Source organism: Phaseolus vulgaris, chromosome 3 (assembly GCF_000499845.2).
Source record: "Phaseolus vulgaris cultivar G19833 chromosome 3, P. vulgaris v2.0, whole genome shotgun sequence".
NCBI lineage: Eukaryota > Viridiplantae > Streptophyta > Magnoliopsida > Fabales > Fabaceae > Phaseolus > Phaseolus vulgaris.
Window position 1 is genome coordinate 32,393,508 of NC_023757.2, and position 60,948 is coordinate 32,454,455.

The 60,948-nt window shown below is 34.6% G+C and overlaps 6 protein-coding genes and 2 long non-coding RNA genes across 12 annotated transcripts; 5 read left to right on the top strand and 3 right to left on the bottom strand.

The window, feature by feature from the left end:
• The first annotated feature begins 8,954 nt into the window (after window positions 1-8,954).
• On the top strand, window positions 8,955-12,060 carry LOC137807156 (uncharacterized). Its single transcript, XM_068607637.1, has 6 exons — window positions 8,955-9,343; window positions 9,524-9,631; window positions 10,731-10,892; window positions 10,974-11,145; window positions 11,506-11,579; window positions 11,690-12,060. Exons 1-6 carry the CDS (start codon window positions 9,038-9,040, stop codon window positions 11,768-11,770), a joined length of 903 nt encoding a protein of 300 aa, XP_068463738.1. The 5' UTR covers window positions 8,955-9,037; the 3' UTR covers window positions 11,771-12,060.
• Window positions 12,061-12,836: 776 nt separating this feature from the next.
• Window positions 12,837-13,873, top strand: LOC137807158 (uncharacterized). The gene is made up of 2 exons (XR_011080474.1): window positions 12,837-13,057; window positions 13,380-13,873. It is a non-coding gene; the product is annotated as an uncharacterized lncRNA (long non-coding RNA).
• Window positions 13,564-14,587, bottom strand: LOC137807157 (uncharacterized). Its single transcript, XM_068607638.1, has 2 exons — window positions 14,110-14,587; window positions 13,564-14,036 (listed from the first exon to the last, which is right to left on the bottom strand). Exons 1-2 carry the CDS (start codon window positions 14,356-14,358, stop codon window positions 13,710-13,712), a joined length of 576 nt encoding a protein of 191 aa, XP_068463739.1. The 5' UTR covers window positions 14,359-14,587; the 3' UTR covers window positions 13,564-13,709.
• A 4,196-nt stretch (window positions 14,588-18,783) lies between these two features.
• Window positions 18,784-33,287, top strand: LOC137807159 (uncharacterized). Of its 4 annotated transcripts, XR_011080477.1 has the most exons (6): window positions 18,784-19,014; window positions 26,064-26,193; window positions 26,372-26,545; window positions 30,614-32,119; window positions 32,823-32,954; window positions 33,042-33,287. It is a non-coding gene; the product is annotated as an uncharacterized lncRNA (long non-coding RNA). The 4 variants fall into 4 exon arrangements; XR_011080475.1 differs by having other exon boundaries at window positions 30,614-32,954; XR_011080478.1 differs by having other exon boundaries at window positions 30,638-32,954.
• A 4,058-nt stretch (window positions 33,288-37,345) lies between these two features.
• LOC137805558 (protein MAIN-LIKE 2-like) lies at window positions 37,346-37,930 on the bottom strand. Its single transcript, XM_068605502.1, has 2 exons — window positions 37,591-37,930; window positions 37,346-37,488 (listed from the first exon to the last, which is right to left on the bottom strand). The coding sequence occupies exons 1-2, from the start codon at window positions 37,928-37,930 to the stop codon at window positions 37,346-37,348; spliced, it is 483 nt and encodes a 160-aa protein (XP_068461603.1).
• A 3,568-nt stretch (window positions 37,931-41,498) lies between these two features.
• Window positions 41,499-42,830, top strand: LOC137805559 (protein MAIN-LIKE 1-like). The gene is made up of 3 exons (XM_068605504.1): window positions 41,499-41,729; window positions 41,802-41,975; window positions 42,240-42,830. The coding sequence occupies exons 1-3, from the start codon at window positions 41,499-41,501 to the stop codon at window positions 42,828-42,830; spliced, it is 996 nt and encodes a 331-aa protein (XP_068461605.1).
• Window positions 42,831-45,404: 2,574 nt separating this feature from the next.
• LOC137807160 (TMV resistance protein N-like) lies at window positions 45,405-51,180 on the top strand. 2 transcript variants are annotated; one of them, XR_011080479.1, is made up of 6 exons: window positions 45,405-46,005; window positions 46,488-47,586; window positions 47,693-47,968; window positions 48,083-48,889; window positions 48,994-50,776; window positions 50,941-51,180. XR_011080479.1 is itself a non-coding variant. In XM_068607639.1 (5 exons), exons 1-5 carry the CDS (start codon window positions 45,533-45,535, stop codon window positions 50,662-50,664), a joined length of 4,326 nt encoding a protein of 1,441 aa, XP_068463740.1. In that variant the 5' UTR covers window positions 45,405-45,532; the 3' UTR covers window positions 50,665-51,160. The 2 variants fall into 2 exon arrangements, 1 of the variants encoding a protein (XP_068463740.1); XM_068607639.1 differs by having other exon boundaries at window positions 48,994-51,160.
• A 1,133-nt stretch (window positions 51,181-52,313) lies between these two features.
• Window positions 52,314-60,599, bottom strand: LOC137807161 (uncharacterized). Its single transcript, XM_068607640.1, has 13 exons — window positions 60,046-60,599; window positions 59,781-59,933; window positions 59,472-59,684; window positions 59,290-59,379; window positions 59,087-59,203; window positions 58,684-58,953; window positions 58,241-58,397; window positions 57,979-58,056; window positions 54,360-54,460; window positions 53,669-53,839; window positions 53,204-53,278; window positions 53,016-53,120; window positions 52,314-52,861 (listed from the first exon to the last, which is right to left on the bottom strand). Exons 1-13 carry the CDS (start codon window positions 60,433-60,435, stop codon window positions 52,520-52,522), a joined length of 2,262 nt encoding a protein of 753 aa, XP_068463741.1. The 5' UTR covers window positions 60,436-60,599; the 3' UTR covers window positions 52,314-52,519.
• Between the last annotated feature and the right edge of the window lie 349 nt (window positions 60,600-60,948).

Below are 60,948 nucleotides of genomic sequence, written 5' to 3' on the forward strand. Positions count from 1 at the left end.
AGCACATAAGAAGCAGTATATACAGCATCAGCCCAAAAATATTTAGGTAAACCAGATTCATTTAGCATAGTCCTAGCTAACTCTTCTAGTGATCTATTCTTTCTTTCAACAACACCATTTTGTTGGGGTGTTCTAGGAGCAGAATAACTATGTATGATCCCATGTTTTTCACAATATTTATCAAACTTTGCATTTTGAAATTCTCCCCCATGATCACTACGAATCTGTTTTATCCTATTTTCATTCTCATTATGCAGAACCTTTGCAAGTTTCTTAAAGGCTTTATATGCATCATTTTTAGAAGCAAGAAACAAAGTCCATGTATACCTTGAAAAGTCATCAACAATCACCAAAGCATAGTAATTTCCAGCTAAGCTAGCAGTCCTGGATGGTCCAAACAAGTCCATATGCAAAACATCCAAAGCTTTATTTGAAGAAACCATATCTTTTGATTTAAAAGAAGTTCTAATATGTTTTCCCTTTACACAGGCATCACACAATCTGTTATTTTGAAACTTTATGTTTGGTAAACCAGAAACAAGTTCCTTAGATTTTAGCTTATTCAAGTGATTTGTGTGAATGTGAGCTAGTCTCCTATGCCACAGCCATGACTCATCATTTTTAGATAGCAAACACTCATTTTCAGAACAGCTCTTTATAATGTCTAGGAGATAAATGTTGTTTACCCTTTTTCCAGTGAACAGCACCTTACCAGAATTTTCATTTGAAATTGTACAAGTATTTGCTTCGAAATTGACCTTGTATCCCTTGTCACACAGCTGGCTAATGCTTAGAAGACTATGTTTTAGCCCTTCAACATATAGGACATTCTCAATAGTAGTTGAGTCTTTAGTACCAACATCTCCTCTTCCAAGAATTTTTCCTCTATTGTTATCTCCATATGTGACATGCCCTTCAGCTTTGAGTTTCAGATTTATGAACTGAGTCACATCACCAGTCATATGCTTTGAGCAGCCACTGTCTAGGTACCACTGGTTTTTCCTGCTGTTTTTCTGCAACAAAACAGATTTAGCACATATGGTACCCCTTTAGTCTAGGGTCCAGCATGATTAACACCTTTCCTTAGGAAGCCATTTGGCCAATCCTTTAGGAACAAGATATCTCCTAGCCTTACATGTTCTAGATACATGACCAGATTTCATACAATAAAAACATGTTACAGTATGCATTGTTTTTGAATTACTAAAAGAGGAAAAACCTGTTTTAGAAGGAACAAAGAAACTTGACAGCTTTTTCACATTACCTTTCATTCCAGGATTATATCCTAAACCATTTTTATTGAAAACAGCATTCTGTGAACCTAATAATGTTTCAAGATTTTCTCTTCCCTTAGTGAAATTTGAAAGTGTTTTTAACAAATACTCAACCTGTTTTTCCAGCTTTTTGCAATTATCACAAGTTTTAATTGATGCATGCAAACATGTCAATTCAAGACTAATTAATTCAGTTTTAGCTTTGTGCAGTTCTTCTTCAAGAGCTTTAACCTTTGGTTCAAGTACCCTATTTACTCTATTCAATCTGTTGCACATTATAGCCAACCTGTTTGCTTCATCATGTGTTTCCTTAAAGGCTAATAGCAGTTGATCATAGTTTTCAGAATCAGTGGAGAAATTACTTACTGAGTCAGAGTTGGATCCCTCATCATTCACCATGAAGCAAAGATTTGCTTCTTCACTTTCAGTTGAAGAATCACTAGATGAGGATACATCATTTTCTTCCCATGAGATATATGCTCTTCTACCTTTCCCTTTGTCACTCCTCTTGCTTGCTGATTTTTCTTTACTTTGATTGTTTGGACAATCAGCTTTTATATGACCTGGTTTACCACATCCAAAGCACGTGTAATTGGAAGAATTTGAATCAATAGATTGTTTGGAATACCTCTTTCTTTGCTGAGTTCTGTCACGGTTTTTCTTTCTAAGAAATCTGCTGAATTTTCTGGTGAGCAGATTCACAGTCTCATCATGTTCTGGATCACCTTCTTCCTCACTTGTATCATGTTCTATGGTAGTTTTCAGAGCAATTCCTTTGGCCTTCTTTTCCACTGTTTCTTGTTCTTTCAATCTTTTCAGCTCAATTTCATGCTCTATCAGCTTTCCAAAAAGTGCAGCAGTGGACATCTTGGATAAATCTCTGGATTCTGAGATTGCTGTTACCTTAGGCTGCCAGCTCCTATCAAGACATTTTAGTACCTTTATGTTAAGCTCTTCCTTGTCAAAGACTTTACCAAGGCCAGTGAGGTGATTTACAATGTGTGTAAATCGTTTCTGCACATCTGCAATACTTTCTTCAGATTGCATTCTGAACAACTCATACTCCTGAATGAGTGAATGCTTCCTTGCCCGTTTCACATCATCAGTCCCTTCATGAGTCACCTCTAGTACATCCCACATCTCCTTTGCTGAGTTACATTGAGAGACTCTAAAGAACTCATCCATATTCAGTGCAGATGTAATGATATTCTTGGCTAAAGAGTCATATTGGGCCTTTTTCTTCTCAGTTTCACTCCATTCAGACCAAGGCTTCTTTATTGTTTCATCTTTGACAACCAGCATAGGTATAAAAGGTCCACTGACCACTGCATCCCAGATTCCCATGTCAATAGATTCCATAAAGATCTTCATCCTGATTTTCCAGAAAGCATAGTTAACACCACCAAACATAGGAGGTCTATTAATAGATGCACCTTCAGCAAAAGGCATTTTAAACTCAGACATCATACACACACTTGAGCAAAATACAAGCCCTAGCTCTTGATACCAATTGTTGGGTCTATTAGTGTCTAAGTTCAAGAGGGGAGGGGTGAATTGAGCTTATAAAATTTTCGCAAGAACATACAATTTTTCAGTATTCCAGAGGCAAAAAGAACAGATTGTTTTTACGTGAAACAAATTGATTCTTCAGAGCAGTCTTGGCACAATTTGAATTTTGATCAATGTAAAATTGTGTTCAACAAGAATTATAACAGAACCAGATCAGCTTAATATTGTGAGGATGAAGGATACAACTATGCTTAGAAACCAATCAAAAGTTACACAACACAGGATTTCAAGAAGTATGATCCTTTCTCAGGTTTTAATGAATGATCAGTTTGTTCACAATTCACTTAACCCATTATATGAAGCAACCTTGTTTATGATCAGAAAACTTCAACAAATCAGGAAGAACAGTTTTCACTTAACCCAGAATTAACAGATTCAATTTAAAAAGAACAGATTTAGTTCTTGACAGAATTAAGCAAAAACCAGATAAGAGTGTAGGGATGAGAATACAAGATACACACGTTTTTATATTGGTTCACTCATACAGAGCTACATCCAGTCTCACCTTACCCCAAGGTGGAATTCACTAAAAACAGTACCAATCACTTACAAAACCAGCAGTTCTTGAACACTACAAGAACAACACACACAATGCTGAAAAACCCTATTTCAGCACACCTTGCACTCCAAGAAACCCTATCAAGGAGTGACTAACACTTACACCTTTACAAAACAGAATAAAGGAAAGATTACACCTGAAAAGAAGATGCAAGAACTCAAAACCAGTAGTTCAATTTGCTGCAGAACTGCACCAGCACCTTCACCAAGATTCAAGGTTTCCTAGAACAAGCACACTTGAAAATCTCTTTGGAAAACCTTTCAAAAACTCTTTCAATCCTTCTTCTCACATGGAAATTGTTTGATCTCTGTCAAAAGCGTAATTCCTCAGCACTTATTCATGTGAGAGAGACATTGTTTATATAGAAAACAGTTTCTAACTTCTTTTCAAAAAACAGTTGAAAAGCAGTTAAGAAAACAACATATTCATTTTTGAACTTAACAGATTTATTTTGTGAAAACTGCCAACTCAGCTTAACAGAAATAACTGTCTGAGTGGTACCTTTGGTGCCCTAACTAACTTGTGAAAAACCTTTCAGCAGACCAAAGAATAAACCTGTTCTTTCACAGTAAAACAAATTAAAGTATAACACACAGGCCAGCTCAGCTTAACTGAAATAACGAACTGAGCTTTCCCTTGGTGCCCTAACAGAAATTTAGAAAAGCCTTTTAACAGAGAAGAATTAAACAGATTCTTTCTCCATAAAACAGATTTATTTGTGTACTGTTTTAAAATTTTTAAAACCATTTTAAAAAACTTTTCAAAAACCATTTAACCATATCATGTGCTTGATCTAGACTTGGTTAGGCATCTAGGATAGGTTACACAGCAAAAGGCAATCATACACACTTACAAGCCTAATTACAAATGAATCTAAAAACCTATTACAATCTTCAAAGCACTCAAGCCATTTTCTTCATCAAACACACATCAAGTCTTGGTAGGGAAGAAGCTTCCTCCAGCTTCAACAATACTTTCCCTTTTATGAATTTGATTATAGTGTTTTTTATAATTATAATTTTTTCTTTTATTTTATAATTAATTATAAACATTCAAAATCATTAACTTAAAATTATTTATTTCAGGTGTCAAATACTCGAAGCGATGCTCCATCACCTAATCAACTAATAGGATGAAGGGGATGAACAATGTGTTTTAATTTTAAATTATGTACCAAATTTTGAACAATTATGTGTATTTTAATTTTAAGTTATGTATCAACTTTTGAATAATTATTTGTGTTTCAATTTTCAATTATGTATCAACTTTTGAACAATATTATATGTGTTTTAATTTTCAATACAATGAATGAAGGCTTATAACTTTATACATTATTTCATTTTATTAGTATTTTATTTTTTTATTATGAAAATATATTATGTTTATTTTTTTATTTTTTTAAAATAAAAGCTTCCATGTTAGGTATCACTATGCAACTTAAGATCTCAGCTAGGCTGACACCTCAAGTTACAACAATCATTTACCATCACATGAAAAAATATTATTGAACAAAAGAAAAATAAAAATAAAAAAATACAAAAATACGGGGGGATTATACCAAAACCCATATGTTAACAAAAACGATACATAGGTAGACTATACCTATTCATAAAGAATTCTAAGAATAGACAAGGTGGAAGCCTATTATACCAAAGAAAAGGCTCTCTATGAAAAAAATCCTAAATTAGCCAACTTATCAGCACACGCATTTCCTTCACGAAAAATATGAGTAACCGTAAACCTAATTTTCCCACAGTAATTAAGACAAGCATTCCATCGATTACGAAGCATCCAAGGAACAGTTGTCCTAGCAGTAAACGCAACACAAACCAAAGCAGAATCACATTCCAACCAGACATTAGTAAGCCCCATCTTTTGAGCTTCCTCCATAGCATGTATAACCCCATAAAACTCAGCAACCAGAGCAGTCTGAACTTCAAGAAATGCAGAAAAAGCTCCAATAAATTCCCCCATACTCCCACGAAAAATACCTCCGCAAGTAGCAAGACCAGGATACCCCCTAGCAGCCCCATCAGTGTTAATTTTAACCCAGCCTAGTGAAGGAAACTCCCATCTAACAGGAAGAGGACATAAAACTTTACCAGTACAAGTGTTAATACCAAAAAACTTGAGCACATTGAAATCGAACATATCATTCTTCATTGAAGCTTTAGACGAATTACCCACTAAACAAGTTAAATCTTTAATAACCAAAATAGCCCTAGAAACCTCAATCTTATCCTGAAAACGAGCATAATTCCTCATACGCCATATCATCCAAATATATTATGTTTATTTAATTGTGCAAACTAGAATATAAAAAAATTTATAAAAAAGAGGTGGATAAAATTTATTTATTTAGAATTAAAATTACGACAGTTAAAAACGTCACATTATACACTACATAATGGTGCCGAAATCTTCTTCAATGAATTAAATTGCGACAGTTATAACTGACACTATTTACATATAAAAACCGCCACTTTAAACATAGTGTTAAAGTGGCGGGTGTTGCGGCGGGTAGCGTGAAACCGTCACATTAAACTTTGTGGCGGCCAGTTCTATGGCGGTTTGGGAAACCGCCACACGCGTATATTGTGACGGTTATAAACGCCACTTTATACGGAAATAACTGTCACAATATACACTGTTTTTTTAGTATAACCACAAGTGAAACCACCAAATTATGGTGTGAATTAGTCATCATACTTCTTGCTTGTCATGTTGTTGTTTGGTGTGTTGGTTTCATGTTGTCATTTCGAGGTTAACCTTCATGTTATTGTTGGTTATTGTTTCCTCAACCTTGATAGCCTCCATGATATATTTAACCCCAACCTATGCACGTTCATTGACCTTGACCTACATTATTGTTATGAACAAACCAAAACATTAAAATATGATATCTTTAATAAGATTTTGTACTTTTATGCAATCTTATATTTTCAATCATTATAAGAAAAGGCTCAATTTCCCATAGAAAATTACCCACAAAATCTGGATCGTATATAAATTTATTATGCCCAATGAAATATTTGTATGCAATATCATTATTACCAATAAAAGAGGAATATGTAAACTTGAATTGATAAGGGATTATTACCTATGATAGATGAGTGCGAAAACAAGATGCATGGATAATATCATTTAGTCCATAGGTAAAAAATAATAATCCAGAATCCCGAACACCTTTTGTTCCGAAAGTTCCAACACTTTTCATTCCCAGATTTCCAAGACTTTTTCATTCCTAAATTTCCACTTTTTGTTCCCACATTTCCAACAATATTAAGTTTTTCCCACTTTTTTAAAAGCTTCAATTTTCGCATTCCCACTAGCTTTTATTCCTAAATCCACAAGCTTTTATTCCTAAATCCACAATAGTCCTTCTAAAACCTAGGTTAAAAAATTCCTAAATCAACTTACCATAGCTTCATTCCTGTTGATGATCCATGAATTTTCGTGAGAGTGTTCAATCAAAGCTTTGTTGGATAACTTCATTATCGAGCCTTCAACTAGTGTCGAGCTAAAGAATGTTATTTAGAAGACTAAAACGTTGATACTTCTCCATGGAATGAGACCTTTAAGCTAGCCATTGTTGAAACCCTAACATCAAAGGTACTGACATTCTTTGTTATAGGGCATAATCAATTAACTCTTACCATATAATTGATTATGTATGGGTACATAATTGATTATTGGTAGGCATAATCGTATTATTTGATATCCAAACCTTTTTTTTCATGAGCATAACACTACTATAAAAATGTCTTTAGGCAACGGTTTTTAAAAGTCTTAGGCGACAATTTGATTCATAGTTTATTAAACCCTAGTCTATAGTTTTGAATTATAGACAATGATCACACAATCGTAGTCTATTAGACCACTAACCTTGCCTATAACGTAGGTGACCATAAAATGTTTTCTTAAATCTTGTTCTTATTTTTTTTGCCCAAAAGTTTGATGTCGAGAAATTTTCAAGAGATAACAACTTTGGCTGGTGGAAACTCAAGATGATGGACAAAGGTTGTGGTAAAGGAGGAGATCAAGAGCTTCCGTAGTGATGTACAATAGCGGTGACAAGGAGAACACGAGCATTAGTTTTGAACTTGGGAACTCACTTGTTCAACATTGAAAATGAAGAAAAACCTATCAAGAAAGCACAAAAATTATGAAAAACAACATAAAAAAACAATAAGGAAAGCACATTACAAGGAATGAGAGCAATGACAACAAGAAGAGGTAGCAGAGAAGACAACAACAAGAGTAATGGAGAAGAAAGCACAAAGACGAAAAGGCTTGGAGTGGGAAATAAAAGAGCATATTAACGACAATTATGACCTAATAATTGTAATCTATATGGTATACACATGTATAGGCGAGAGTTGCCTAAAAGTCGTAGTCTATAGTAGTTATTATAGGTGACAATTTCCCACCAAACCGTAGTCTATATGTTGATCTTATTTTCAAATTGTCACTTTGTCTAATATTTACAAAGTTCCCTTTGACCTTTAAGACATTTTTCCTCTTATTACAATCTTGATTACACAATTTTTCCTTTGTGCGGGTTTTGTTCAAATGATACATTATATTTGAGGAAACACAAACTTCAATTTTATCAAATCAAATGGTTCTTTTAACATACATTTGATTACTTTTTTTTATCGTTTTTAATATTTCATTTATTTTGTATTTTTTTTACATAAAAATATCTCAATTTAAAGTGTTTAATAAAACAGTAAACATATATGTTATACCCTTACCCAACTAAAATGAGAATGTGATAACACCGTCATACCCATTTATCATCTTTACATAAGAAATATAGATATATAGATGTGTGTGAAATAAGTATATTCAAATTAATATATATATATATATATATATATATAATTTCATTAAAATTTAGAATCAATTAGCTTTCTCAAATGAATAAATTACATTTCTTAGATTCAAAATTTACAATTTCTAATTCGGAGACCAAAATTAGTTTTAAAAACTTATTTTAATTTCTTAAAAATTATGTTAAAATCTTAAACATATTTTTTTAAGTTTAAAAATAAAATATTAATGGTTTAACATTTGAGGATTAAAATTAGATCGATGTTAAATTTTACATTAAAAACATAATTAAAAAGATTAGGATCTATTTTTCATAAAGTAAATTATTTTCTACTATACATAAATTTTAGATATAAAAAGTTACTTTAATTTTTTTTGTCATACTTATGAACAAGTTTAAACTTCTTTATACTTATATGTCAACTATGTAGAATTAAATTCATTTTTGGTTCTTATAATTTTTAAATATATAATTTTAATTTATATTAATTAAATATTTAATCCTTCAATTTACTAAAACATTTTCAATAAATAATTAGATGATATGTTATAAAAAAATAAATAAAGACAAATCTGTAATTAAAACTTTTGTAGGATTAAAATTGCATATAGAAAAGGTAAGTGGATTTTAATTAAGCCTTTGATGTATTATTCTTGGCAGATAGTAGGACGCGTGGCACAATAATTCTCTGCTACGTGTGACTTCAAACTATTCTTGTCCTCTTCAAATGAAGAAAACCCATCGATCACTCTTCTTTTAGTTCCTGCGTTTTCCAAACACACTGGTGGTGGTGGCGAAATGTATCGAACGGCGGCGAAGCGGTTGTTGAGCGGTGCAAGGTACTATTACAATGCCAACGTTGGCCTCCGATACCGACCTCCACAGAAGTTGATACTCTCTTCGCGCTTTTTCACATCACAGCCTCCAACGCTTCCCGATCCACACTCTACCCACCGTAGCATTCCCGTTGTCACAACCACCGAAACCCCTAACTCTTCAGATTCAGCTTCTTCCTCTTCGTCAACGGATGATGATGCCGCAAACCCTAAAGCCAACTACGAGGACCTACAAGCTCGCGTGCTTCAGGCCTCGCTCCCTTACGTCGTTCGTCTATTTATCCTTTTCCTCTTCTCTTCAATTCCATTGTCGTTCTACTATATTTTTGATAATTCAGTTTTCTGAAATTACTATCCACGTGTTTGTTTCTTATTGTGTATATGAATTCTACGGTTTCTTGGGATTATAGCGATAAGTAATTGTGATTCTGAATTTGTGGCTTTTCAGATAAAGTTGGGATGGACGGAAGCAGCGCTAATTTCCGGAGCAAGGGATGTTGGCCTTTCTCCTTCTATCGTTGGATCTTTGCCCAGGAAGGAAGCTGCACTGGTCGAGGTGCATTTGCCTCTATTTTATTCTTATCACATCTCACTCATTTTCATTTTCCTTTTAACTGTGATGTTTATCATAGTTTTTCTCTCTTTAGTGATGATTGGTATTTACTGATTATTAGATTTGGATTAGAGTAGTACAGTGGTGATATCCTGTTTGATTGTTGTGACTATTTTGAACAGTCATTTCCTGTGATGATTGAGTTGGAGGTGTTTGTTAAACCTTCATCACTCATTGATGTCTTTCTATGTTTAAAAGAGGACTACAGCTGCTTTTGCTCGTGTTATTCTATGTCAGGCAGAATGCAGGATGGTACTCTCTGTCTGTTGCTTCATAACGTTCCATGTTATTATGATGGAATTGTTCACAATTTTTTCTGTACTCCAATCACATTTTGAGTTGATGTTATGCTGCTAGCCATCCTATCTAACACAATAGGAGAAAAGTGTTCCTCTCAAGAAAAAGGCAAGAACAACTTAAATGGCAGAAAAATTTAGGATTTGAGTTTTGTTGTCTCCTCACACCTAAGTGAGGGTCTCCAAAGTTTTAGAAAATAGTTAAAAAGCTCAAAATTCGTATATTTGTCTGTTAATATCCAAGTGATTCTATTTTACTGGCTTTCTGAGGTATAACGTATCAAAAAGCATAGGGAATGTTTCATAATCTGTTTAAAATAGTTGTATATACCGTGATTGTCAATAATGTAATAATGGAAGAAAATTGTTCTAGTTCTGTTTTTTGTATGAAATAAGTGGCTCATAATATTCTAAGTTAGATATCTCTTTTCCTCACTCACATTGTATACATGTTTGTGCACGTATTCTCACTGGCATCCTATCATTTTAAGACGTGACCATTGGGGAGCTACGATTTCAGTAGTTGTCGATCATGTTTATTAGTATTTTCTGGGTTGCTGTATTCAGTCATGAGTTTCCAATGGATGAATTGTCGTCAGCTTTCTTATTATTTTTTGTTTGCTTTATTCAGATAGTCTGACATGTTTATTATACTTGGTTTAATCAAGTATAATAAGTTTAATGGGTTGCCATTATTAGTTTATATGAACTGACCATTTTTTCTGCGGTTATAAAATATTTTTCAGTATTTCATGGATGACTGCTTACAAAGACTTGTCGAGAAAATTGACTCTGATGAGAGTTTAAAAAGTTTGACACCAAGTGACTTCATATCAAAGCTTATCAGATATCGTTTAGAAATGCAAGCTCCATATATATCAACATGGCCTCAAGCTCTTAGCATCCAGGTAACCTCTGTCCTTTTTCCCTGGTTAGAGGCTTCTGAAATGTACACCTGAAAGAGTTTCTGAGAAATATTTTCTTTACAGGCGCAACCTGCAAATGTTCCTACTAGTTTTAAGCAGAGAGCAGTTCTGGTGGATGAGATCTGGCATGCTGCTGGTGATACGGCCTCTGACATTGATTGGTATGCCAAGCGCACTATCCTTGGAGGAATATACTCGACTACTGAGATTTATATGCTGACAGATAACTCTCCTGGTTTGTTTTTCTTTCCTTCCCTTTTAAAAGACTCAAGCATTCTTATAATTTGCCAAAGTGGTTTTCTATAATATTTCATTTGTGAGTCAACTTCTGGTTCTATGATTGTAACAACCATTTGTTTTCTTGAATCAAACTGCCTGTTTGCTTCCATGACAATATATGAGGCTTAATTTGATAACGTAACTGTTAGAAAAAAAAAATTATAGTGCCGTCCCATTGATATATTCTTGGGGTAGTATCTGTACATTGAATGAATGCCATTTTGGGTCGAGTCGAGACCCTGCTGCTTATGGCTCGATGTGGTAAAACTGTGACTTGTGAGGAATTTTCTCAATTTTGGGTTTCGTTTTCTGGTAGATTTCCGTGATACGTGGGCTTTCTTGGATGCTCGAGTGAAAGATGCCTTTAATATAAAGAAAACCATTCAAGAGGTAATCCTTATGTTGTTAGAGTGATTGGTCCCTCAACTTTTTCAAATTCCTATTACTTCGAAATATCATGCTTGGTGAATTCCAGGATTCTCAGTCATCATAATTTTCAGGCACAGTCTTTGGCAGAAGCTGTCAGCGTCGGGCTGGGGAACTCCTTTCAAGGATTTGTCGGGAAAGTTTTCCAGAGATAAGTCACTGAGAAGATGTGCAAGTGGCATGCACTTGTGCCTTGGTTTATATGTTGCTTGTTTTCATCAAACAATGTTTCTGGGGCAATGACTCTCACTTGAAGGAGATACTATATTTACGCTACACTTACCACTTCAAAAAAAGATATCTTTCATGTACTTCAAATTTATATTCCGCCTTGGGCACTTCATTCAAGGCTTGAGTTCCAGGGTCGGACTGCCAAAGAGTTTTAGGCTTGTACATAATTCCATCATTTCATGATATAAAGAATCTCCTTTTCTCAGCCAAAGAACTTTGCTTATTCATCTGAATATTATTTAGAAAGTGTTTTGGCAGAGATAAAAAAAATTCATGTTCAATCATGAGTTCTGATTCTTGAGGCGATTAAATTTTGCTCGGTTGGGTGAGAATGTTCACATGTTCCCTGAATAGAAGATTTCCATATTTGGTATACACGAGGAAAAATTAAATTAGATTAATTTATGATTGTTTATGAAAATTTTATCAAAATTAATTGGATAATTTATATTTGTGTATATTTCGAAAAATATATTATATTATTTATTTATTTAGTTACAAGATATATTAAATAATTTTAAATTAATATAAAATTTGTAATGGTTTATGTGATAGAAACTTTTAATATAATAATAATTTTAAAAAAAAATAATATAAAATTTTGTAATAATTTGTGATAGAAATTTTTAACTTAATAAGTTTTAAAACTATAATCTAATGGAAAATATTAAATGATATAATATATATATATATATATATTAAAGTTATATTTTTTGGAAAATAACTCCATTATATTAACTTATGTAAAATCCTATATTAATATTTGATTTATCATATGAGGAACTTTCCGTATAAGAAGCAAAGGGATTTAAAAGGTTCAATCTTTAATGATGGAGAAGTTTAAAAGTTCAACATGTTTGTTAATTTGTATGTTACTATTTTTAATCAATTATTTTATGTTTTATTTATATACAGTCCACAATGGATATTGTAGATGACAAATCATGCAAATTCCTTTTTAAGCATAGAAGCCAACTACATGGTTTCTTTGGGACCATCTTTTTGTTTTTATTTATTTGCTTTTGATTTTAGATTTTGAGGGCAATCCTCCGCAAAAAGTTAGGTTCACAAGGCTCAAGTTCAGCAATTGCTGCAAAGAAGTACCTGGAAAAAGTAAATGCTTAAAAAGTTTGACAACGATATAGAAGAGCTTATTTCTGATGCAGAGAATGGAAGAAAGCGGAACACTTGGAACAGGGCAGATTCTCAGTGTAAGTATCAATGGATTTACTTTTATTTGAAGGTAATAGTCAAAAGAATTAATAAAAATATAGTTATCGAGAAACCATATAATGAATGTAATAGTAATGCGTTTAATTTTTTTTTAATCTGTATTCTAGTTCTGGGGAAACAAGTGTTTTCTATTTTTTCTTTTAAAATTCGAAGGTAATATGAACTACTACCCTTATTTGATCTAGTTTAATTATTTTTATTACATTCATCGACAAATTAAAGCTAAGAAAGTGAAACAAAATTAATCAACAACACAGTACAGTTAATTTGATTATCATCATATCTATTTTCTGGCTGCAGATAGTGTTCTGGAGATATAAATGTCTGAATTTGTGAACAATTTTGTCCCTGGAAGTTAATATTTCAAACAGCACAGAATGGCAAAAGGAATAATCCAATTTGCAAATTCTAACGCAATTGAGACTCAATTTGGAAAGTGAACGTAAGAGTGAGTACTAATTGCACAATCCGGAAACAAAAGGGATTGAAAAGCAGAATAGTTGATAATTAGAAAAATAAACCGTTTCGAAATTATTCCCATGATTCATTATTATTGGATTCTGAAAAGCAGTAGAGAATACATATTAGCAGAGATGAAAAAGAGAAAGTGAGAAAGGTGCGGTGAGGGAGTTACTCGGGGAAGGTGAGAGCAGTGATGAGAGGCTCCAAATGGGGGAAGCGACCGAGGAGGTCAGAAGGTTTAGCGAGCTGGAAGTCCTGGTACTGAAACGCAGGTGCACAGGTGCATCCTACAAGAGAGTAGTTCCTCTCACAGTCTCTGGGAGGAGCAGAAGCGGTTTTGAAGACTCCGTCAGTGGAGAAGGTGAAATCGTTGGTGGGAAAAGAGCCAAACCAGACATTGGGAGGGACTGTGTACTGCGGGATCTGATTGCCACCGAGATCCGATCCAAGGCAAGTGAACTTCACACTCCCATCTTTCTCATTCAATTCCACAACCTGGAAAAGGTTAAAAACAATTGAATTAAAGTGAATTGAATTGGTATTAGGTTAAAGAGAGAGGCATGCGTACAGTGAGAGGGTCGCCGATGTAATGATGCCAGGTTTCGGCGCAGGGAATGCGATGGAGGCGAGAAAGGTTTCCGGAGGGAAGGAGAAAGTAGATGGAGGTGGAGACAGGGCGATCCACTTTGTATTCGGGGGGGAGCTGAGAGGTGGAAAGATGGACGGAGTGATCTCGGAATGTTTCCACGTAGAAGCCACCTTCTGGGTGAGGTTGCAGATTCAGCTTCTTCGCTATCTCTGATGCCGTCAAACTCATTATCCTTCCTCTGCAGGTTCTATCGATATTTCACAATATTTCAATTCTCACAATATTTCAAACACCTTCTCTGCACACACAGAACATTCTCATCTATACTATTATATTTCGAAACTTTGCTATGGCGTGCGTGGTAGGTGATTTTTAGTATGGCTAATCACTCAATTTCTCTTCCAAAGTTCTCATTTACATTATTTTAAGCAAAGAGGGTTGGTATCTTGAGAAACTTAGCACCAGATCTGAAGATAAAAATTATTAGTTTTTTAAAATAGAACAATTTTTAAATTATTCTGCTATCACATTATAGTTATGAATTAGTGTTTTTTCACACTGCAGTTCTTAAAGTAGTGTAAAAAATACCAATTTATAATTATGAAAATTGTTCTATCTCTTTAGGTGAAATGCAAATTTCATTATTATTTTTTTCAATTGTAATAATATGCTGGAGGAATATATCAGATTCTTTTGTTACAAAATTCTAAAATATAATTTCTTTTTTTCCTTTCTAATACAATATATAAAAAATAACCTTAGAATAAAAATGATATATTTTAAATGACATTTGAATACTTTATTATTAAAATAAACAAAAGTTATAAATAGAAAATTCAGTTATTCTAATTTCATTTTAAAGAATCATCGTTCCGAATCTTCTCTTTTCCTTTTCTCTCACTTCTTTTTAAAATTCTGACTATCTGGCTCGTCAATCGGAGTCTATCATTAGACTCCTGTTAGTAAATACTACAAGACTATCTGATCCGAATCAGTGAATACTACAAGACTATCCGATCTGAATCAGTGAATAGTACAAGACTAACCGATCCGAATCTCTGATAAAATAAGTTCATTTTTTCTCTTTTCCTTAAGTCAAATTTTGAGCTTGTTAGGTTTGTCTCTGTCTAGGCTTTTCATGTGACTCTTTTAGCTTTATGGTTAATCTGTGTTAGCTCAGGGTTCTAGTGATATAATTCCATTTTTTTATCAAGATTTTATGGTGCAAGTTAAGCCACCTTTAAGTTTTTGGTAGATTTGGAGCTCTTGTGAGCATATGTTCAAGTTCATATAAGAAAAACCAGTCTTATTCTTTTCAATAGAATTTCAGGTTAGAAGATTTGGATATGAGGTTGACATGGTTACCAGTTCCAATTTTGCTTGCAAGATTGTCATTTTTAAGAGTAAAGTAATATATTGACTGATATGGTTAATTTTGGATATTATATATTGATTTTAAAGTGAATAAGTTATTGAAAATGTTTGTGATTGAGAATTGAAAGTGCGCCATTAAAACACGCAACGCAACAAGAAAAATCTATTTGGTTTCAAAACAAAAAAATGCAAAAACACAAAATCTATTTTATATATAATTTTTAATTAGAATATAAATGCATAAATCACATACTAACCTAAACAATAAAGTTGAAGGCAATGCAAAGCAACACCTGCCGTGCGCCAAGTTGTTCATTCTCATTCTCTTTTTATCAAAGTAACATTTTTGTTTGAGAAAAATGAAGAAAAGTGGAAAAATGAAGAATGAGAGAAGCTGGAAGCTGAAAGAATGGCAACTAAATATGACAAGAGATAAAATGGGAAAAATGAAGAATGAGACAAGCGGGAGAAAGCAAAAGTGGGAAAATTTTGAATTTTTTTCTTTTAATTTTAATTATAAAAAATAAATGTTATTATTAAAATAAACAATTACATTTAGCGACAAAAAAAAATCGGTAGCTAAAAAATAGACGTATTTGGTGGCCTGATTCGGTGACAAAAATAAATAATTATATTTAGCAACCAAAAGAAAATCGGTGACTAAAAAATAAACATATTTGGAGGCTAATTCGGTGACAGAAAATAAACAATTATATTTAGCAACCGAAATAAAATCGATGGCTAAAAAATAAACATATTTGGTCGCTAATTCGGTCGCAAATATATCTTTCCCAATTTATTCAAAATAGCCACCACTTTAGTGACCGATGGTTTTGTCACTCTTATGTTTGGTCGCTGATTCGGTTGCAAAACTAACTAACATCATTAATAATTCATTTGGTCGCTATTTCGGTCGCAAATTTGACACTAAGAATATTCGGTGACTACTTTGGTCGCAAATTGTAACCACTTATTTTCGGTCGCTGAATTCGGTGACTAAATTGTTATTTTCTTGTAGTGTAAGTTTAAGAAATAAGATTTATATTTTCGGTCTTTGAATAAATTCAAAGTAGTTCTTAATATGGTTAATTGTGAATATAACTTAAGAGTTGTTTTCATTATGTTTAATTTGGAAAACTTATGAAATGATTGGTAGTAGTACAATACTTATTTACTTAATACAATGGTAATTGTTATCATTGAGTTGAGTAAAAGCATGCAAGTTAATGAAACGAAGAATTTTTATCTACTATGTCAAATTATTCGTTTTTAGATTGTTTTTAGATTGCTGAATATGTATATTTCACTTAACAAGATAAATCTCACTTAAGGGATCCATGGGTTGAGACAAATGATCTCAATCTTGGAACTCCTCACTCAAGTTAAGGGTATTTGGCACCCAAAAACAATTGAGTTAGAAAATTTTACTTGAACGAGGAGATCTTGAAAGTGATATTCTTGTATTATGAAATTTGTTTAACATTGTTTAAGTTATCTTTAAAAGTTTGTATAAGTTATGTTAAATTAATTATTGGTTGTACTGATACCTAATATTACAGGTGTGTGATCCGATAATTGTGTGTATGTGTTGCATGTGAGAGTTGAATACTAGTGGAGTGACCTATTTGTGTTTGTAGTATAGTTCATGTTATGAGATATGTTGATGAAACATTTAAATTTTACTAATAGCCAAAATTATATAAAAAGAATTAGGTGGTGAAAACTAATGAAGGTTTTTTTGGACCTATTTAGGGTAAAGAGTTGCAAACAAATTAATAGGTGTTTCAAAATTTACATTGACATATGTGGGCTATCAATTGGATCTAAGTTGTGTGATAATGTTATGGTCATGATATGTGTTAGTCATAAATGTTTGAATTTAATACAATATTCCACTAGTAACCGAGTCTTATAATTCTTTATATGAATTTGTTGATACCTTTGGTACACAACAAAGGAATGTGTATGATTATTTATTGAGAAAATTGTGTGAAACTTACATAATGTTTACTTGTGATTATATAATTTGTTTAATTTACACAAGGTTACCTATGTTTTGATACATCAGTAATGTTATTGTAGGAATGCAACCATCCAGTTTTCAAGAGTAGAGAATATTTTTGCAATATCATATTTTGAGAGTTTTATATATTATTCAACTCTAATTATGATTACATAGTCAAGATTGAAGTGTTTTTGGTTAAATAATTTGACCATATGAACATGGAGAGAACACAATGAATAGAACAAAAGAAGGCTTTTGAAGAGAGGAAGAGAGGAAGATAATAGGGAAAAAGAGATTGAAGAAGAAATTGAGAAAGATAACATGATTTGTAATTTTTAAAAAATGTGATGTGAAATACTTTATAAGCATTTAGAAAATTTTAGAAAATCCCAAAAGAAGAAAGAATCAATAGAAAAGATATTTCAACTCGTATAACTACCCATTATGAGGAAGTTATGAAAGTTCATCAACCTAATTAGAGATTGTTACTCTAATGGTTTGGATCATATAAGATTTCATATACTTGCAATTATTTATTTATTTTGTCTTTTTTTAACTTTTCTTTGGATGTTTCTTGAATTCTTTTCTCACCTGTAAATAGAAGGGTCACTTTCATGTATTAGACATAAAATTTTGAGAAGTAAATGTTCTTATTTTGGATAAGTAATATACTAAGTGATGATTTTATGTCTCGTGCTTATCTCAAATATGAATGACACATCATATTAGAATCAAAGTTTAAGATAGAAACATTCCTAATTATTTAGTAGAGTTTTGTAACTTGAAATAATCGATCATAACCAAGAGAAAAATCCATCTTGGATTTCCATAATTTAAAGTGAATTGTTTTCTAAAATAATTAAAATTGAAAAGAAAAATTAAAAGTTTAAAATAAACAAAAACTATTTCAGAATTATTTTGCAACAATATATTTATAGGTGTGATGAGCGGGGTTATTATTGATATACATGTTTTCCAAAAAAATATGTATTGATATAGTTGATCAAACTCAATTTAATCTTATCCAGAGTTAGGTTGAATTGAATTAAAAAATTATTATTTTAGGTTAGGTGATAATTTTTTCCAAACCTAACCCACCTTCTATATTTCTAACAAAATACTCAAGTCTTTATACTTACCTATTAATATTTTAATCTTTTATATATATATATATATATATAAGTATTTTAAAAAATACATTTCAAAAAATTATAATTTTATAAGAGGTTTATTAATGAAGGTTAATATAACTTTTATTAAGCATTCAAGTAGAAGATGTTTTTCAAACCTCTGGTAAGTCTCCGCGGTTTTTTAATAAACCGCAACAAAATATTTTATTTTATTTACTTGTAGAAATTCATGTGCACTGTTATCTTCATCGTTCCCTACTCTCCAATTTGTCTCTTTTATACTCTTCTTCCTTCTTCAAAAAACTAGCCGCGATAGTGTTTCGTTTTGCCAAATCCAACTTGGTTGCTCGTGAGGATTTGCAAATCTTTTCAAAGGTAAATCATTTCTAACCTCAGGATTTTATCTCTCAACTAATATTTTTTCTACCTTTTTCTTTTGCCCTATTTAGCTTTTCAAAATTGATTTTCACTTTTCCTATTTCTCACGCCCTAAATCACTTCAATAGTTAAGTCTTAGTAAGTTGTTTGTTTTTCTGAACAAATTATGGTGCATTTTCGTTTTTCATTCACATTTCTACTCATAGATGCATTTCTGTTCTAGAACAATGGTGCGTTTCTGGTTCATAATAGTGGTGCGTTTTTGTTCCAGAACTACATTTTTTGTTCTGAAACTGTTAAGTAAAAACAGAGTATTGCAAAATAAAGTGCAGAAATAGAAATAGAGGATGCGCAGAAAAACCCTAACTCCTTCATAGTGCCGTTGGAGGAAATCTCGGAAGCATGGGTGAAGTGGAGACAGTTTCCAAGTTGAAAATCAAACGTTACCCTTTCAACCTTGGATCGTGGCCGCACGAATCGGAAGTTGGGCGCCTCCGCACTGTTGGATTTTTGAACGTTGTAGATCGTTACGAGAGGAGTGGGAGGTTGACTCCTTCCTTCACGCTGGCCTTCCCTCTTCTGCGGCGACAACCTTGAACCCACTAGGGTTTGAAGAGGCGCCACCCTTGGGGGTTCTCCATCTATAAATACCGTTTTCCCCTCTTCAGAAAACGCAACTCTCACTACTTCATCTTCTTCCTCCGCTCACCATCTTCTTCTTTCCCCAATTTCCACTTTTCACTTTCTCTCTCCTCTTTATTTTAATATTATAATATTTTTGGGTTCTATTTGGTATTACTCTTTTAAAGAGAAACTTGCTAGTTCTGATCCTCGGAAATTACCGGGAAGTTCCTGTTGTATCCTGGGGGACTTGCGCAATACATCGCGGATAAGTCCTTACGGACAGTGATTACTCACCCCTCGGGAAACTATTTTTTGTTCGTTTTAAAGCCTGAATATCTACAATCGTAAGGACTTATGGCTGAAAATCCGAACAACAACGACAACACTGCTCCGGAAACATCAAATGTTGTTTCCGCAACGCAAACCATTTTTGCGAAACCATTTCTGGACGTCTCCAAAATTGAAGTCTTCACCGGTCAGAACTTCCGACGTTGGCAAGAACGCGTGTCCACCCTATTGGACATGTACGGAGTTGCTCATGCACTTACAACTGCCAAACCTGACTCAACCACGGCTGCGAAACAAGTTGACGACTGGATCCATGCGAATAAGGTATGCCGTCACACTTTACTCAGTGTGTTATCTAACGATCTGTTCGATGTTTATGCTTCTTATAAGAATGCGAAAGATATTTGGGATTCTCTTATCCTCAAATATACTGCCGAAGACATCGTCAAACAAAGGTTCGTAATTGCAAAATACTACCGCTGGGAGATGATCGAAGGCAAAGACATCAAAATCCAAATAAACGAATATCACAAGCTGATTGAAGATATCAAAACTGAAAGCATAAAATTGCTAGATGAATTCGTGTCCGAACTCTTGATCGAAAAGCTTCCGCAGTCTTGGACGGATTACAAACAACAACTGAAGCACAAACATAAACAGATGTCTCTATCAGATTTGATCACCCACATCATCATTGAAGACACAAACAGGAAGGAGTGCGCTGCTGCAAAGGCCAAAGCTTTGTCTGCCAAAGCAAACGTGATAGAAGACAAACCAGCTCCAAAAAGGTACGAGAAAAAATTTGATCACAAAAAGAAACCTAATAACAAATTTTCTCGTCCCAGTGGAACTAACCCCACTTTCAAGAAAAAAAGGAAATTGCTTTGTCTGTGGAAAGCCAGGCCATCATGCACCTCAGTGCAGACATAGGGCTAAAAACGACTATCCTCCTAAGGCAAATCTAGCCGATGGGGAAGATACTATTGTGGCAGTCGTTTCACAAGTAAACCTTGTGACAAATGTGAGCAAATGGGTGGTAGACTCTGGGGCTACCAGACACATCTGTGCAAACAAAAATGTGTTCACCTCCTACACAAGTGTGGGGGATGGAGAAGAACAAGTATATCTCGGTGACTCCAGGACAACTCCTGTCCTAGGAAAAGGAAAAGTTCTTCTGAAGCTCACATCTGGTAAAACTCTAGCTTTGAATGATGTGCTACATGTGCCATCAATTAGAGTTAATTTGGTCTCTATGGCATTACTAAGCAAAGTTGGGGTTAAAGTGTCATTTGAATCTGACAAGATTGTTATGACAAAAAACAATGTTTTTGTGGGAAAGGGATATTGTGATCAAGGCCTTTTTGTATTAAACATTTCTGAAATTATGAATGAATCTAAATCTTATGCTTATATAGTTGACTCGTATGATATATGGCATGCTAGATTAGGACATGTGAATTCTTCGTATGTTATAAAATTGCAACGACTAAGATTAATCAACATGCATGACAAACAAAGTAGTAAATGTGATGTATGCGTAGAATCTAAAATAACGAAGAAAACATGTCACTCTGTAGAACGTCAAACTGAAATTCTTGGTTTAATTCATACCGACCTTGATGATTTAAAACAAACCATTTCTAGAGGTGGTAAAAATTATTTTGTAACCTTTATAGATGATTTTTCTAGATACACCAAAGTTTATTTAATTAAACATAAGGATGAAGCTTTTGACATGTTTTTAACTTATAAAGCGGAAGTAGAAAATCAACTTAATAAGAAAATTAAGAGAATTAGATCAGATAGAGGTGGTGAATATGTTTTATTTAATGACTATTGTGTAAAAGAAGGTATTATTCATGAAGTAACCCCACCATATTCACCTGAGTCTAATGGAGTAGCTGAAAGGAAAAATAGGACTCTTAAAGAAATGATGAATGCCATGCTTATTAGTTCTGATGCTCCTGATAATTTAATGGGTGAATCTCTGCTTACTGCGTGTTTTTTACAAAATAGGATACCACATAGGAAAACTGGTAAAACACCCTATGAGTTGTGGAAAGGTTATCAACCTAATTTGAAATACCTAAGAGTGTGGGGGAGTTTAGCTAAAGTGATGTTACCTGATCCTAAGAAAAGGAAAATAGGCTCTAAAACATCTGATTGTATGTTCTTAGGATATGCAGAACATAGTGCTGCCTATAGGTTTCTAGTTCTTAATAGTGATATAATTGAACGCAACACTATAGTAGAGACAAAAAATGCTGAGTTCTTTGAACACATCTTTCCTCTAAAGAGTAGTGGTACATCTGAACAACCTATAGATAGTGCTAATGATACCTTGAGTGAGGATGTTAGGAGAAGTAAAAGACAGAGAAAGGAAACATCTTTTGGAGATGACTTTTATACTTATCTAGTTGAGAATGATCCAATAAGTTTTGTAGAAGCTACTAGTGCTCCTGATGCTAAACATTGGGATAAGGCCATTAAAACTGAGCTTGAATCAATTAAGAAAAATAATACGTGGACCTTAGTAGATCTGCCTAAAGGAGCAAAACCTATTGGTTGTAAGTGGATCTTTAAGAAGAAGTACCATCCTGATGGATCCATAGAGAAATATAAGGCAAGATTAGTTGCTAAAGGGTTTACTCAAAAACATAACATAGATTACTTTGATACTTTTGCACCTGTTACTAGGATTTCCTCTATTCGTGTATTGCTAGCCTTAGCATCTATCCATAAGTTAGTAATTCACCAAATGGATGTTAAAACAGCTTTTCTGAATGGTGAATTAGAAAAGGAAAAAGTATGCAAACTTTTAAAATCTTTGTATGGTTTGAAACAAGCACCAAAACAATGGCATGAAAAACTTGATAATATTTTACTTTGTGAAGGTTTTTCTACCAATGATGCTGATAAATGTGTATATTCTAGATCTGAAAATGGTGAATATGTCATTATATGTTTGTATGTGGATGACATGCTAATTTTTGGTACATGCAATGATATAGTTTTTCAAACAAAATTGTTTCTTGGATCTAAGTTTGAGATGAAAGACATGGGTGAAGCAAGTGTGATTCTAGGAGTTAAAATCATAAGGAAGGGAGATAGTATATTACTATCCCAAGAAAAATACACTGAGAAACTTCTAAAGAAGTTTGGTTACTATGACTTTAAGTCAATGAGTACCCCTTATGATGCTAACTCTAAATTAAAGAAGAACAGAGGAGAATCTATTTTTCAAACTCAGTATGCCCTGATAATTGGGAGCTTATTGCATTTAATGAGCTTTTCTAGACCAGATATTGCTTATGCAGTAGGTAGATTGAGTAGATACACTCAATGTCCTAGTCAGGATCATTGGGAAGCACTTGCGAGACTCATGAAATACTTGAGAGGTACAATGGATTATGCCATTGAATATAGTGGATTTCCCGCTGTGCTAGAAGGGTACAGTGATGCTAACTGGATCTCTGATTCAGATGAGACAAAATCCACTAGTGGTTATGTATTTACACTTGGGGGTGGTGCAGTTACATGGAGATCAGCCAGGCAAACTATTATCGCAAGATCAACAATGGAATCTGAGTTTGTTGCTCTAGAAATGGCTGGTAGTGAAGCTGAGTGGTTGAAAAACTTCTTAGCAAACATTCCTTTAGGAATGAAACTAACCCCATCTGTATCAATGCATTGTGATTGCCAATCGGCAATAGCTATAGCTAAAAATAAAAGCTATAATGGAAAGAATAGACATATACAATTGAGACACAATTTGGTGAAACAGCTGTTAAAGAGTGGAACGATTTCTATTGACTATGTCAAGTCAGAACGGAATCTGGCAGATCCTCTGACAAAACCCCTAGGGAGAAAAATGATTTTAGAAACATCGAGGGGAATGGGACTTAAGCCACTTGCAAACAAACAAGTGATGGAAACCCAACCTTTGTGATTGGAGATCCCATGAATAAGGTTCATATGGGTAAAAACAAGTCACTTGTTAGTTCTGCTAGCACTAATATTGATTTTAATCAATTTTGTCCATTCCTATGGTGTGTGTGAAAGTGCTAGATACTGCATTATCGAGAGGATAAACTTTGTGGTTAAAATTCAGAAGTAAAAGAGTTTTAACGATTTACAAAGTTTTAATGATTTTCATATCCCTTATGGGTGGTGTGTGATTTGCAGCATACACTTGATGAAATCACCTATATGAGTGTCAAGTGGGGTCGCTTGCATGAGATCTTGGCAAGATCTCTATAGCACTCATGAATACCGGGCACGCGCATGGCCTATTAGCGCAACACAGCGATAACAGCAAGTAATGTGGGGGTGTATTGTGATTGATAAACCTCTAACACATACTAAGTGTCTTGGTTCATATAGCTTGCTATACCAACTACACTATGTGTTACGTTCATTAATCTAAGACTGGTTCATATAGCTTGCTATACCAGATCTGATGCATTACATCTTAGATGAACCCAATTTTTTTTTCTTCTTATCTCTATGTTTTATCTTTTGCAATATGTGGGGGATTGTTGTAAAAACAGAGTATTGCAAAATAAAGTGCAGAAACAGAAATAGAGGATGCGCAGAAAAACCCTAACTCCTTCATAGTGCCGTTGGAGGAAATCTCGGAAGCATGGGTGAAGTGGAGACAGTTTCCAAGTTGAAAATCAAACATTGCCCTTTCAACCTTGGATCGTGGCCGCATGAATCGGAAGTTGGGCGCCTCCGCACTGTTGGATTTTTGAACGTTGTAGATCGTTACGAGAGGAGTGGGAGGTTGACTCCTTCCTTCACGCTGGCCTTCCCTCTTCTGCGGCGACAACCTTGAACCCACTAGGGTTTGAAGAGGCGGCACCCTTGGGGGTTCTCCATCTATAAATACCGCTTTCCCCTCTTCAGAAAACGCAACTCTCACTACTTCATCTTCTTCCTCCGCTCACCATCTTCTTCTTTCCCCAATTTCCACTTTTCACTTTCTCTCTCCTCTTTATTTTAATATTATAATATTTTTGGGTTCTATTTGGTATTACTCTTTTAAAGAGAAACTTGCTAGTTCTGATCCTCGGAAATTACCGGGAAGTTCCTGTTGTATCCTGGGGGACTTGCGCAATACATCGCGGATAAGTCCTTACGGACAGTGATTACTCACGCCTTGGGAAACTATTTTTTGTTCGTTTTAAAGCCTGAATATCTACAGAAACTACAATACATTTCGCAAATTTGGTATCTCACGTCTCTCTCGTTTGTATCTTATGTAAATCTATTTGTGATTTTTCTCATATTTTGTTATTATACACAATATTGCTTACAACATATGGAAGTGGTCATTTGATGTCTAACGGGAATGAAAATGGAAAGAACCTAATGGAATGAACTTTAACCTAAGACATATGAGAGGAATGTTAGGTACGTTTTAAACTATTTTTAATATAACCATTGATAGTGGTGGTTTCACCAATCTTGCTTCTATCTTGTTCCCATTCCAAAAAAGGATTTTCGTCATCCACTTTTGTTAAATAGTTCTCCAACTGCTTTACATCATTTTTGGGTTTTTAATTCTTGTGAGAGTTCATGAGAAATGAACTAATTAGTACTTGTTCAGTACTTGAAATGCAGAATAGAGTAAACACGGCGCAACAATAAAAGAAAATAGAAAAGAAAAGAAGAAAGGAGAGAGAGACAAAGAGAGGAGGAAGATGTTTGCTTTCTGTTTGTTTTAACTTTACATTCTGTCTTATGTTTCTAAGACGTGCTGATATACTTGGTTTGATTCTCTGTTCACTCCACTCTCCCTTAAATTCATAGTTGTATTATTTTTTCTTGGTTAGTTTTCGTAAATACATTTATCAGCAAGAATACATGACATTTTGGTGCCATGTTCAGGGTCATAATTTTGAGGATCACGGTTGATGCATGTTTTTTACACCTTTTTTATTATTATCAGCTTTTGGGATTTTGAAAGTTTTGAAAGAATATATTCTACAATGGTTAATATTGTCGATTTATTAACTATTCAACTAATTGTTAAAATTATAAAAGGGAAATAATGAATAAAAAATGAGAAAAATACATTTCTTTTTAATTTTTCTATTTGTGATTGTTCTAGTTTGTTATTTGATCTTCAGGTCACTGGTCATATATCTTCTCTTGTGAAAAAGTTGAAGTTAGTTTTGGATGGGTGAGTGTGCAAGTTCTGAATTCTGAAAGTTCAAGTATTATCTCTCTCTTACATAACCCCTAAAGTAATAAACCCATGTAAGTATTGAGTATCAATTAGTCTAGTTGATGTATTTTAGTTAATTTCATATTTGAACGGTTTTATCAAAATTCCTTATATTTCCCATAATTAAGAACGAAATTTCAGTGTTTTCTTTCATTCAACTATACATGTTTAATTATCTTTTTATTTTCTCAATGCTAATGTACTGGCCAGACTTTAGACCTCGGCATCAGACGTGACATCGTACCTCGGTGGTCTGGCCGCGATAATGGGCCACGTAAGTGGACCCCAAAAATAATAATGAGTTATCATCCATATATAAGAAAGACCTAAATCACGGGAGAGTTCATGCATGTGGTGTGTATAGTACGCTCAGGTCTAGCACAAGTAAGTATTCCTTGGAGGCACTATTAAGGAAATAATAATTATAAAATTATATGCAAGTATTGTATGCAATATTTGACGATATTGTACCCAATTATATGCAATTAATTTAATAATTATAGAATCTCATGATTAGTATCCTACCTAATTAGATTGTAATTTGGGAGAGAGAAACTCCCTATATATTTCCTATACATGAGTGATGTAATATACACATAAGAGAATAAGAAACATCTTTTCTTCTTTACATCTTTTATCATTTTCTTATATGGTATCAGAGCACCGATCTTGGTGCCCTGACAGCCTCTCCATTTTTATCCCCTAAATAAAAAATCATGTCTGGCAAAGAAGGCACAAGTAACGAGTCCGATAGAAACCTCGTACAACACTTCAGTGCCGAACAAATTCAGCAATTAGCAAGGGCTATTTACTCGTTCAACAATAACGGTAAAAGTGACACGTTTGTTAGCTCTGCAGGTCTGCTTGCCCATAACTCCTCTCCTAATTCTGCTTTTACGAAACCATGGATTTTGGATAGCAGAGCAACCCATCACATTGCATCTGATTCACAATTTTTCACACACACTTCATCATCATTTATTTCAAATGTTAATCTGCCCACAGGCTCAACTGCGCCCATCTCATCTACAGGCACAATTAAATTCAATGACAAAATCACTCTCAAAGATGTTCTTTGTGTTCCTTCTTTTAATTTAAATCTCATGTCCATTAGTAAGATAACCAGTTCACTAAATTGTTGTGTCGTTTTTACTCCACATGGTTGCGTTTTACAGGACTTGGCTATGGGGAGGATAATTGGCTCGGGTAAACAACACGCAGGCTTATACTACATGTCCCCTCTTCCAAACCAAGCCCACGCATCTCAAATATCGACCGATCCTGATTTATGGCATAAGCGCCTTGGACATCCTTCTCCAGCGTGTCTACAACTTGTATCTTCCCTACTACCTATCCCTATCAGTAAAAATCTCATTCCCATTCATAATCATTGTAGTATTTGTCCCAAAGCTAAACAGACAAGGCTACCCTTTCCTTTAAGCACAATAAAATCTAATTTTCCATTTAATCTATTGCATTGTGACATTTGGGGGTCCTCATAAAACCCCAACTCATTTTGGAAAACGTTTTTTTCTCACTATAGTCGATGACTATACTAGATGTACTTGGCTATTTCTTATGAATCACAAATCTGAAACCCAACATCTCTTAGAGTCATTCATTACATTTGCACAAAATCAATTTCAGGCATCTATTAAAACCATCCGCGTTGACAACGGACTGGAATTTATTTCAATGTATGATTTTTTTCTCAAAAAAGGTATTGAATGTCAACGCACTTGCGTTTACACTCCTCAACAAAATGGGGTAGTAGAACGCAAACATAGACATGTTTTAAACACAGCACGAGCCCTCCTATTTCAGTCCAATTTACCATTAGAATTTTAGGGAGAATGCGTTTTAACCGCCACGTTTGCCATCACCTTTACTAAAAAATAAATCACCTTTTGAGCTACTATATAATCAACCACCTTCACTTTCTCACCTAAAAACTTTTGGTTGCCTCTGTTACGCAACTGTTGTTTCACCTAAGCAAAAATTTGATCCGCGTGCCCGACAATGCATCTTCATTGGTTATCCTCACAGTCAAAAAGCATACAAATTATTTGATATAGATGCAGACACTTTTTTTACAAGTCGGGATGTCATCTTCCATGAAAGTGTTTTCCCATTCTGCCAACAGTCACAGACACAATCCTCACCTCCATTACAAGGTATTTTGCCCATTGACATTGACTTACCCACTCCTGTCCAACATTCACTCGATCAACCTTCTTCTCTTACTCATCACAATGCACCTGAACCTCCATCAAACCAACATTTTTCTCCTACTCGTCACAATACACCTGAACCTCCATCAAACCAACTCTCTTCTCCTACTCGTCACAATGCACCTGAACCTCCATCAAACCAACCTTCTTCTCCTACTCGTCATAATACACCTGAACCTCCAGTAAACCAACCTTCTTCTCCCATGCCAAGAAGTTTAGCACCCATTACCAAACCTTCTCCAACCGACCTTCCTGTTCGACGATCCAGTCGCACATCAACCCAACCTTCCTGGCTTCAAGACTATGTAACGGGATCCCAAGCCAATCATTCGACCACTGCCCAAGACCGACCGAATGGAACCAGGTATCCTATGCATCATTTTCTTTCTAATTCACGATTTTCTTCTACACATAGTGCATATCTTGCTAACATCACAGCCACCAAAGAACCTCACACTTATGCTCAAGCTATCCTTGATCCAAATTGGCAAAAAGCAATGGACGAAGAGCTTTCCGCCTTGCAGCTAAATCAAACGTGGACCTTGACATCGTTACCCGCTGGACAGAAACCCATCGGATGCAAATGGGTCTATAAAATAAAGTACAACTCAGATGGTAGCGTCGACAGATATAAGGCGCGCCTTGTCGCAAAGGGGTACACTCAGATTGAAGGTGTCGACTATTCTGAAACTTTTTCACCAACAGAAAAATTAACAACTTTGAGGTGTCTCCTCACCATTGCAGCAGCCAGAAATTGGTTTACTCACCAGCTAGATGTGCAAAATGCCTTCTTACATGGCACATTGCATGAAATTATTTACATGGACTTGCCACCCGGACATCATCGACAGGGGGAGAACATTGTATGTCGACTCAACAAATCCCTTTATGGTCTCAAACAAGCATCTCGAACATGGTTTTCAACATTTTCTCATGTGATTAAATCTGTAGGATTTCAACAGTCCAAGACAGATTACTCTCTATTCACAAGACAGAATAACTCATCATTTACTGCCCTTTTGATTTATGTGGATGATATTCTTCTGACAGAAATTCAGCGTGTTAAAGATTGTTTATTACAACAATTTCGCATTAAAGATCTTGGAGACCTAAAATATTTTCTTGGGATTGAATTTTCTCGTCCCAAAGCTGGTATTTACATGTCCCAAAGAAAATATGCGCTTTGATATTTTGCAAGATACGGGACTCACAGGTGCTCGTCCAGATAAATTTCCAATGGAACAATACCTAAAACTCACACCAGACGATGGAGAGTTATTAAAGGATCCAGTCAAATACAGGCGACTCGTGGGACGACTGATATACCTCACGGTTACTCGGCCTGACATAGCATTTTCGGTTCGGACCCTAAGTCAATATATACAGGATCCACGAAAACCTCATTGGGATGCCGCAATTCGAGTCCTAAAGTACATCAAAGGATCACCAGGACAAGGATTGTTATTGCCATCCGAAAACAATCTGACATTGACAGCTTATTGCGACTCAGACTGGGGAGGTTGTCAGACAACTCGGAGATCAGTATCTGGATATTGCATTTTTCTTGGTTCATCTATTATCTCATGGAAGTCAAAAAAACAGACAAACGTATCAAGATCATCAGCGGAAGCAGAATACCGCGCAATGGCCAATACTTGTTTGGAGATAGTTTGGTTGCGATATCTGTTGTAGGATTTAAAGGTGCCATGTAACTTGCCAGCTCAACTTTTCTGTGACAATCAAGCGGCATTACATATAGCAACAAACCCAGTATTTCATGAACGCACAAAACACATTGAGATAGACTGCCACATTGTGCGAGAAAAATTACAAGCTGGGATAATCAGTCCTTCATATGTACCGACACAGTATCAGCTCGCAGATATTTTTACGAAGGCATTGGGCAAGGAACGATTTTTGACGCTACGACACAAGTTGGGGGTTCTTGATCTTCACCTACCAACTTGAGGGGGAGTATTAAGGAAATAATAATTATAAAATTATATGCAATTATTGTATGCAATATTTGACGATATTGTACCCAATTATATGTAATTAATTTAATAATTATAGAATCTCATGATTAGTATCCTACCTAATTAGATTGTAATTTGGGAGAGAGAAACTCCCTATATATTTCCTATACATGAGTGATGTAATATACACATAAGAGAATAAGAAACATCTTTTCTTCTTTACATCTTTTATCATTTTCTTATAGGCGCTAAGGCCCATGAGGGTTCAGGTTTCCAGGGAAAGACTGCATGCATGACACGTGAATAATTAAGGCACCTAAAGAACAAATGGCCCCGCAGTGATGGTGTATGAGTTGGTACCCTGACGACCATACTGTTGATATTTTGCACTCCAGAAGAGGAAAGTCATGTGCAACGACTACGCTAAGTTTGTGCAACGCGCAACAGGACGCCTTGTTAGTAACCTTAATTTCACTTAAGGAAAGATCTTCGTGGGATAGGGAAGTTGACCTAGATACAACTTATATAAAGGGTGGTAAGAATCCTAGAAAGGTACGCCGTTTCTAAGACTGAAACTGCTTTACATACTTATTGTTTTTTAGCCCAGTACTGACTTGATCGTCGGAGTGCAATCAAAAGGTAGACCCCCCTCTATTTCAATGAAGCCACTCTCGATCACCCAAGGAGAGAGCAGAAACCACAGGAAATAGGAGGAGTCACCATCTTCCTTTGAAGTCAACGACGACTGAGTCAACCGGCGAGAACAACTAATTTGGCTAATAAAAAGAAACATAGCATATTACTAGCGGACACTATTTATTATGTGCACACATTTATAACTTTGAATAGGATAATTGGGAGTGTTGAGTATATAACAAAAAAAGAGAAGAAAAAGAGGGTAGACATGCTTCATGTTTGTGAATTTGTGTCTGTTATAAAATGATGAGTGACATTTTTTTTTGGTTGCAGATGGATAAGGCTTCGATTATGAAGGATGTTATTCAAAATTATAGTTAAAAGTTTACTTTTTATTATATTTATAAATTTTTCATGTGAAAAAACAAACTATAATTTTCTGACTCAACTTTGGATTAAAACTTTTCATGTAAGTGAGACTTGGATTTTCATTGCAGTAGTGTTTGTTCAATGAATGAGGCAAAGATAGCTTAAGTTGGATAAGAATATAAGATTGCGAGATATAATTGAAGGTGCACTTGCATGTCATGTGTATCATAAAAGAAGCAATGAATGAGGTGAGTGAGGGACAACCTTAAAGAATTAATTTTTTTTAAAACTTATCTACTACCTACCACTGAGAAATCATTATGAAATATGAAAGGAACCTGATTCTTAAGATCTAGTTTGGAGTATTGAAAGGAAAGGTAATTAAGAAAATCAACTTGTGCTAGGGTCACAAAAAAGTAAAACATGAATATCTTATTTATTTGATAAAATAACTAAGAGGGTATGTAAATTTATGTATCTAGTCTAATTGTAATTACCATTGCAGTGTCTTTCTGGTACGAGAGATTGACACATTTATTTGGATGTCAAATATGTTAAATAAAGATGATTCATGCAAGTGACTTGACCAACAAATGACCACCTCATCACTTTTTCTAGATTCAATCTCAAACTCTAAAATCAATGCAGAGAAAATGAGAGGTCTAATTTGCAGTGACTAACTCAGATGCAGCTCTAACACATCCACAAAGATTTCGAACTTTCTGTTTTCTGCAGAAACTGGCTAGGTAAGCTAGAGTATTGTCAATGAACACCCACTAATGTTGAGTTTTATTGACTTTAGTGTTTATCTTTTCTTATTAGTATTGTTTTGCTTTCACTTTATTTTGATTTAACTAAATAAATAGTGTTAGGATTAAGGTGTAACTCAAACTCAAATTCCTAAAATTTTGATAGTAACCTGATTATCTTTTTCTTATAAAAAAATAGTGGTAGCTATTTCTATTCAAAATATTTGAATTAGACCAAGATTAAGTCATGCGTGCATCTAGAAAAATGAATAAAGCAATGCAAATAGGAGTTATTAACTTATTATGGTACAGTAGCATGAGAGCAACACAAACAAATCAAAATAGTGTCCCTAGTATACATATTTGCAATAATTTTTCCGGTTTTAAATTATGCAGAATAAGTAATGATTGATGCACTGGTCTAATAAAAAGGATAGATTCTGATCTACAAACTAATTTTATATCTTTTTCTATCTCTTACGTGATTGTCTCACATTTTCTTCTTCGTGTAGGCCAACGAAACCCAAGAGATAATATACGAAGAAGTAACAATTAACATCAACTTATATTATCTTAATCCTATTCAAATTCAAAACAAAAATTGAAGAGTCTCAACGTGGTTATTTTTTTTGTACATTTTTCAAATGTATATATTGATGTCACTTAATCGGTGCATGAGCTTTCGGTTATTGCTGTTAAGGATGACATTGAATTGGTTGCAAAATTATGGGCCTACCACCATTCAACGCAAACTAAAGCTGAGAAGAAAATCATAAACAACTTGGAGGTTGGACTCATTGAGCTTGCAATGAGAAAATTCAAAATTATTCAGGTATGTATTTAATTACATATAATAGTTGTTGTAAAAGAATTCCATCTTATATAACTACCTAATCAAACTTTTGGTTATTTATTTCAGTTTGTCACCGAAACTGCTATTACTACCCTACAATTGATGACATGATCAAGCTTGTCAAGGAAGAAATTCAAAATAAAGATTAAAGTGTAATTGAATCTAGGAAGCGTCTACTTCCTAACTCTTACAAAAGAGAGGATTTTGTAAGTTGTGTTGGTGTGCATTTGCATTTATCTTCAATGCTCTTGTTCTTGAAGAGAAAATGTTATAATTGTTTTTTATTAAAGTAGTGTTTATTGTATTTAACTATAACTAGCATTTTATCTTCTTATAATTTTAGGCACACATTTTTTGTCATGCATTGGTTGGTTGCATTTTTGTACATTTGAGGCAGTGTTTGGTTTCTGGAATTTTGATGTTTTATTTGTAGTAATTAGTTTTTAATTTATGAACTAAATACGTGTGCAAATTGGATTACGATGCCATTTAATCTTTCATGTTAAGAGGATACACAACTAACTCTAACATTATTTTGTTAGAATTGATCTCAATTCAAACATATTAATAGAATTCATCTACCTAACAAGTTTTTGTCACATTCATTTTATTTAGATCAAAATCATTTTATTTAGATACAATTATCAAGGAAGTTTGTTGCTCCATATTTTGACTTCTGTTCCAGTTTGTTGCCCGAACACAACAGGTAATCTCCTATGTTAGCGGAAAAATTGAATTAACAGTATAAAAAATCTTTTAAAACAAGGATTAAATGTTGACTCCAAAGTTCGTCGTATAACAATCCAAATTGTTATGGCATAAAATCATGTGAAAATGGTTCAGTTGCTTTTCATGAATGGTGCATATGTATCTCATGTAGATAATTATGAATTTTATTCATCCACCTTTACTGAAATGCTAAATAATTGTGAAATTGGACATCAAATTAATGTAATTGATTTAATGCTGAGTGAAGTTGCATTAAAGAGGAAACATCCAGAGGAGGAACATATTGGAAAAAAGAAGATATTGTTGATGGGTGATGGTGGCTAGCTGCTGGAGGTATTCCTGTGTAGATCCACCTTAGCTATGAGATGATAGATATATATGTATGTATCTTCATTCTTTTTCATAAAAATATCAACATCTTTCTTTTATGATTTATACTCACTTTCACATGATCCATCTGTAAAAGAATGAGATAACTCTTTTATCCGTAAAATGAATTTATCGAGGGTTTAAAAAATCCTTGGAAGTGATGGAGTTTGAAAACCCCTATAAGTAGTGAGGGTTTGGAAAACCCCTGGAAGTGACGAGGGTTTGGAAAACCCCTGGAAGTGACAAGGGTTTACAAAATCGTCGGAAAAGAATTGTCTTTCCAGGGATTACTAAAAATCACTGGTAACTCGTTAACAATGCTGGATGTTCCAGGAGAAAAACAAACCCCAGATAATGTACTTAACAAGGGTTAAAACCGCCGAAAACGCTAAAAATAACTTCCGTTAAAAATAGTTTTTCTTGTAGTGATAATTTATATATAAATTTAAAATCATTTTTTGAAAAAGTTAATATAAAATAACTTTTATAAATGATAAGATAACTTTTGTAACAACCTGAAATAAGATAAAACATAATATATATATATATATATATATTCATGTATTAATATCCATAATAATTATCTTTTATTTGTGACTTTATAAAATCAAATAAAATGTGACATATGGCTATAGTTCATAAAACTACAAATAAGTTATTTCATAAACTTCTTTAAGAAAAAGACTTCATCACTTATACTTAGGACAGTTTCTTCCTGCATCCCCACAAATTTATAAATCCTAAAACTGACCTTCACCTTTTATTTGAAATCGGGATCTGGGAGTGTGTTACGGATTCATCAATAAGGAAGTGAATCATGTTGCTTTCCAGATGAGAGCGTGTTCCAGAAGTAAAATTTGTATAAATTGTTGATTTTGGGATTGTTGAATTCGGAAGCCTCTATTACAGATTAATAGATCCAGAATGATTTTTTTCAATTATGGATTTCTGAATCTGGAATGCATATTTTGAATTACGGATTGGCGGATCTGGAATGCATATTTTTTAATAGTGTCATTCATGTACTATTGGAAGCACTAATCTGGGAGGTTACCGAAAGCACCAATCTGAGAGGTTACCGGACGCGTCAATCCAAAATTTTACCAAAAGCGCCAATCCAAAAATTTATTGGATTTCATAATCCAGAATGCAAAAAAAAATGTACAGTTTTTCTATAGAGACAATTTTGTCTTTCCACAACATTGTGGGGGTACAGGAAGAAAAATGTGAGGGTACAGGAAGAAAAATGTAGGGGTGCAGGAAGAAACTGCCATACTTAGGACTCTTAAAATGGGTCCAATAGACTCATTTGCATACTCTATGATTCGGCTTCTTCTTCCTGCACCCCCATGTTTTTCTTCATGCACCCCACAATTTTAAATATCCCAACATTAACCTTGACCTACAATTTGAAAATGGGCACTGTGCTAGACTTCCATTGTCACTATTCATCTTCATCATTGAATATCAACTGCTGTGAAGGGTCTTTGTAATTGTTCAGAGCAAGGTGGAGGGCTACGCAACGTTGCCGAAATGTTGTTTGGGTTGTAGACGTAAGAGTTAAGTTTTTTTTAGGAGCATGGTGGTTATGGAGATTTCGGGGTTACCGGATACCAGGATCCGGTAATGTATTTCGGATTCATGAATCTGGTAATGTATTCCAGATTCATGAATCCAGAATTGATTAAATTGTGTTTTCTGGATGAGGGGGTGTTGCAGATGTTAAAACTTCATAAATTGTTATTTTCTGGATTGCTGAATCTGGAAGCCTAAATTGTATTACGGATTAGTGGATCCAGATTTTTTTTTTGTGTTATGGATTCCTGAATTCGGAATGCGTAACTTGCATTATGGATTTCTGAATCCGAAATTGTTTTTTTTTTCTGTTATGAATTCCTGAATCTGGAATGGTCTTTTTGAATTATGGATTGTTGGATCCATAATGATTTTTTTGACTTATGGATTCATGGATCCGGAATGCAATGATTTAGTTTCATTTTTTATTTATTTGTAGAAACATGGACAATAGTGAAGAATTTGAACAAGAATTATATGATGGGGTTGATGTGTGGGATGATGATGATATTGAAAAGTCATTATGTAAATTGAAGGGATATGAAAGTACATATGCGTTTACTACAGATGAGGTCAGGTTAAGTTTGTCAAGTATGTTTAAGTTGTTTGTTAATTAGTAAATGAAATAATTTGTTATGATAACTTTTGTAGATATTTCGTACTCGGGATGAGCTCCTAAAGTGGGTTAAAAAAGTGTTGTTTCACTTTGGTTTTGTTATTGTGATATTGAGATCGTATACTTTAACTGGCCAACGAGGAAGGAAGACATTTGTATTATTAGTTTGTGAGATAGGAGGTAAATACAAACGATATAAGAAGGATTTACAGGTTACTGAGAGTGGAACTAGGAAATGTGGTTGTCCTTTCAGATTACGAGGGTATCCAGTAAAGAGTGGTGAAGGATGGATATTGAAATTAATTTGTGGGTCTCATAATCATGATTTGGAAAATACATTGGTTGGTCATCCATATGCTGGTAGGTTCACATGTAGTGAGAAGTCAATGCTTATGGACATGACAGATAGTTCGGTGAAACCTAGAAATATTTTGCTAACAATGAAGCAAGTTTATAATGCACGATATATTTACAAAAAATCAGTACGAGGTGATAGAACTGAAATGCAACAATTGATGTTGTTACTTGAGCGAGATATGTATGTCCATTGGTCTAGGTTTGAAGAAAGGACGAATGTTGTGCAAGATTTATGGTCTACTCATTGTTATCCAATTGCCAAAACTTGGTGTTCATATTATACTAGTCGAATGCAAATGTTTACACAAATTATGTCCATTAGGCGACATTTATAGTTAATTGCATTGATAAATGAATATGTTAACATTCTGACTATTATAAATGCGGAAGAAGAATTGTCTAATTTCATAACCAAAGTGTTCATTCATAAAATTCAGAAATAATTGTAAACTAAGTCTTTCTTCACGAATGTACCCTGGAAATAATGAAATCCTCTCAAAAGGACGCACCGCTCTATGCTCTTCATAGGGCATCATTAAACAACACCTATACAAAGGCTATCTAATTGCATTTGAACAGATGCAAGTGTGGACAACCTACTCCCGACCACATATTTCATACACTGCGACTCATCCTCAACATAGTCATCCCAAAGCAGTCGGTGCCCAATACTTGGAAAGTGCTCATATATCCACGATGCCAATAACGTGACATACCCAACTAACTACCTAGTATTTGCATAGGAACCCTCTCCCAACTGCTCATACATTTGGGTCAAAGCAGCTGCTTCCCACGAGTATCCTCCGGTGTGCCTTAAATCTACAAATAATCCCAAGTAGGATACACTAACCGACGTAGCACTCTTATCTGCAAAGATGGTGCAACCCACTAGGTGTAGCAAATATGCCCGTGTAGCCACAATCCTTTATCTCTTAGAACATGCGTCCTCATACATCTCCCTCAACCAACTTAGACGCATATGTCCACCCCGACAATAACGAGTCTCAGCAGCTGCTACTCCCCGATCTACACGAAGTGAATCAACAAGCAAATCGGTCGCCGCAGCTGCATCCAAGCTCGGGTACATGTAAAATTTTCCGATAATTGGGAGGTGCAACAAATTTGACACATCATCCAATGTCATGGTCAACTCACCTACATGCAGATGAAAGGAATTTGTCTCTGGGTGCCACCTTTCTACAAAGGCACACAACAATCCTTTGTCTATCGTGTCATAGCTTGCCCCAACAAGTCCAACTAAACCTGACAACTCCACTGCAGGTAATATCCGAGGATGATGAACACCCATCTTATTCATTTTTCGGCCATGAGACACCAATTTTAACTATCTTCATTCCTAATTTAACCAACCAAAATCATATAAAATATACAATTTAATGAACGAAAATCATATCAAATTAACAGTGAACAATTATCATATTAAAACATATTTACTTACCACACCATTCCATAATTGCATGACCACATGGTCTTCATAACCTGTCAACAGTTTCTCATCCCGTGGACTTCCAGGATAACCTTCACCTTCTACTTCAGGTGCGTCTTCATCCTCCACCTCCATTTGGGGTTCAACTTCTTCAAGTTCAACATGTTCTGCATCTTCATGTTCAACATGTTCAACTTGTTCTTCATCTTCATTAACATGTCTTCTTCTTCTTCTAACAAAGACTGTGGGACGTAGACGATCACCTTGTGAACCTCCTCCCCTAGTCTTCACCATTTCTGTTCAATTACACCATTCAAGTTAAACCAAATTACAAATTAATGAATAAGATGTTGAACCAATACAAACACGAAACAAAAAATATAAAATTCTATTGAAACCAAAAGAGAGAAAAAAAAAAGCAGTGTATCATTTCTACTAAACAAATATAAATAAACTAAATAGACCAAAAAAAATATTAAAAGAAGAAAAAAAGAAGCTCATTGCAAATCATATACGAAATCTAGAAGAATAAAAGAATATTTCAACCAGAATAAAATAACATTCTGATCAAACATTCAATTAAATATAATAATTTGTAAAGTAATAAAATTAGGATATAATTGAGTAATAGCGGTGTGGTGAGAGGGATTTAAATATTGTATCTAAGATCACATCATAGATTCAAATCTTCTTGTAAAAGCTTAACCAAAAATAGTAATGGTGTGGGAGGTTGCATTTGATATGATCCAATTAAATAAAATGCATTTTGGAATAGATTGGATGTTCGAGTTGTATACAATCATATTTAAATTGTAACTTCCATCATATTTATATCCCATTAGCACACTTACATTCGATGATAGAAAAAAATCTTAGGATGAAGTTATATATGTTGAAGAAAGGATGACCATAAAAACACAAATCTGGATCCACAAATCTGGAATATTTCTGGAACCACAAATCCGGGATTTTACCGTGTTTTGTGATCCTAAATTCTACCGCATTCTATAATCTAAAATGTGAGAAAACACTTACGGAAACAAAAATCCATAAAAAAAATGGATGTGCAGATCCGAAAGCAAAGAAATTTACTTATCTTTGTCAAAAACACTCTAAATCACCAACAAAAAATGTGAGATTGAAAGGAGAATGATTTGGAGGTGCCGATGTTGGTAGAACATGAAAGACACGACTGCGCAATCTGAGAGCATCCTTACTTATGCCTCTCTAGGGTCTCTTTAGGTTAAGGAAATTTCTGGAATTTTAAAACTAATAAGGGCGATTTAGTTTTTGCATAAGAGTTTAAGGGTGCAGGAAGAAACTGTCCTATGATTCAAGTCAAGAATTAAAAAATAATAATGTAAATAAAAATAGATTTTCTTAGTTTAACCTATGTGATTTGATATTTATGTAAATCAAAATCGGACTAACTCGAAAGTTAATGGACTAACCCAATTATTATTTTATGTTAAATATTTGTCTTAATTCTTATATTTTTCATATTTTCATGTCAAATAAGTGAAAGAAATACAATTATTTATTGAAAAAAATAATAAAAAGATAATATATTTATAAAGGTCAATAATATAGATTTTATATTTAATTATAACCTAAAATCATCTATAAAGGCTATATTCAACCATCAAAAACTTTTTCAACATTCATCATCGAACTTGGAATTAAAAAGAAAATTAAAATTAATTTTCCTCAGTTTAATCTTCTTTTTACTCTAATAAATTATAGCTTAAAGAAGATAGTGAATTAATTAATTACTTCCAAAGCTTGACACTTATCCATCAAACACTACCAAAACTCCAATTCTAACCCTAAAATTTCACAAGGCCCAATGAAACCTCAAACCTTTTCATGCATAAGAAAAATCAAACCCTACTTTCATAAGTTTTTTTACAATTTTAGCAATACCCTTCTGAGTATAGTGGAGAATGTGGTGCATTCTTCTGTATTTGTCTTCATTTTTCAAGTGGTGATGGTTGCTTGTGGTGACTGGTGGTGAACATTGGTGGTTGAGGTAAGTTTTGTGGTATTTTTACTAGTGATAATTGTGTTTTCATTTGCTTATATTTTTTTTCATTTTTTTGGAAACCACAAAATCTAGAAAAAAAAAATCAACGAGGTGCAAAAATGAAGTATAAAACTAAAACAAATAAATTATATTCGCACTAGAACGTCAAATACAATAAATCTTCTTACCAATAATCTCATACATGCTCAAATGATGAATTGCTCTCCCAAATTATGTGGTTGGAGAATAATAAAAGTGTTGTGGCTGGAAGGGAGGTATGGGGGTACGGGACTGCAAAATATGGTTTTTATAAATGTGAAATTATGCTTCATTTAAGATTTTTTTTAAAATTTAAAAGAGTTAAAATCGATTTTTCACAATTAATATAGAGGAGCAGGAGGAGGAAGAATTTGCCATAAGAAAATTTAGAAGCAGATGCAAGAATGAAAGAAGGAAAAGAAAGAAGCTTGCCTTAAGTAAAAGAACAAAGTTTCAAACTTCTAGAAAACTTGATATGTGGAAAGCACAAAGAGAATGGAGAAGAGAGCTTGGTTTGTTTGAAAGAAAAAGAAATAAAGATTTTTAGTCACACCCTTTTGTAATAATTTCACACCCTCACTTTCATTACTTTTTGTTCTATTATTTTGTTTTGAGTCCATTATCTCAAGGCCAAAACTCTATTCACGGCAGATTCTCCCTACTCCATATCACTTTGGACTAGCACCCAATATGTCCTAGTGAAAAGACTAAAACACCCTTAATAAAATGAAAATTAGGTTACACAACCCAACAACCAAGCCAACAGCCTTCATTCTTCTAGTCATTGAGGCAACGCAAAATCTTACACACTTAAACGAACACCAACCCAACAACCAAGCACGTTGATTGTTCTGGTCACTAAGGCAGTGACGCAACCTTATAGACATCTCGAAAGCAGCGTTCAGGTAGCGTTTGTGAGGGACTTTGGTGGTGACAAAAAACGAAGCCACCGAAGAAGGAGACGCGTCGCAAAAGGTGAGTTTTCGTGTTGCCTGTGGGTTCCGTATATTTTTATACGGAAGTGTGTTGTGGGTTCTGGATATTTTTATCCAAAAGTGTATTGTGGGTTCCAGATATTTTATCTAGAAGTGTGTTGTGGGATGTGAATATTTTTATCCAAAAGGCTTTTTTATTAGATTCGGATTCAGAAATCCGTAATGTATTTATTAAGTGCGTTTTTATGTGCCCTCAATGATGTTCCTACTATCTTTGTCCTTAAAATTGGCCTTATAATATTATTGCACTTGACAAGTGTTTTATTTTTTCTTTAGTTTGGAACGATTAGTTCCTCAAATTACCCTTAACAAGGTGTTGTTTCTTGGAGGACCAAATTTATTTTTTATTTCATGGTCTTTTATGAATAGTAAGATGGTGAGGACTAGAGGTGGAGGATCTTCTAATTCGGACCGTGTGCGACCAACTGCATCTGTGAGAAGAAGGTGTGGTGGTCCTATTACTTTAGTTCCAAATGAGGACTTTGAAGATTATATTGAACAAGAAGTTGAAATTTATGATGAAGGCTATCCAAGAGGACCAGTGGATAAGTCATTACTAATTAATTATGAAGATCGTGTGGTCAGACAGTTATGGGATGGTTTGGTAAGTAATGAACATTAATTGAGTGTCTCTGGTATGTATGTATTTATTGATGATATATGTTGATTATTGTAGGATCGTTGTAAGCTGAAAGTTGTTTCTCATGGGAGAAAGATAAATAAGTTAGGAGCAACTCATGAGCGCATACAACTGTTGTATATTGGCCATGTGCTTATATATTGGTCATGTCCTTTGTCTCTGCAGGTGTCGTCTCTGCAGATTCTTGTGGATCTAGTGCTTCTTATGGATGTTTTATTAGTTGTTATGTTGCTTTTCTCTCCTTTAGTTTCTTAACAAAGGTTGGTGGTAGGATAGTTATAATGCTGATACAGTTTTGTTGAAGTTTTGGAACTGTCTTGGAGTGGTAAAGCTATAGGTTTAATTGTTAGAAGCTTCTGTTTAATCCATAAGGGGTGTAAAAGTTTAGTTTTTGTATACGGGTTGGGATATCCCTGAAGTATCCCTCTTAATTTTATTTATTCATTGCTGATAAAGAAAAATGAGTGCATACAGGCAGTTGTAGACATGTCTGGCTTAGGTGGTCTAGTTCATGCTAGTTATGAGAATTTAGATCGAGGATTGCTTTGTGCTTTTGTAAAGAGATGGAATGCAGAGACAAACACATTTCATTTACCTATCAGGGAGATGACTATCACTCTTAATGATGTGTCAAATTTGTTGCATTTGCCCATTGTCGGTCATTTTTACATGCACCAGACCTTAGATGCATATTCAACGAATGATTTATTGGTAGAATCCCTCCGTGTTGACCATGGAGTTGCATCTGAAGAGACAAGACACTGTCGAGGACCTCATGTGCGTCTCAGTTGGTTAAAAGATGTTTATGAGGACGCATGCTTAAAGAGGCAGTGGACTGTAACTGCCAGAGATTATTTACTTCACCTTGTTGGTTGCACTATCTTCGCTGACAAGAGTGTTACTTCAGTTAGTGTGATTTATCTTGAATTTTTTGCCGATTTGAGGCTGACCGAGGGATATTCTTGGGCGGCAACTGCATTAATTCACATGTATGAGCAGTTAGGAGATTGTAGTTATGCAAAGTCTAGGCAATTAGCTAGTTATGCGACATTGTTGCAAGGATGACTTCCCGTCTATAGGAATGAGACGTATGCAAACCCAATATTCTGAAGACAAACCTTGGTGTAGGATGTAAGAATCAAGAAAAGTTACTTCAATTGTTGTTGTTTGATTGCAACTATATACATTGACACCAGGTTCCATTCGGTTTTCCTCATACGATGAACACAGTGAAGAACGTCCATTTGAGTGGATATCGTTATTCTCTGATTATTTGGGGCTTGGAAATTAGACACGATTGCACATGCCAGAACGTGTTCTCCGTTAGTATGGATATGCGCAGATCATCCCTCGGCACCCATCTGTAGTTAGAGATGGCAATCCCACTACAGATGATCGAATCCCAGCAGAAACATAAATCCCCCATGGAATTTTGAAGAATTCTCTTTAGGCTCCAATGTGCCGCCTCAAACCTGTTACTTGTTGTGTTTCCTAAGTACATCACCTTATTTGTTCATGCCTTCACAACTTTTTCTTTATGTGGATGTAACCATGTAGCCATCACATAATCAACAAATATAGGCCATGGAGAATAGACAACTTGAAAAGCATTGACACGATCTTCAAAGGCCTCAACAATATCACAATCCACAACAAAAACTCCAAGGTTGCATTACTTGATCCCATGCCTCTCTTGGATGCACCAATATTTTACATTTTTCTTTCACATTTTTATCAATGTGAAATCGATAAAGCAAATTATAAGCTTCAGGAAACACGATTCTGATTGCATTCATTAAGGCAATATCTCTATCACATACCACCACCTAGGGTATGAATCAACTCTCAAAAACAATCCTTTAAGTCTGTCATGGGCCCAGAAAAAATTATTTTCCTTTTCTGTTGCTAGTAAACAAAATGCAACGGGAAAAATTAAACCTGTTGATGTAATCCCAACAACCTTAAGTAACGACATCCTATACTTGTTTGTTTTGTACGTACTATCCATCAGTATGACAATATTAAATGAGTTCACTAGTTTTACTGAATCTGGGTGTGTTCAAAATATCTTGCACTACATTCAACACCTCTTCACACCTACACCAATGCACATACATGTCTCGCTCTAGTAACAACATGAATTGTTGCATTTTTGTTCGGTGACCTCATTGGGATCTTCGGTGAACAATCATTTCATTATAAACTTACTTTATCGTCATGACATTCTTCTTATTTCTCTCTTTCATGATTAGTAAAATATTTTTTGGCTTCACTGAAGTTTTAGTCATATCCTTAACCATAGCATTTTCCTCAACACTTAACCTTCTAGCATACGGATGACCCACCAATGTCTCTGCCAAATCATGATTGTGAGAACCACAAATTAATTCAACCATGCACCCTTGACTGGTTTGCCTCGTAATCTGAAAGGACACTCACACTTCCTACATCCCGTTCGACTGATATCTACGTCTTTTTTATATTGTATGTATTTACCTCCTCTCTCACAACCTAATAATACGCACGTCATCTTTCCTCATTGCCTCGTCCATGTATCCAACCTTAATATAACAATAAAAAACTCATAACTATAGCCAACACTTCTTGCCCACTCTAACAGCTCATCTCGATTACGAAATACTTACAATAACATGCCAAATTTTATAGTCATTCATAAACAATAAGGTTCACACACCTAACATTTACCTTACCTCATTTGTAGTAAACGCCTCACTACACTCATGTGCCCTATGTTAATTATCTAACGCGTTATAAGTTATTGACGACTCCAGTTCAAAATCATCTAATCCATCCCACACATCAATCTCCCTTGGAAAAAAAAACATATCAGTTAGTTTCCGGATATACAAATTCGTAAGTCTCAAAATACCCTTTCGCATTTAGAAATCCATAACACATATAACCATTTCGGATATTCATATTCAGAATTCAAAATCTACTTCTGGATAAAGTTATCTGGAACTGATATTTCACTTACGGACATGTGCATTCGAAAGCTTGAACTGGAAATCTAATTTACTTACGAATTTGTATATCCAGAGTCACTACCAATGCATTCCAGAGTCAAGCGTCCATAAGCCTATCCAGGCTTCCAAATATCGTTATTCGGGAACATCTCAGCTCAAACAAAACGGAAAAATGAAGATGAATGTGTTGTCTTACTTCACAACAATGTGAACTGAAGCTAAGAGTGATACGGTTCCTCCACCACCACACTAACAACACCTCTTCTGCACCTCAAACGAACATCAAGTTTCTCTGCACCTTAGACCTGCACATTCTTTGAGAACAAAGAAGACAATGACAAATTAGAGTTTTAAAAGTTTTGTTGGGTGCAAATCCAAATTAATATGGTGCAGGAGAAATTGCCTTCACTATATCCATCACTCATAAACACATAAACCCCATAAACCATATTATTAAATAAATTAAAATTTAAAATAAATTAAATTTAATTATAACTTTTAAATAAATTCACACACTTTAGAATATTAATTTACGAAAATATGATTTTAGTTTTGTTTTTTTGTTAAAAATACGTATAACAAAATTTATCGAGAAAACACCATATAAAAATAGAATGTTTGATATTTTGTAGAATCATCTCATGTAGCTTTGTCGTTGTTTTCTCACCTTATTTTGAAAGCCATCGAAACTTTGTTCAGCATTGGTTGACTTTGGAAATTTACGACGACAAGTTGAACTGAGCTACTTCCTTGGCAAAACCCATTGCATTGGTTGAGTTTATGGCGAATCACGATGATTTTACGTATGATGTTTTTATGAGTTTCAAGGGCGTAAACGGTACTCGCTACGCATTCACCGATCATCTCTACCGAGCTTTGCTTCGTCACGGAATCAACGCCTTCAGAGACGATCAGAGTCTCCGGAGCGGGGACGAAATCCGTCCTGCTCTTCTTCAGGCAATCGAAGCTTCCAGAATATCTTTGGTCGTGCTCTGTCAAAACTATGCATCTTCCTCTTGGTGTCTTGACGAACTGGTCAAGATCATTCACTGTTACGAAAACAAAGGAAAACATGTCGTAGCAACTTTTTATTTGGTGGAACCTTCGGATGTACGGTACCAGAAAAACAGTTACGCAACTGCCATGAGTAAACATGAAAACAGATATGGAAAAGAGTCGGAGAAGGTTAAAGCATGGCGATCAGCTTTGTCCAGAGTTTGCGACCTAACCGGAATACACTACAGGAACCATATGTAAGTTCCGATCAAATCTCTGTTTATCTCTGATCACGTACATACTAGTTCTTTCTTACACTTGAAAATTACTTGTTAATCGGTTTAAGATTCTATTCGAACTTATAGAGATTAAAATGGAAAGTATGAGAAATAAAATGAGTTTAAAAGCGTAATCACAGGACTATAACAGGTAGATTTTATATCTGTTTCTGTACAACTTTTATAGCTTTTAAGATACTTATTACATGATAGTCAACAAATTTACTACGCATAATTGTTCTTTCTTGGATGAAAATGTTAAAAAGAATACATATTATTTATTCTATTATTTATGGAGTAATCTAGTGAGTAGAACATTTTTATTGTGTTAGTTCTATGTTGGTGTCTGTCCTGTGTTTCCAATTACGGTATAAGATTTTAATTAGTTAGTACAAGTTTCTTTTGCCGTTTATTAGTACTATTATAAAATGAATAGGCATAAGTATTGTGTGCCTATGCAGGTATGAAACCGAGGTTATTGAGAAGATTGTGAAAGACACCTCAGCTAAACTACCTCCCATGCCTTTACAAATCAAGCACCTAGTTGGATTTGATTCTCGTTTTCAACGGGTGAAATCTCTAATAGATGTTGAATCTAATGATGCCGTTTGCATAATGGGGATCTATGGGGTTGGAGGAATTGGCAAAACCACATTTGCTGTGGATCTGTATAACAGGATCAGGCATCATTTTGAAGCTGCAAGTTTTCTTGCTAATGTCAGAGAAAAATCAAATAAAAGCATTAAAGGCCTGGAAGATCTCCAAAGGACACTTCTGTCTGAGATGGGTGAAGAGACAGAAACCATTATTGGCAGTACATTTAAAGGAAGTTCTGAAATAAAGTGCAGGCTTGGACATAAAAGAGTTCTTCTGGTTGTGGATGATGTTGATTCTGTAAAGCAATTGGAAGCATTAGCTGGAGGATATGATTGGTTTGGTCCTGGTAGCAGGATCATTATAACAACAAGAGATAAAGATGTTCTACATGAGCATGATGTTGAAATTAAAAGATATGAAATGGAAGAGCTAAATTATCTTGAATCCCTTGAACTCTTTTGTTGGTATGCCTTTAATAGGAGCAGACCAGCAGAAAACTTTGCAAGCATCTCTACTCGTGCAGTAAGATACGCAAAGGGTATTCCGTTGGCACTAAGAGTAATAGGCTCCAATTTGAAGGGTAGGGGTCCTGAAGAATGGGAGACTGAATTACAGAAATATAGGAAGGTTCCAGATGTGGAGATTCAAGGTGTACTGGAAATAAGCTACACAAGCCTATCAGACTTGGACCAGAAAATTTTCCTGGACATTGCATGTTTCTTCAAAGGGGAAAGGTGGGATTATGTTAAAAGGATACTAGATGCTTGTGATTTCCACCCGGATATACAAGTATTTGTTAGTAAAGGTCTCTTAACTATTGATGAAAACGGTTGCCTGGAAATGCATGATCTAATACAAGACATGGGTAGAGAGATTGTTCGGAAGGAATCGCCATCAAACCCTGGTTACCGCAGCAGACTATGGTCTCTGAAAGAAGTTCATGAAGTACTTAAAGAAAATTCTGTGAGAATCTTGATCTTTTTATATTTTTAGTTACACCTTCATATGTTTGTGTACTTTGGCAAATGTATTTTGTGTTAATTCTCTTCATTGGCATGCATTTCTACAGGGAAGTGATACAGTTGAAGGAATAATGCTTCATCCCCCAAAACAAGAAAAAATTGATTATTGGACTGTGACAGCCTTCAAGAAGATGAGGAACCTCAGAATTTTGATTGTTCGCAATACAATATTTTCGTCTGGTCCTAGTTATCTGCCAAATAGTTTACGGCTAATCGATTGGAAGGGGTACCCATCAAACTGTTTTCCGCCAGACTTTCATCCCCACAGAATTGTTGACTTCAAGTTACCTCATAGTTCTCTGATATTTAAAAAACCATTTCTGGTACATGCATTTGCTTTCTCTTTCTATCCCCTCGCATGTGGCAAAACTGTCATGATTTAAAGCCTAATATAATGGACTATTCTCTAATCACTTTAATTATATTTTGTTTCGCAGAGATTTGAGGATTTGACATTCATCAATCTTTCCCATTGTCAATTCATAACTCAAATTCCTGACCTGTCTGGAGCTAAAAGCTTGAAGGTATTTACACTTGATAAATGCTATAAACTGGTAAGGTTCGATAAATCCATTGGATTTATGCCTAACCTTGTCTATTTAAGTGCTTCAGAATGCACTCTGCTCACAAGTTTTGTGCCAAAAATGTATTTGCCCTCTCTCGAAGTGCTTTCATTTAACTTTTGCAGAAGACTTGAACACTTCCCACATGTAACGCAAAAAATGGATAAGCCATTAAAGATATACATGATGAGTACTGCCATTAAAAAGATTCCGAATTCCATTGGTAACCTTACTGGACTTGAGCATATAGACATGTCAGTTTGCAAAGAGCTTAAATATCTGCCAAGTAGCTTCTTTTTGCTTCCAAAACTTGTCACTTTAAAAGTTAATGAATGCTCTAAACTTGGAGAATCATTTCAAAGGTTCCAAGAGAGCCGCCATTCAGTGGCAAATGGCAGTCCAGATTTAGTGGCACTTCATTTTTGTGAGACTAATCCATCATATGAAGATCTTTGTGCCATTCTTGAAATTTTCCCAAAACTGGAAGAAGTAAATGTATCACACAACGGATTTGTAGCCCTACCAAACAGCATAAGAGGATCTTCTCACTTGAAAAGTCTTGATGTGAGTTTCTGCAGAAATCTTAAGGAAATTCCAGAACTTCCCTTAAGTGTTCAGAAAGTGGATGCAAGATACTGTCAGTCCTTAACTTCAGAGGGATCAAGAATGCTATTGTCTAAGGTTTAACTACATTCACCGCACCATTATTCTTATAATGCAAGATACTGCAATTCCATAAAAATAGTATGTCGATGCAAACACACTAATGTCTTTCGTTGTGACAGGTCTCAGAAGAGATCCAAAGAATACAAGTTGTAATGCCGATGCTGAAAAGGGAAATCCCTGAATGGTTTGACTGCATTGGCACTATAGAGATTCCACATTTCTGGGCTCGCAGAAAGTTTCCCGTTGTTGCTTTAGCATTAGTTTTCCAGGAATCGAGAAAGAGACTTTCTGATTTTGAAGATGCTTTCCAGACAGCTTTAGAATCGTTCACTGGATTTGTGAAGTGGCACACTGTTAGCCTCCACTTGTTTATTGACGGACAAGAAATATGTGGTAGAGATTACCACTATTTCAACGTTGGAGAAGATCATGTGTTATTTTGTGATCTCCGAGTCTTGTTCAGGGATGAAGAGTGGCAGAGCCTCGACGCAAGTCTTGGAGATGATTGGAAGGCCATTCAGGTTCAATACGAATCAGACCTGATTCTGTGTCATTGGGGAGTTAATGTGTACGAGCAAGAAACAAACATGGATGATATCCAGTTCAGGTTTCCCACTTCCAGCTCCACTAGGAACTACACCCCATCATCACTTTTGGTTCCAAAAGGCTCTCCAAAGCAGAAAATGAAGCATATGCTGGAAAGTTTTGATCTACGAGACATGTTTAACAAGAATCTGTCTCTAATAGAGTCAGAAGAAGTTCCAAACAGGCATGGAAAAGTACTTTTGAGGACCTGGAGGAATGCTAAGGCTGAGATTAGTGAGGAAGCTTCAATTTCAATCTACGGGGCAAGTTTAAAGCAAGAACACGAAGAATCTGTAGAGGATGTGGTACAGGTTTTAGAGATGATAAAGGAGAATGTACCCAAACATTTTTCTGATTCAAACCCTGAAGAAATGCAATTGTTTGGTGGATTTGTGGAAAGATTGTTGAGGGCACGGGTAGAAGTAATGAAGGAAAACGGGTTGGACATGGGTATGCCTATTCTTCTAGAGTACACTGAAGCAGGAGGATCTAAATGTCGACGCTTTTGGGGAGTGTTGGAGTTAAAAGTGGGAGATCCATTTTACAAAGCAGTGTTGAGGAAGTATAACCACCTTTCATGGGAATTTTCGACCAGCAACGAAGCCTCCAACTCAGAGTCATGGTTTGAAAACTTGAGGATAACCATTGTTTTGTTGAAATGCTTGGGTCCAGCCATGGAGGAAGCTTCAAGCTTTGGCTATGAGGAATCCTTGGAGGAAGGATACTACGATCCTGAACTGGAAGAGTTAATGATGAGGATTGAGCAAGATGCTATGGGGTTTAATAAATCTTACGGCAAAATGAAGGCATCTATTGTTCAAACCGATGAGTCAATTTCTCCAAAGTATTTGTTTGAGACATTAATCTTCAGGAGACTAATAGCTTTGGGAAAATTGTCAATGTTTGGATCTGCAGCCAAGTTCAAGATAACACCTTATGGGAATATAAGGGTTGAGGACGATCCTTTCCGCACTCTGAAGACATGCTTCTGGAGTTTGATCTTGATTCTTTATCTACTTTTCTTCTTCATAATCATATGTTTATTTTGTTTGATACGATATGTGGGGCTTTTGATTTGTAGGATACCAGTAATAAGAAAGATATTAGCGTGTGGTTGGTGGCTTGTCATGCAAATTCTATGGCCTTGTAAATACTTGTATCATAGAATGGTTCAGATTATGAAAATAAAGAAGAAGGAATTGTAGTAAAATAGTGGCAAAGCAATGTTGGGAGTTAAAAGTTATTTTGGTAGAATGTGTTTCCACATTTATCTACAATGGTAGAATTGGGAGAGGATTTTTGCTGAATCACATCCAGGTTTGGTCTTGATCCTGTACACTATTGCATCTTCTCTTGCATTCTCATTATTTTGAATCGGCATTGTTTGCCCCATGCAAAAGTTATTCTTGATTTTGATTGCTCTTTGCTTGCATGGAATCCCCTTTTCCTTAATGGAATTGTACAATTTGGATCATTGACAGAGATGAGAAGGGGAAGGAGTCTTTTTGGGAAAAGAGTACAAGCAAGCAGAGATAGTTCTAGCTTTTTATGTATTTTGTTCAATTGGTGGACAAAAGCAGAGTATTTGCATTTATTACAGCTGGTGGCATTCACTCATTGAGTGTTGAGTTTGTAAAAAGAATAAATTATACTATTTAATGTGTTTGGATTGGTGAGAATAATTTAGAGGAAAGAAATCACATATTTTCTGTTTTGTTGAGGAAAAAGTGAAAAGAAAAGGGGGGAAATTGACTTTTTAAATAAAAATAATTATTTTATTTTTAAACTCTCTTTTATCTTTCTTGCCGCCTTGAGATGAGAAAAATTTATCAATATAAGATTAATATAGGATTTTTTTATATATAAGAATTGGCAAGAGAGATAATTTTAAAAAATTGTAAGACTTTTGAAACTAATTTTTATTTATTTTTACTAACAAATTTCATCATTTTTTTATATAACTTTTCAACCAAATCTTTAAATTTTCATATTATTTTTTATCTATTTTTACTCTACTAACTCATTTTCATCCAAATTATTTCTCTATCTTAATGAACAAAACATGTGCTTCATATAAATGTGATGTTGTCATAATAGTAAGGAACTTATGAAATTGTGATGTTGGACTTCATATAAATGTTGTCATAATAACATTGAAAATACTCTCTAGCCCATATTTAATAATTATATATTAATAAAAACTAATTCCACTTTTTCTTAAATTTTTTTTTGAATAAGATATACATATATTTATAAAAGATTAAATTAAACTAATACTATTTTTTTAATTAAACAAATGTTCGACATTTACAACCACTCACTTATTAAAACTAGAAATATTATGCAAATATACAAAGTCTCGTATTCTTTTAATGTTTTCAACGATCTTTCTTATAGAAGTAGTAGCTTAATATTTTTTAATCAATTAAAAAAATTGAGATAACGCAAACTATAGATTACAAACTTCTTTTTTTAAAAAAATAAGCATGTTTAATGAAGCTTAATTATAAATTTTAACTGTTTTCTTTTAAAATTGTTTGAGAAGTTTAAAGTGTGTATTTAGGTTTTTTTAGAAAATAAATAATTTTATGTATCTGTACGTTTGTAGCTTATTATTTATCAATAGCTTTGTAAAACTTTCCTGTAATTATTATATGATTCGTTGTTCTTAATTTATATAAATAAGTTTACTTTTCAAAACATTTATTTAAATAAAAACAAATTATAATTATAATTTAAATAATGAATTTAAAAAATCTAAATTATTGGAAGAGTGGAATTCATTAACAAGGGATCCGATTAAAAAGTTAAAAGAAGAGATGGGACATCGAAAAGAAAGTAATGGAGAAAAATGTTTGTTAGAGGGGCAGATAAAACTTGGTATTGTTTACTTTCTTCTTTGTGGATACAATGGTATAATTTGATTTGATATCTATTGCAAGTTTAAACTTGCAGGACTATCATCAGAGAAAACTATACAATATAACAACGATGACCTGCTCATATACATTCCCCAAGTTACAACTATATAAACAAAATTCATACAACAAAATTGAGACTTCAGCCCTCGTTTCCAGAACAGCATACTTCTGAACAACAACTGATACAGCCAAAGCATCCTAGACCAATGCAGAGTTGTGTCAATGCAGTTGCACATTGGTTGTTTAACCGGGCACAGCACTGGATGCAGCACATGCAGCAGCAGTAACTGCACAGCGTTTCACAACAATTTGTGGCCGCCTTAAAGATTTCAGGAACTTCAGGCAATTTCGATTCATATCCGGGAGGAGTATTTTCAGCAGTTGCAGTTAAATTGCCAAAGCCGATACCCAAATGTGGTAGTAAAATCATTCTCTGCCCTTGGACGGGTGCCTCAAACTGACCATTGCTCTTTTCTGACGCCTGTTTCCGATTAATGTAATTAGATAGCAAAATAATATAACCAAACCATAATAAACAAGCATAGTTATTAACTATTTAGTGTTAAAAATAGGCGTTTAAATGAAAGCGTTATTTAGTATCTGATTTATTCAAAAAGATGAGTGGAGTGACATACTTTCGTTCCGGCCGATTCCTTGACTTTCTTTATATGATCGGTCTCCAGTAAAACCATTCGTGTATACTCAGAGATAAAACCCGTCTGCAGGCTCAGTTTTGCAACCTGCAAATTTAATGGAGCAAACAAAAATTTATTCAACAGTAAAAGAAACTCAAAATGATTGGACTGATGGCATGGTAACAAACCTTCTGCTCTAGCTGTTTATTTTCCAAAAACCATGCTTGAGCGGTAAGATGATGTATTTGATCTCTTGCAGAAACCTGTTAAGAGAGAAAATATAGCAATATAATGAATAATAATAATAATAAATAAAATGAAACAGAAATGTAAAATTGCGGACATTAAGTTATTAACTTATAAACCAGCGTCTGATCAAAACATGTGGGACCATGACTGCAAGAATAAGATGAAGCTGACATATACTTGTGTTTGACTGGCATACTAAACAAAGAAGACCAATGATTCTTTATATACCCATTTCCATAGATCTTACAATTATGATAAATTTGACCCAACTAATCTGCTATTTGAAAAAACAGCATTTTCAAAGAGGTTCATGTAAGCACTAAATAGCTCAGCATCACTGACAAACATAATTTATATGCAATAAAACTTGAATTGCAAGTATGCTAGGTAGAAGACTTCTTTACCCTTTGTACAGGCATGTCCTTGGCATTTTGTATCTTCATATCTACTACAAAATTACTGAAATCAGCCAAAATACCTTCGACTTTCAGAGTTTTAGGAAAATTTCCCCTGTATCTTCCAGATAAAATCAGTGGACCCTCTGATGAAAGATCTGGAATACGAGTAGGGTATACCTATAACATACATTGCAGATAATCCCGTAAGAGAGAGTAACAAGCTCAGGGAAAGTCGGACATTCAGCAAATTTGCAAAGAAAATAAATTGTCATAAAGGCCAGGACATGTAGATTCACCATGGCAATCTTGGTTTTCAAATGTCGCACTGAAGACAATATAAATAGGAAAAGACATGACAAAAATCATAGGTAAAAGCACAATTAGCCATAACCACCGTAAGTATTAGGGAACTACAGTACAACGACAAGAATAACAATGAAATGGAGCACAACGGCACATTTTATCATGCACAGTAATCAATTCAGCACTGGTCATAAATTAAGACAGTAATGCAGATTCAAAAGCAGAAGGGGTGGCCATGGCACATGAACTCAAGGAAGAAATAAAACACTTCAAATGAAAGACAGTAGTTTTGTACATATCAATTTTTTGGTAATGACGACCAGAAAGAGTTAAAAACAGGTAGCAAAATGTTATTTTCAAATTCAATCTAACAAGGTATTATGTAAAATTTTACCTCGAGTTCACCAAGATTATCCAATGAATCCACTTTGATATTTGCAAGAATGAGAGATGAAGCTTTGTCAAACAGTGACAGCATTCGAGGCTCAATCGAATCTGGCAATTCAAGAAAGAGAGCCCATTATCAAATTAGGTTTTAATGCATAAAGCATTTGCATCCTTCTCTCATAGTAACCAATTGAACCTACTTTGGTTAAATTTCAACAATTCCGTCATATACCAGGCAAGGGTACTTTAGTCATGATATTATGAAATCCTTCAGGGCTAAGCCATGATATTATTAAATAGTTTATGTACCGTATTTGGAAATAATAAAAAAACTGAGGATCTATGAGCAATTATTAGATAACTTTTGAATAAATATTACTACAAAAATGCTATCTCACATTAATGAAATTTGAATAACCAAATTCTTAGGAATATGATTCAACGCCATAAGACTATTAAACAGTTCAGGACTATGTTTGGAAATAATAAAAAACTTTGTTGACTTAAAGAGAAATTATTAACTTTGTTGAAAATCTCACATTGACTAACATATATAAGTAGGTGCAGTGCAAACTCACATTATGAATCAGTTTTGTAAGGTTGAATTAGGCTTAAAAGTTCACTTCTAATATAATATCAAAACTATATAAAGTCTATCCTAGTGAGAATTTGTTGAACTAATTATATAGTCCCACACACTCGGTGTGAGAGGATGTCAGAGATTCCACATCGACTAGAACATTTTATAGTATATATAAGTGATTGCAAACCTCACCTAGATTTGGTAAGGTTGAGTTAGGCTTAAATCCACTTCTTAATAAATTTAAATAAGTATTACATCAATAAAAGTGTTATCTCCCTAAATATAGATCACACAACCATTAAAGGGAAAAGACCAAATTCTCAATATATTCTTAACAGTTTCATCCAATGTCATTAAAGGGAAAAACATAATTTTTAAATCCTTCAAAAACCAGTAACGATATTATTAAATAGTTTATGGAAATTATCTAAAACTTCAAGGACCTATAATCAATATTAGTGGACTTGTGAATAATTTTGAAGAATATCATTCATAAGATCCCTCTCACAATTTCCTCCAATGTCTTTCATGGTCCCCTTCTCAATGATAAAAAGGACCATACAATCTATTGTATTAAATGCTTATGCTTCTAGTTAATGCATATACGTCCTCCAAACCACCTTATAACCGACTTTAGGTGATCTTTCTCCATCAATATCATACCAATATATTTTGTATACAAATCGCTTTTTAACCCTTGGCTTCTCTTGTTTTGTACATCTTAAGATTATATTTTGTCACTCCGAGCTTTCTCTTATCCTTTTAGAGTCTAAAATTCACTACCAAAGAGTAGTAGAGACATGTACCATTACAAACATAATTAATAAAACATTCTTTTGAAAACTTATTATATATTTTGCAATCACAACAAAGATTTATTTTCGTGTGACTTATATTAGAACTATACATGTATGATGAGTGAACTACAAGCCTGAAAATTTCAGGAGTGAGACTAAGGACTTTTTTACATGTTCCTAGTGAGCACATCGGACACTAAATTAAACAAGGACATAAGGATGAAAGTGCTGAGGGACTTATAAAAAGATTATCCCTATTTGCATGTTTTTGGTGAATGACACAGTTTTGGTAGCAATCTGCAGCTAATGTAGCAAAAATTAGAGATTGAATAGCGCTTGTGAATAATCCAAGGAACATGACACATAGGAACTACTAAAGGTACAAAAGAAACAATAACGACAACTACTAGTTCATGAGCTAGTATATTTCCAAAAAGTCAAAAACTAAGTGTTAACAGGTAAAAGTATTGGAGTTGGTTGGATTTATTTACTGAAATAAGGTAACCCTTTTTTTACACACCTACATAGAAACATGCAACTGATATAAGTAAAGCTAATGCAATGATAGTATTTAAATCATTTGTGGGAGCAACTAACTGCCCATGAGGTAATTGTATGATTTACTAAGGTAAAAGAGCCCCAAACCAATTAGAAACAATAATTACTTGCTTCTTTGACTTCTCAAAATACATGCAAGGCCGTTTTGATGTAATTCTATTCTTTTGGGAAAGTCATTACTCTCACATTTCCTGGAATTTTCAGGCTAGTAGTTCACTCATCATACATATCTTACACAGTTCAAATATAAGTGAATCCTTTCTTTTCCTGAAATTTTCAGGCTAGTAGTTCACTCCTCATACATATCTTATACAGTTCTAATATAAGTAACACCTTTCTTTCCTAGATATTTTCAGGCTAGTAGTTCACTGATCATAACATATCTTATACAGTTCTAATATAAGTAACACATTTCTTTTCTAGATTCTTCAGCAATACTTCTTGATACTTGATCATATAACATCCCCAAGTCAACAAAAACTATGTACAACTCTCATTCTTTCCGTAGTACCTTTGTATCAACTCTCATAACAGACAAACAAATTCTGCCTTGGACAAATAACAGTATAGTGATTTTAAATTTAAAAACTCTAGCCTCTGTCTTAATCTATGCTTAATCACTTAAATTCCATCACTGAGATTTATCATCTCTCAAGACCTCGTAATTTATCTAAAACCCTTCTAATCCTCTTAGACATGCCATCACAAATGAGGTTAACACTACCTTGTAAATCCTAAAAACCTTTCTCTAATAATTTATCCTTAACGGTCAAATTTAAATCCCTTAATCTGCCAGAATTTGATTCTAAATTGTCCCTTAAAACAAACATCAATGATCATTAATCTGTGTTGCATAATTGCATTGCATTACTCTCTTTTTGAAAGCATCTTGTAACCCTTGCAAACTCTTTTATTAATGCGTCTAACCTAAAGGAAATCAATTTGTGAATAATCTGCTCGCTAAGTATGCATAATAACAAAATCTGCTCGCTAAGTATTCATAATATTGAAATCATAAAAGGTACAGAAATCCAGAATAATCTGTCTTTCCTCATTATTTCTCGGAAACCAAACATGTCCATTTAGATGCTTGCCTACTATAATAATCTTTTCCTCTTGGAAATAGCCTTCAACCAACCCCTCTATATTTAACCAAAGCTTTCTAGTAAATGTTCTTCGAATCTTAATTGTGGTGCACGTATTGATGATGTGCATACAAATTGATGATATCAGCGGTCTTTGATGAAACCATTAATTTGAGATTAAATATTGTCCCCAAACCTTTGCAATTTCAGTCCATAATAGCACCCATGTCATTGTTTCCTCTAACATACGACTTGGTACTTACAAGAAACACAGTTACTCCAGTTTACCGATGTGTAATGTTTGCTGTCAATGACCTAAGACAACCCCTCTCCTGCTTTAGAATAAACATTGAATATAAAATTAATACTCTCTCTTCCCTGAATTGCAGATAATCCAAAAGTTCATGCCAGAGTCAATAACTAGGAGCCCTAAATAAATGCCAAGACTATGCAACAAACCTCATAATCGAATTGCTTGGTAAGCCACATATTTAGTGACATGGTTTGATGACCAAAATTTGTCTAGAACACCATAACATCCTCTAACTGGTAACAAAACCAAAAGATAATTAGTTACTTTTTAAAGTTAAATTCAGAACATACCAACATCCATTGCAGAATCGTATTGGCCCCTACCGAACATTGCAAGGGTCCGCAAGAAATAATGATTGCAGAATAAACCTGTGGTTAAACGAGTTTAAGATGAGTGATAAAATGAAGAATTTTTGTCAATATTTACAATGAATTAGAATAACTACGAGCAATATCTTGAACAGGGTTTATGAAAATTAAAAGAATGTCACAATGATAAAATTTATGACAAGTAGCAAGTTTTGACCAAGGCTAAGAATACTAGGAATCGTACCAATGCCAAAAGTGTAAATTCGAGGGCATATTGACTCTCCATTGATCATACGATTCTTTACCATAGCACAAATTTGTCTCTCATCTTCAACAGTTCCATCTGTAACTAGGAAAATTATTGGAACTGAATTTTCAGCATTGGATAGCATCTCTATTGCCTGAAAAGAAAAGGCATATATAAATAAACAAATAAACTGCATTCTAATCAATGATATAGGGAAGAAAACAATTACACTGATAATAATACGTCAAACAAGTCTCAAAACACAGAAAGATGAAACAGAATTTAAGGAATTGGTTTTCCCTGCATCAAGCTGCGCAAAGATTATTTTTGCTCCAAAAGAAAACTGATTAATCTGCTATATTACACTTCATAAATCATGGTTCAGTTTAACCACAGCTCAATGATAGTTAGATTAGTGAGAAACGGTATTTCATAGGTACCGTGTTCAAGGGACGTGAAATATTTGTACCACCTCCAGCAACAAAGTTCAAGTTAATCCACTCAGTAGCTCTTTTAACAGCATCCTCGGAAGCCAATTCCATCGATTTGGAAAATAGATAAGTCTCTCCATTAAAGGCTATAATATTAAATGAATCGTCACGATTAAGCTTGGAGAGAGCGGCCAAAACTGCATATTTTGTGTCTTCAATTAGCTTTCCCAACATGCTACCACTAATGTCAATAATGAATATTATTTCCTTTTTGAATACCTGCAAATTACAAATACAAGAAGTAAGGACAAAAGGACACTAATATACATACATACCCCCCCTACACACACACACACACATATATATTAAACACCGGAAGTACACCTACAAAGTTTGAAGTTATAGTACAAACCTTCTCACATTGAATATCTCCTGGAGAAAGGTACATGTAGAACATTTCTCTTTGATCAAGATCATGCCCGGATGCAGATTCCAAAACAACACCACCAGTCATATGACTCGAAGAAACCTAAATGCAGACAGTGAGCCAATTAAATTGCCTTTCAACTTCACAGACTAAAAAAAAATTGGTCATCATGACTCATGAGTTCTTACAGCGTATGAAAAGCTAAAATCAACTTTAGACCACGATAGAACATCAGACTCATACAAGAAGGCCGTACTACCCGCATGACGACTCACTTGCTGGACCGTCCCCACAAAACAGTCAATCGTTAGTACGTACGTCACAAGTAAAATTCAACAGCGTTGCTACAAAACAAAAACCAAACACAAACCTTCATTGGGTGGCTTATTGTCTTGCACAGAAGCTCACCTCCAGTAACAGCATCCAAATTAATTCGTATCTTTTCTCTCTTAGGTATCTTCTTCCCCGCGGGGTTGACAAAATCAGGAAAGTTAAAAGGCACATTCAAAGAGAACAGGCCATTGGAGTACACTATTTTCTGATACCAACGAATTTTAATCGACAAATTGGAACCCCCATCAATCTATCACAAACAGTGAGAATCCAATCACAATCAGCACCATATCAAGGGAAAAGAACTAAACCATACAAATCAAAGCAACGTATGAAGCCTAATTACCTGTGGTATAGTTAAGGTAAATATATTAGGGGTGAGAAACCCTCCGTTTTGAGGTGGCGCGAAGTTTTGGTTCCCTTTGTCATCTTCCATAACAACCAGTTCAGTAGAATATGATTTTCTAGGCACGCCAACCTCAACACCTAGAATTGAACCCTGTTAGCCAAATTATATCAGAACACAAAATCTGCAACACATTAAAAACCTTATTACTCAAATTAATTTAAAATTAAACAAAATAAACCTCCATGATTGTATATGACAGTACCTGACGGCCCATGGGAATAGCGACACGGCAATCGCAGGAGCGGCTTGCCTTGATGCAGTGGAGTCTCCAAGTCCCGGAAACCGTGACAAACGCGGTTTCGTGGTGACAGTCAACTTCCATCTGAATTGCGGTCATCTGAAGCGGAATCAGCGCCGGAGGATCACACCTTCCGTGCACGTGCGGCTGGTAGCTAGGGATGTCGGGGTTGTCCACGATTCCTGGATCGCAGATCACCGCGTAAATCATCGAAGCGGAAGGCAGGAAAGCCTTTGCCGAACGTGCCATCGGCGGCGGAGGTTTCGGCGGCGCCACCGCCCTGTCCTTCCCGAAGTATATACGCTTGGAGAGCTTCAGTCCGTCGTCGACCGCCTTGGAGAAATCCTCCGCCATGACGGAGAGAAGAAAAGAGAAGAAGAGAGAAAATGAGCTTTGGAATATGAAGAGAAGAGTGCAGAAGAAGCAGAACGGTTATTTTACAATTTCGCATTTGGATTTATACATTCATATTCTATATATAATGGCAAAGGAAAAGTAGCATGAAGACACTGTTGGGGTGGGGGCCCTCTCAAGTGCCGAGCCCGGTTTTCCGTTACAAACTGCGTGTGAGCATTTACCTGTTGCCACGTGGCTTTATTCCGTGTCGGCAAGTGGAACGCTGATTCCGATTTCTTTCTGGTTTTGTTTAAACTTTTATTATTATCGTTGATCATTGATTTACTTCTTTTCTTTTATCCATGATTGGGTCTTATTCTATTTAATTTATTTAATTAGATGCCAAAAATTATAATGACAATAATGGTCCATTCTAAATTAGTGTCATGCACTGTTGCATTTATTATACGCAACTAATGAACCTCCCCGCTCTGTCTTTATCCCCACCCCCTGCAACTTTACCGTTGCTAT

Excerpts from the sequence above, each read along its gene's own strand:
- LOC137807156 (XM_068607637.1), top strand. The coding sequence starts at position 9,038 with ATGTATCGAACGGCGGCGAAGCGGTTGTTGAGCGGTGCAAGGTACTAT. Across the intron at positions 9,632-10,730 it reads AGGAAGCTGCACTGGTCGAG|TATTTCATGGATGACTGCTT; the intron begins GTGCATTTGCCT and ends AATATTTTTCAG. Across the intron at positions 11,580-11,689 it reads TAAAGAAAACCATTCAAGAG|GCACAGTCTTTGGCAGAAGC; the intron begins GTAATCCTTATG and ends CATAATTTTCAG.
- LOC137807157 (XM_068607638.1), bottom strand. The coding sequence starts at position 14,358 with ATGAGTTTGACGGCATCAGAGATAGCGAAGAAGCTGAATCTGCAACCT. Across the intron at positions 14,037-14,109 it reads ACATCGGCGACCCTCTCACT|GTTGTGGAATTGAATGAGAA; the intron begins GTACGCATGCCT and ends AACCTTTTCCAG.
- LOC137805558 (XM_068605502.1), bottom strand. The coding sequence starts at position 37,930 with ATGGGTGTTCATCATCCTCGGATATTACCTGCAGTGGAGTTGTCAGGT. Across the intron at positions 37,489-37,590 it reads GGGTGGACATATGCGTCTAA|ATAAGAGTGCTACGTCGGTT; the intron begins GTTGGTTGAGGG and ends CCATCTTTGCAG.
- LOC137805559 (XM_068605504.1), top strand. The coding sequence starts at position 41,499 with ATGGTGAGGACTAGAGGTGGAGGATCTTCTAATTCGGACCGTGTGCGA. Across the intron at positions 41,730-41,801 it reads GACAGTTATGGGATGGTTTG|GATCGTTGTAAGCTGAAAGT; the intron begins GTAAGTAATGAA and ends TGATTATTGTAG. Across the intron at positions 41,976-42,239 it reads ATCTAGTGCTTCTTATGGAT|GCAGTTGTAGACATGTCTGG; the intron begins GTTTTATTAGTT and ends GAGTGCATACAG.
- LOC137807160 (XM_068607639.1), top strand. The coding sequence starts at position 45,533 with ATGGCGAATCACGATGATTTTACGTATGATGTTTTTATGAGTTTCAAG. Across the intron at positions 47,969-48,082 it reads TATTTAAAAAACCATTTCTG|AGATTTGAGGATTTGACATT; the intron begins GTACATGCATTT and ends TTTGTTTCGCAG. Across the intron at positions 48,890-48,993 it reads CAAGAATGCTATTGTCTAAG|GTCTCAGAAGAGATCCAAAG; the intron begins GTTTAACTACAT and ends TCGTTGTGACAG.
- LOC137807161 (XM_068607640.1), bottom strand. The coding sequence starts at position 60,435 with ATGGCGGAGGATTTCTCCAAGGCGGTCGACGACGGACTGAAGCTCTCC. Across the intron at positions 59,380-59,471 it reads CAATAAGCCACCCAATGAAG|CAAGTGAGTCGTCATGCGGG; the intron begins GTTTGTGTTTGG and ends GGGACGGTCCAG. Across the intron at positions 53,121-53,203 it reads ATAAACAGCTAGAGCAGAAG|GTTGCAAAACTGAGCCTGCA; the intron begins GTTTGTTACCAT and ends TTAAATTTGCAG.